At 38.9% G+C, this 72,089-nt stretch overlaps 3 protein-coding genes across 3 annotated transcripts; 2 read left to right on the top strand and 1 right to left on the bottom strand.

Annotated features, from left to right (window-relative positions):
• The first annotated feature begins 28,186 nt into the window (after positions 1–28,186).
• LOC104091226 (F-box protein At5g07610-like) lies at positions 28,187–29,404 on the top strand. The gene has a single exon (XM_009596509.2). It carries the CDS (start codon positions 28,187–28,189, stop codon positions 29,402–29,404), a length of 1,218 nt encoding a protein of 405 aa, XP_009594804.1.
• Positions 29,405–45,107: 15,703 nt separating this feature from the next.
• On the bottom strand, positions 45,108–48,187 carry LOC104091228 (phospholipase A2-alpha). The gene is made up of 4 exons (XM_009596510.4): positions 47,778–48,187; positions 47,526–47,568; positions 47,299–47,424; positions 45,108–45,508 (listed from the first exon to the last, which is right to left on the bottom strand). The coding sequence occupies exons 1-4, from the start codon at positions 47,904–47,906 to the stop codon at positions 45,333–45,335; spliced, it is 474 nt and encodes a 157-aa protein (XP_009594805.1). The 5' UTR covers positions 47,907–48,187; the 3' UTR covers positions 45,108–45,332.
• A 12,822-nt stretch (positions 48,188–61,009) lies between these two features.
• Positions 61,010–61,471, top strand: LOC138901228 (uncharacterized). Its single transcript, XM_070188974.1, has one exon. The coding sequence runs from the start codon at positions 61,010–61,012 to the stop codon at positions 61,469–61,471; it is 462 nt and encodes a 153-aa protein (XP_070045075.1).
• The last annotated feature ends 10,618 nt before the right edge of the window (positions 61,472–72,089 follow it).

The raw sequence follows: 72,089 nt of genomic DNA, 5'->3' as shown, positions 1-72,089 counted from the left end.
CCCAGATGTGTTTCCTGCAGACCTGCTGGGCATGCCGCCTGACAGAGATATTGACTTTGGCATTGATTTGGTGCTCGGCACTCAGCCCATTTCTATTCCACCGTATTGTATGGCACCAGCTGAGTTGAAGGAATTGAAGTAGCAGCTTCAGGAACTCCTTGATAAGGGGTCTATTCAGCCTAGCATGTCACCTTGGGGTGCACCAGTTCTATTTGTGAAGAAGAATGATGGCACTCTAAGAATGTGCATTGATTACAGGTAGTTGAACAAGGTCACAATCAAGAACAAGTATCCTTTGCCGCGTATTGATGATCTATTTGACCAGCTTCAAGGAGGAGGGTGTTCTCCAAGATTGATTTGAGGTCAGGGTATCACTAGTTAAAGATTCGGTACTCGAATATTCTAAAGACAACCTTCAGGACCCGATACGGCCATTATGAGTTCCGTGTGATGTCGTTTGGTCTGACCAATGCCCCAGCAGCGTTCATGCATCTGATGAACAATGTGTTTTAGCCTTATCTTGACTTATTCGTTATTGTATTCATTGATGATATCCTGGTGTACTCTCGTAGCTAGGAGGAACATGCCCAGCATCTGAGGATTGTGTTGTAGCGGTTGAAGGAGGAGAAATTTTATGCAAAGTTCTCCAAGTGTTAGTTTTGGCTCAGTTTAGTGGCGTTCTTGGGGCACGTGGTGTCCGGTTAGGTTATTCAGGTGGATCCGAAAAAGATAGAGGAGTTGGCCCAGACCGTCCACAGTCACAGATATTTGGAGCTTCTTCATTTGGCTGGTTACTATCGTCATTTCACTGATGGTTTCTCATCTATTGCATCGCCCTTGACCAAATTGACCCAAAAGGGTGCTCCTTTCAGGTGGTCGGATGAGTACGAGGAGAGCTTTCAGAAGCTAAAGACTGCTTTGACTACGGCTCCAATTCTAGTTCTACCATCAGCTTCTGGTTCTTACACAGTGTATTATAATGCTTCTCGGGTCGGTATTGGGTGTGTTCTGATGTAGGAAGGTAGAGTGATTGCCTATGCTTCGCGCCAGTTGAAGCCCCATGAAAAGAACTATCATGTCCATGACCTTGAGTTAGCAGCTATTTTTCAAGCCTTGAAGATTTGGCGGCACTATTTATACGGGGTAAATTGTCATATTTATACCGATCATCGGAGTTTGCATCATCTGTTCAAACAGAAAGATCTTAACTTGTGTCAGGGGAGGTGGTTGGAGCTGCTTAAGGACTATGATATCACCATTTTGTATCATCCCTAGAAGGCCACTGTAGTGGCCGATGTTTTGAGTCACCAGGAGGAGAGTTTGGGGAGCTTAGCCTATCTACCAGTAGCAGAGAGGTCATTTGTTTTGGATGTTCAAGCCTTAGCCAACAAGTTTGTTAGATTGGATATTTCTGAGCCGAGTCGAGTATTGGCTTGTGTGGTCTCTCGGTCTTCTCTTTATGATCGTATCAAGGAGCATTAGTATGATGACCCCCATCTGCTCGTCCTTAAGGACATGGTCCAGCACGGTGATGATGAGGATGTCACTATTGGGGATGATGGTGCATTGAGGATACGGGGCGGGTTATATGTGCCTAATGTAGATGGTTTGCATGAGTTGATTCTTCAGGAGGCTCATAATTTGCGGTATTCCATTCATCCGGGTGCCGCGAAGATGTATCAGGACTTGAGGCAGCATTACTGGTGGAGGAGGAAAGAAGGACATAGTGGAGTATGTAGCTCGGTGTCTAAATTGCCAACAGGTGAAGTATGAGCATCAGCGGCCAGGTGGGTTGCTTCAGAAGTTAGAGATTTCGGAGTGGAAATCGGAGCAGATCACCATGTATTTCGTTGTTGGGCTTCCACAGACACAGCAAAAGTTTAATGTAGTTTGGGTGATTGTGGGTAGGCTAACCAAGTCAGCTCATTTTATTCCTGTGATGACTACCTATTCTTCCGAGCATCTGGATCGAGTGTATATCCGCCAGATCATTAGGCTTCATGGCGTACCAATATCTATCATCTCTGATCGGGGTACGCAGTTTACATCACAGTTCTGGAGGGCCGTATAACATGGGTTGGGTACTCGAGTGGAGTTGAGCATAGCATTTCACCCTCAAACGGACGGACAGTCCGAGCAAACTATTAAGATATTAGAGGATATGCTATGTGCGTTTGTGATGGAGTTTGGGGATTCGTGGGATCAATTCTTGCCACTTGCGGAATTTACCTACAATAACAGTCATCAGTCGAGCATCCAGATGGCACCGTATGAGGCTTTGTATGATAGGCGGTGTCGGTCTCCAGTGGGTTGGTTCGAGCCGGGCGAGGCTAAGTTATTGGGTACAGACTTGGTTCACGATGCTCTGGAGAGGTTAAGGTGATTCAGGATAGCTTTCGCACAGCCTAGTCCAGACAGAAGAGTTGTGCAGATAGGAAGGTTCCCGATGTTGCATTTATGGTTGGAGAGATAGTCCTGCTTCGAGTGTCACCCATGAAGGGTGTTATGAGGTTCGAAAAGAAGGGCAAGCTGAGCCCAAGGTTTATCGGCCCATTTGAGGTGTTGCAACGTGTTGGAGAGGTTTCTTATGAGCTTGCCTTGCCTTCCAGTCTAGTAGGAGTTCATCCATTATTCCATGTTTCTATGCTTCGAAAGTATCACGACGATCTGTCTCACGTGTTGTATTTCAGCTCAGTCCAGTTGGACAAGGATTTATGTTATGTTGAGGAGCCGGTGGCTGTTTTGGAAAGGCAGGTTCGAAAGCTGAGGTCAAAGAACATTACTTCCGTTAAGGTTCAGTGGAGGGGTCAGTCGGTTGAGGAGGCGACTTGGGAAACCGAGCATGATATGCGCAGCCGTTATCCTCATATTTTCATCACTTCAGGTATATCTCTATATGAAATGAAATGAAAGGATTCCAAGGAACTGCGACGACCAAGCAGCTCTACCTTGAATCCTTACGATCCCGCTTTAACTCTGCTCAAGTCCATTATCTTCAATACCTGGCTCTGCACAAAAATGTACAGAAGTGTAGAGTGAGCACACCACAGCGGTGCCCAGTAAGTATCAAGAATAACCTCAATGGAGTAGAGACGAGGTACAGTCAAGATACTCACTAGTCTAATACCCTGTGCAATATAACAGTATACAATAGTATTGGAAAATAACTAGCAATGATAACAACAACTCAACCAGTGATATCACGACAAGGCAACATAAAACAACCAATGATATGCACAGAAAGACAATAAGATCAACATTTAATATCGCTCAATAATTAATAAATATAATTACACCTAGTTAAATCAAGTTCTTCAATTAAATATCCTTCACATATAATTCTACCAATTAACTCTCTTTCAAATATAATTTTCCTCAAATAATTATCTTTCAAATACAACTCTTTCATATAATACTTTCTAAATAAAAATCCTTCCAAATAAATATTTTGAATATAATTCTTCAATTAAAAAGTCACCATGTGACACCTCATTTCATAATCATAAAAATATGGGTCTTAGCCCATTTTTCATATTTTTCATAAACACGGGTCTCGACCCATTTTTTTTTATATCTCCACAGTACTTCATGCCCTCATTTCATATCTCAACTGCACGGACAACTCACGTGCCAAATATCATTATCATTTAATCACAGCACCCCGTGCCCACATTTCATATCACAACCATTGGGACAATTTACATGCCAATATCCTCAATGTATATAAGATCCACATGATCAATTTATTTCCACTAAAATGAGTTTAAAAGTTTTTAAATCAAGTAAGAAATCAACAAAGAATTGAATTTATTTTTAGAAATCATTTGGATGAAGAAAATAACTTTGCACTTATATCGAAGCATCAGATAAACTAGTGGTTTGGTTGTAAAACTATTTAATTTAAAACATAATAATAATTCTTTTAATTTAAATCAACTCAATCATCGAAAATCAGTAAGAAAAACCCGAGATATACTTATTCAGAGTCTCGTGCTAAAAAACCAAAGTCAACACAATACAACTAGGAGCACATAACATATAATAATAAAGTCAACTAATACATCATGGAAGAACACAAGAATTTACATATTAAATGAAACAAAATCACCCAAGGCAAGAACATGAATTAAGAGATATTAACAAGGCACTCCCGAGGTACCGCCTCATAGTCCCAAATCATAAATAAATTCACAATATCTCATTTACTTAAATCACCACGGGAGCCTTCACATTTAATTTTAAAGAAATTATTTTCCCGAAATAGCATCTCGCGTTTTAGCCACCCTTATCATACCGCATGACTTCTAGTAGTTCCCCTACTAGCCACGCGTTTCAAGCCACCCTTATCTCACCGCATGCATTTCAACACCCTGACCTTATATCACCGTATGACTTCTAGCAGTTCCCCTACTAGCCACGCATTTCAAGCCACCCTTATCTCACCGCATGCGTATCAATATCACAATATTTCACAAATCGCACCTCAAGTGCCCAGATATTACAGGATAATACAACTTGCACCTTAAGTGCCTAGATATTACAATATTTCACAAATCGCACATCGAGTGCTCAAATCTTACAACATATCACATATTGCTCATCAAGTGCTCAATTCTTACAACATATCACAAATTGCACATTAAGTGCTCACATCTTACAACATATCACAAATTGCACATCAAGTGCTCAAATCTTACAACATATTACAAATTGCACATCAAGTGCTCAAATCTTACAACATATCACAAATTGCACATCAAGTGCTCAAATATTACAACTTGACACAGAAATCAACAATACATTATTTTCCACAATAAGCAGCCCATGGCTCGATCATAATATGCACAAAATCTTAACAAAAATATCCGGGAGTGAACAACTCAACAAAATAATATTTCACATAAATTCAAGGTGGCAATCACACCAAATCATCATGTAAAACCAATTTCAACAAACAATGATCTAGGTATGACAAATAGAGGATTTAATAAGTGCCAATAATTTTCAACTTAATACATAAGGGCGTATAATTATTTTAATCAATGAAATTTGCACATATAAACCAAGTACGTACTCGTCACCTCGTGTACATGGTTTTCAATTACACAATTTGCACATAATACTCAATGCCTGAGAGGTAATTTTCCCACTCGAGGTTAAGCAAGACACTTATCTTTACGAAGTTATGCCGATATTCCAAAATCGCCTTCTTGCTTGAATTGGCTTCCGGACCGCTCAAATCTATTCAAATCAGTTGTATAACTTTATTAAAATTTATCGGAAATAATTTTGAATAATAAAACGTCGATTTAAAAATTTATTCCAAAAATTCAACAAAAGTCAATGCGGGACTCGCCCCTAGGAACCCGACATGATTTTCATGAAATCCGGAAACCCATTCCGATACGAGTTCAACCATACCAATTTTATTGAATTCCAATAACAACTCGACCTCCAAATCGTAAATTTTTGATTTTTGGAAGATTTTTACAAAAATCTTGATTTTCCTCCATTAAATCTGAATTAAATGATGGATTCAAAGACATAATCATGGAAATTAATCAAAACTGGATAAGAATCGCTTACCCCAAATACCCACGCAAGAATCTCTCAAACAATCGCCTTCTACCAAGCTTCCCATTTAGATTTTGAGTTATGAACTCAAACCCCCATTTTGGGGCTTTTAATTCTGCCCAGAAGTGCCTTCATCGCGTTCGCGACCATAGCTTCACGTTCGCGAAGCACAAAAAGATGTGCTGCCCATATTCCTTTTTCGCGTTCGCGATGCCTTCCGACCTCTGCCCTTCACGTTCGCGAGACACGAGTCGCGTTCGCGAAGGCTTAATGCTAGGCAGGCCCCCAACTCCCTTTCCTCTTCGCGTTCGCGTCTGCCCACTCGCGTTTGCATAGGCTTTCCTCATATCTTTCTTCGCGTTCGCTGCTTCTTCATCACGTTCGAGATGGGCAAATCCCAGCTCTCCAATATCCTTCTTCGTGAACGCGTGAGACCCTTCACGTTCGCGAAGAACAATACTAGATATCAGTTCCAGCAGTTGCAAAACAAGGAGAAATGATCTGAAACCATCCTGGAACTCACCCGAGCTCCCCAGGACCTCAGCCAAACATACCATCAAGTCCCAAAACATCATACGAACTTAGTCAAACCTTCAAATCACCTCAAACTACTCGAAAATCACGAGTCATACCCCAATTCAAAAATCTATGAACTTTGAACTTTCAAATTCTATAACTTATTCCGAAACACATCAAATCCATACGGAATAACTTCAAATTTTGTACGCAAGTCATAATTGACATTATGGACCTACTCCAACTTTCGAAATCGAATTTCGACCCCGATATCAAAAAGTCAACCCCCCGATCAAACTTTCCAAAAATTCGACTTTCGTCATTTCAAGCTTATTTCCACTACGGACCTCCAAATAATTTTCCGCACACGCTCCTAAGTCCAAAATCACCCAACAGAGCTAATGGAACCGACGGAACTCCATTCTAGAGTCATCTTCACACATTTCCAACTATGGTCAAAATCCTAAGACGTAAGCTTCCGTTTTATGGACCGAATGTCCCAAATCAACCTGAATCATCCGGTAACTAAATTCAACCATGCACGCAAGTCAATACACATAATACGAAGCTGCTCAAGACCTTAAGTTGTGGAATGTGACGTTAATTCTTAAAAGACAAGTCGGGTCGTTACATTCTCCACCTCTTAAACTAACGTTCGCCCTCGAACGTGCTAAGAATCGTTCTAAGGACTTTGAATTACTAAGTGTATTCTTACACACATACTTGTGGGTGATTCTACATTCCCGCATTTTAACACGGGTCCGACAACACCATCTCGATTGAGATTATTTCTTTTCTCCATTCTTATAAGCTTTAGAGCAAAAATCCCTAACTCTCCAATCATTTCCAAAATGCCTGATTTTTACTTCGACGCACGGTATTAGTCTCAACTGGCTATAGCAACTCGTGCCTATGCACACATCAACTTTCTTGATAGTGTTGAAGTACTTCAAAAATTTTCTGGGATGTTATATTATTCCCCGCTTAGGATCATTTGCCCTCAAACACATAACATATTTATTTCTTCTTTTGCAAATTCTCAATCCTCCAAATTTTACTAACTCCCAAATTTTTCAGAAATTTCGGCAGAGTCTCCCTTGTAATTGGGCCTATCCACCTGCCAGAGTAAAACCCAAACAACTCCTAACAACATATCCACAACCCAACAAAATATCACAGGGTATATATTAATAACATTAATCTCAGCATTGCTATATCATAATGATATCAGGACATGAAGCACATCATATGTATGCTCATTATCACATCTCTGATCTTAAAAGATGTTCATAATTAATCTCATATTAACCACCACCCCATTTTGAATTTTCACAACACTGATAACAGAATGTGAGGTATGAAGACCTCATGATTTCTTACTCGGATTAATGAGTCATATTTAACGCCACCTGGGCACTCACCTCATAGGCTAAAATACAATGTTTACAGCACGAAAATGGCTGAATATAAACAAAAAAATACACAAGAATTATCAAATAAGCCTAACAGGCATGACTCCCTATTAATATTATTGTACAAATTAATTTCACAAAGGGATAATATTAAACTCATAAATATTTCACCACAAGGACCTCGTCCTTACATAACTTCCACCGTGGCTTGCAGCCCGGTTTAAATATTTCACATCGTGTAAAAATGCGAGGATCTCATCCTCAAATCTGAATTACAATTTTGTTGCACATTGTGCCAACTGAAATTTTCAATTTCCTTTCTTTCTTCTTTTCAATATACTTCATAAATAATTTTCATAACATATAATGAACCCTCATACCGGTAGGGCGTATGATTCATAAAAATTAGAATCAATTATTCCGAAACACATTAAACCCACTGTATTGAGTAATAAAATTTTGTTTTTGGACTTATAGTCCTCAATGGTGCACAAAAATAAAATGACAGACACAGACTCACATCTTCAAATCTCCCAACATGGATAAACATATATGTGGGTCACAATTTACAAAGCTCACCCATAAGTGGAGCATAATAGGAGGACTCACCTCAATATTCAGAACCGAATCAAATTAAGGAAAATATCCTTTTATAATAAAAATCAAGATCGTACCTGTGTAGATACCATATGGTGTATTGGCATCAGCCAAATCATAGTGATTAAATCAAAGGGTCGGGCCTCCACCTCTTAAGAGCCCACTACCCACCTATCCTCCACCTCTAGCTGACTGTGCACGGGGAGTATCAACTGGAATAAAGATTGTAGCTGGAGTGTTCTGATGAAATCTACCACTCCCAAGTCTGGGACAATCTCTCATGATATGCCTAGTATCACCACACTCATAACAACCCCTCTGAGGTCGAGGCTGCTCGTACTGAGTTTGTGCCGGATAACTGGAATAACTACTGTAAGAATCTCGTATCGGTGGAGCACTATAAACTGGAGCACCCCGAGTAATCTGATGTGCGGACTGAGCTGACCAACTGCTCGAGCCTCCGCTATAATGGGTTCTAGCTTGAAGAGTAAAATCCATTGAACCCTCCAGATCTTCGAGACCTTTTGGCCTCCTTAGACCCCCTTTCCTCTCCCAAAACACCCTCAATCTTCTTTGCCATCTCCACTACTTGATGAAATGGAGTATTAGTTTGCATTTCTCGAGCCATGCATATTTTAATATCATATTTGAGCCCCTCAATGAATCTGCGGACCCGTTCTCTGATTGTAGGAACTAATATAGGTGCATGACGGGGCTAACTCACTGAACCTGATAGCATATTCTGACACTGTCATAGTGCCCTGACGTAACCATTAAAACTCTGTGCGCCACGCATCTCAGAGAGTCTAGGGAACAAATTCTTTCAAGAACATTTCCGAAAATTGAGCCCAAGTTGGTGGTGTGGCATCGGCTGGTCTACCTTCTTCATAGATTTGCCACTACCGATACGCTGTGCCTGACAGTTGAAATGTAGTAAAGGCAACTCCGCTCACCTCCACAATACCCATGGTGCGGAGAATACAGCGACAAGTTTCCAGAAATTCTTGTGGATCATCTGTAGTTGTGCCACTGAAAGTTGGTGGATCATATTTCTTAAACCTTTCAATTCTCTTTTGTTCTTATTCTGATGCCTCGGGCCTGACCTCAGGACGAACCGGAATAACAGGTTGTACCGGTTCTACACCCGGAACCTGACCAACGTGAACCTGCTGCTCTGTAGTTGTGATAGGAGTCTAAGCTACTCCACTAATCTGCTGAATGTTTGGTGCAACAAAGAACAATCCCGCCTGAGTTAATGTACCAAACATACTCAGGAACTGTGCCAAATTCTCCTGAAGTCTAGGGGTAACAACAGGTGCTTCTGGTACCTGTCCCCCAACTGGAGCTACTGGTGGCTCCTCAACTGTTGTTCTGACAGGTGCTCTAGTCGTAGCACTTGCCCTTCCTCGGCCTCTACCTCGGCCCCGGCCTCTTGCAGCCCTAGCAGTATGTGCGGATGCCTGATCAGCTAACCCAGTAGCACGTGTCCTCACCATCTGTGAGAGAATGGAGATACAGAGGTCCAAAATCAAATTCAACAAATTCCGCACGACAAGAATGAAAGAAATAGACATTTTCTAACAGTGCTGCAGCCTCTCGAAGATAAGTACAGACGTCTCTATACCGATCCACAAGACTCTACTAGACTCGTTTGTGACTCATAGAACCTATGAACCTAGAGCTCTGATACCAACTTGTCACGACCCAAAATCCCACCACAGGCGTCGTGATGGCACCTAGTCTCTAAGACTAGTTAAGCCGATTTCCATTGCATTTTTGAAGCCATATTTTTTTATTTAAATAAGTAACCAAAACTAACAGTGGAAATAATTACAATATACAACCTCCCAAGACTAGCAGTACTGAGTCACCAACTCTAACTGAATACATAGAATGATCACGAGGACCGAATATACAATACTGTTTGATTACAAGTTAACAGTACAATGAAATGAAAGGACTCCAAGGAACTGCGACGACCAAGCAGCTCTACCTTGAATCCTTACGATCCCGCTTTAACTCTGCTCAAGTCCGTTATCTTCAATACCTAGTTATACACAAAAATATGCTGAAGTGTAGAGTGAGCACACCACAGCGGTGCCCAATAAGTATCAAGACTAACCTCAATGGAGTAGACGAGGTACAGTCAAGATACTCACTAGTCTAATACCATGTGCAATATAGCAGTATACAATAGTTCTGAAAAATAACTAGCAATGATAACAACAACTCAACCAGTGATATCACGACAAGGCAACATAAAACAACCAATGATATGCACAGTAAGACAATAAGATCACCATTTAATATCGCTCAACAATTAATAAATATAATTACACCTAGTTAAATCAAGTTCTTCAATTAAATATCCTTCACATATAATTCTACCAATTAACTCTCTTTCAAATATAATTTTCCTCAAATAATTATCTTTCAAATACAATTCTTTCATATAATACTTTCTAAATAAAAATCCTTCCAAATAAATATTTTGAATATAATTCTTCAATTAAAAAGCCACCATGTGACATCTCATTTCATAATCATAAAAATACGGGTGTTAGCCCATTTTTCATATTTTTCATAAACACGGGTCTCAGTCCATTTTTTATATCTCCACGGCACTTCATGCCCATAATTAAATCATTATATTTTCGCGGCACATCGTGCCCTCATTTCATATCTCAACTGCACGGACAACTCACGTGCCAAATATCATTATCATTTAATCATAGCACCTCGTGCCCACATTTCATATTATAACCATACGGACAATTCACATGCTAATATCCTCAATGTATATAAGATCCACATGATCAATTTATTTCCACTAAAGGGAGTTTAAAAGTTTTTAAATCAAGTAAGAAATCAACAAAGAATTGAATTTATTTTTAGAAATTATTTGGGTGAAGAAAATAACTTTGCACTTATATCAAAGCATCAGATAAGCTAGTGGTTTGGTTGTAAAACAATTTAATTTAAAACATAATAATAATTTCTTTTATTTAAATCAACTCAATCATCGAAAATTAGTAAGAAAAACCCGAGATATACTTCTTCAGAGTCTCGCGCTAAAAAGCCAAAGTCAACACAATACAACTAGGAGCACAAAACACATAATAATAAAGTCAACTAGTACATCACGGAAGAAGACAAGAATTTACATATTAAATGAAACAAAATCACCCAAGGCAAGAACATGAATAAAGAAATATCAACAGGGCACTCCCGAGGTACCGCCTCATAGTCCCAAATCATAAATAAATTCACAATATCTCATTTACTTATATCACCGCGGGAGCCTTCACATTTAATTTTAAAGAAATCATTTTCCTGAAATAGCATCCCGCGTTTTAGCCACCCTTATCACACCGCATGACTTATAGTAGTTCCCCTACTAGCCACGCGTTTCAAGCCACCCTTAACTTACCGCATGCGTTTCAACACCCTGACCTTATATCACCGCATGACTTCTAATAGTTTCCCTACTAGCCACGCGTTTCAAGCCACCCTTATCTCACCACATGCGTATCAATATCGCAATATTTCACAAATCGCACCTCAAGTACCCAGATATTACAGGATAATACAACTTGCACCTCAAGTGCCCAAATATTAAAATATTTGACAAATCGCACATCGAGTGCTCAAATCTTACAACATATCACATATTGCTCATCAAGTGCTCAATTCTTACAACATATCACAAATTGCACATTAAGTGCTCACATCTTACAACATATCACAAATTGCACATCAAGTGCTCAAATCTTATAACATATTACAAATTGCACATCAAGTGCTCAAATCTTACAACATCTCACAAATTGCACATCAAGTACTCAAATATTACAACTTGCCACAGAAATCAACAATACATTATTTTCCACAATAATCAGCCCATGGCTCGACCATAATATGCACAAATCTTAACAAAAATATCCGGGAGTGAACAACTCAACAAAATAATATTTCACATAAATTCAAGGTGGCAATCACACCAAATCATCATGTAAAACCAATTTCAACAAAAATTGATCTAGGTATGACAAATAGAGGATTTAATATGTGTCAACAATTTCCAACTTATTATAAAAGGGCGTATAATTATTTTAATCAATAAAATTTGCACGTATAAACCAAGTACGTACTCGTCACCTCGCGTACATGGTTTTCAATTACACAATTTGCACATAATACTCAATGCCTGAGGGGTAATTCCCCCACTCGAGGTTAAGCAAGACACTTACCTTTACGAAGTTATGCCGATATTCCAAAATCGCCTTCTTGCTTGAATTGGCTTCCGGACCGCTCAAATCTATTCAAATCAGTTGTATAACTTCATTAGAATTCATCAGAAATAATTTAGGATAATAAAACATCGATTTAAAAATTTATTCCAAAAAGTCAGCAAAAGTCAACACGGGACTCGCCCCTCGGAACCCGACATGATTTTCATGAAATCCGAACACCCATTCCAATACGAGTTTAACCATACCAATTTTATCGAATTCCAATAACAACTCGACCTCCAAATCATAAATGTTTGGTTTTTGAAAGATTTTTACAAAAATCTTGATATTCCTCCATTAAATCTGAATTAAATAATGGATTCAAAGATATAACTATGAAAATTAATCAAAACTCGATAAGAATCACTTACCCCAAACACCTACACAAGAATCTCTCCAAAAATCGCCTTCTACCAAGCTCCCCATTTAGCTTTTGAGTTATGAACTCAAACCCCTGTTTTGGGGCATTTAATTCTGCCCAGAAGTGCCTTCATCGCGTTCGCGACCATAGCTTCGCGTTCGCGAAGCACAAAAAAATGTGCTGCCCAGATTCCTTCTTCGCGTTCGCGATGCCTTCCGACCTCTTCCCTTCGCGTTCGCGAGACACGAGTCGCATTCGCGAAGGCTTAACGCCAGGCAGGCCCCAGATTCCTTTTCCTCTTCGCGTTCGCTTCTGCCCACTCGCGTTCGCGTAGGCTTTCCTCATCTCCTTCTTCGTGTTCGCGGCTTCTTCATCGCATTCGCGATGGGCAAATCTCAGCCATCCAAAATCCTTCTTCGCGAACGCGTGAGACCCTTCGCGTTCGCGAAGAACAATACCAGATATCAGTTCCAGCAGTTGCAAAACAAGGAGAAATGATTTGAAACCATCTCGGAACTCACCCGAGCCCTCCGGGACCTTAACCAAACATACCATCAAGTCTCAAAACATCATACGAACTTAGTCAAACTTTCAAATCACCTCAAACCACTCAAAAATCACGAGTCATACCCCAATTCAAAAATCTATGAACTTTGAACTTTCAAATTCTATAACTTGTGCCGAAACACATCAAATCCATCCGGAATGACTTCAAATTTTGCACGCAAGTCATAATTGACATTATGGACCTACTCCAACTTTTAAAATCGGATTTTGACCCCGATATCAAAAAGTCAACCCCTGGTCAAACTTTCCTAAAATTTGACTTTCGTCATTTCAAGCTTAATTCCCCTACTAACCTCCAAATAATTTTCCGGACACGCTACTAAGTCCAAAATTACCCAACGGAGCTAACGGAACTGACAGAACTCCATTCCGGAGTCGTCTTCACACATTTTCGACTATGGTCAAAATCCTAAGACTTGAGCTTCCGTTTTAGGGACCGAGTGTCCCAAATCACCCCAAATCATCCGGTAACTGAATTCAACCATGCACGCAAGTCAATACACATAATACAAAGCTTCTTAAGACCTTAAGTCGTGGAACGGGACGTTAATTCTTAAAATGACAAGTCGGGTCGTTACAATATCAAACTAAACATTTAATAAAATATAATTCATGCATTATATAATTCTTATATTACTAACCTATATATTGTTAATCCTTACATTACTAATTGGTACATTATAATCCGACATAACTTGTCGCTATATACGGGTAAAATCCGGGGTAATGTCTACCCTAATTCCCCTACGAGAGAACGAAGGAGGAGCACGAGCCCGGGAGATTGTAATCGAGGTCAGAGACCCTTCGTATCGAGACCCTATAAGAGTGAATGATGCATCTGACATCCGACACGGTAAAGCAACGCGCCCCGGTATGAGTGTAAGTTCCAGACCTCGGGAGGCACGGTGAACGACTACGCATGACGGATAGAGGGCCGTAATACTCGCCCTCAACCGAATATCACGGCGCAAATCTCGCTCATGTCGATTATGGATCAACAATTACCGGAAAAAGAAACCTTTTATCGTTTTTGGACTTATAACTAAAATAGAAACTCTCCTACTATATAAAGGGGAAGTTTTTCTTCTATAACACGCATTGTAACATGCAATTCTAAGGAAAATAAAGTTTTGTTTATAACTTCTAGCTATTGTAATGAACTTTGCGCACTTGTAGTGTTCCTCATTCACAACAAAGCTTGAATCGAGAGTCCAATCAAGGACGAGGTCGCTATTTAATCTAAGATCAGTCTTAGTCATAACGTTGTGATTGGTTTGATAATTTATTTCGTCTTTAATTCATTTATCTGCTATTTTTAATTATTCATATTGGATTAAACCACATATCCTTTAAACCATATACAAATTTAATTGTTACCTAATTTTGGGGTAGACAGTTTAGCGCCTACCATAGGGCTAAGGATAATAGTAGTGATTTGATACGGATCGCCATAACACACCCTATTTATCTTAATTTCAGGTCAGTCCAAAAATGTCGAACTCCCAGTCTGCTCACTTGAACGTTAACGCTGAGTTTGGCCATCATAACGAAAATAATATTTGGTGCCCAGCAACGACGTGCCTCCTGCCGATCCCAATGGCGTTCCAGCTGCCAACCTGATCGATACTAACTCGCAGGTGGCCATCAACATAAATTTGCCAACTAATCCCGAGAACAGTGTGCGTGGGGGACCCCGATCAACAGCTCGTAAAGCGTTCGAAGATGAAGGTGATGGGGTGAGCCTACGGCTGAATTTCATAATGTTGCAGGCCCAACAAGCGGCAATAGCACAGCTGCAGAATCAAAACCAAACCCCCAACAGGGTCGAGCCCGAACAATCCCAGGAAAGTACTCGAAGAGATAAAAAAATACCGAGAGATCGGGTAAAGCCGAACCCGGGGTAAATACCGAGGTAATGAAAATGCTCGAAGCGTTGATAAAACGGGTGGAGTCTGGCGAGAAAAAGATTGAGGCTAATGATAAGAAGGTGGAGACATACAATTCCATAGTCGACCAGATCCCAGGAGCACCCCCGATATTAAAGGGGTCGGACTCCAAGAAGTTTATGCAGAATCTTTTTCCTCCGTGCGCGGCACCAAAGTCGATCCCAAAGAGGTTTCATATGCCCGACATCCCCAAATATAATGGGCCCATGAATTCAAACGAGCATGTGACCTCCTATTATGCATGATCAAGGGGAACGACTTGGAAGACGATGATATCGAGTCGGTGTTACTGAAGAAGTTTCGAGAGACTTTGTCCAAGGGAGCAATGATATGGTATCACAACCTGCCCGCAAATTCCATTAACTTGCTTGATATGCTTGCAGATGCTTTCGTGAAGGCCCGTGCCGGGGCCATCAAGGTCGAGACCAGAAAGTCAAATCTCTTCAAGGTCAAACAAAGGGATAACGAGATGCTCAGGTAGTTTGTTTCAAGATTCCAGATGGAACAGATGGACCTATCACCGGTTACAGATGACTGGGCCATTGAGGAATTCACTCAGGGGATCAACTCCCGAATTTCCTTGGCCTCTCAACAGCTAAAACAAAATTTGGTGGAGTACCTGACGGTAACCTGGGTTAACGTCCACAACCGATATCAGTCGAAGAGCAGGGTCAAGGACGACCAACTAGGGGGGCCTTCTGGATCTATTTACCCTATCAGGGCCGATGAAAGGTCTAAGAGAGCCATTGATCATGAGCCAAGACCGGTCCGAGATTAGTGTCAACCATATAGCACGAACCGAAGGGGAAATGTATCCGGGCATCACCCTGTAAGGAATGAAAAGAGAGGCAATCGAGGGCCCAGTGGCCGAGGTCTGATGAGGAAAAATAGGTTCGACAGGCCTCTCGGGAGTAAGGAAGCACAGAGATTATGGGAGTACAACTTCAACGTGGACGTTGTCAGCATTGTGTCAGGCATAGGGGGCATCAAAGGGACCAAGTAGCCCCAACCATAACAGTCCGACCCTACCCAGAGGGATCCCAATTTGATGTGTAAATGTTATGGCACTCATGGTCATAGGACCAACGATTGCTGACAGTTGAGAAAAGAAGTTACCCGATTATTCAACAACGGGCACCTTCAAGAGTTCTTGAGTGAGCGAGCCAAAACCCACTTCAGGAACATGGACGCCAACAAACAGGTCGAACAAGAGGAACCTCGACACGTGATCAATATGATCATTGGAGGGGTCGATGTCCCCCAAGGACCAATGATGAAACACACTAAAGTATCTATCACAAAGGAAAAACACACCCGGGATTATATTCCCGAGGGAGCCAATTTCGTTCATCGATGAAGATGCCGAGGGCATCGTATAGCCTCACAACGTTGTGCTGGTAATATCCATACTTATCAACAAATATTGAGTTAAACGTGTGTTAATTGATCCAGGTAGCTCGGCCAATATCATCAGATCAAGGGTCGTAGAGTAGGACCAAATCGTACCGGCAGTCCGAGTGTTGAGCGAATTTAACATGGCATGTGAGACCATGAAAGGAAAGATAACCTTACTAGTAATCACCATTGGGACAATCCAAGAAATGAAGTTCTATGTGATTGAAGGGGACATGAGGTACAACGCTCTATTCGGAAGGCCATAGGTCCACATCATGAGGGTGATACCTTCGACCTTGCACCAGGCGCTGAAATTTTCCACACCGGGGGGAGTCAAAATGGTCTATGGAGAACAGCTGGGCATAAGGGAGATGTTTGCCATCGATGAGGTAATCCCACTGCCCGCAGTTTTGACACCACGGAACAAGGAACCAACCAAAAAAGAAGAGATTAAATAGCAATCACTAATATCGGCCTCGTCCGAACCGAAGAAACAGGAAGAACAAAGAGGAGACGAGGAGGACGATTATGGTGTCCCGAGATCATTCATAGCTCCCGATAATACCGATGCCACCAAATCAACGGTTGAAAAATTGGAACAAGTTATATTAATCGAGTATCTGCCGGATCGAAAGGTAAACCTGGGCACGAGATTAACCCCCGAGCCCAGGAAAAAACTTATTAATTTTTTTAAAGCTAACACCGATTGTTTTGCTTGGTCCAATCATGACCTGACAGGGATCCCACTAGAGGTAACCACTCACAAGCTGAGTTTGAGCCTGAAGTTCCATCCAGTCAAGAAGAAGAGGAGACCACAATTCGAGATTAAACACACATTCGTCAAGGATGAAGTATCCAATTGAAAATATGATCCATCGAGGAAGTAAAATACCCGGATTGTCAAGCTAACGTAGTGGTAGTACCTAAAAAGGCAATAAACTCAGGATGTGTGTGGATTATAAAGTCCCAAATAAAGTATGCCATAAGGATTCTTTCCCTAGGCACGAGTTACTCAGTTTCCTCGATGCCTACTCCGGGTACAACCAAATTCGGATGGACCCGGGCAATCAAGAAATGACCGCTTTCATAACCAAATTCGGCACTTACTGCTATAACGTAATGCCGTTTGGATTAAAGAATGTGGGTGCCACCTACCAATGCCTAGTAAATTGGATATTCGAAGAACAAATAGTGAAATCAATGGAAGTTTATATTGACGATATGTTAGTCAAGTCCCTGCGAGTAGAGGACCATTTAAAATATTTGCAGGAGACCTTCGACATACTAAGGAAATACAACATGAAGCAAACCCAGAGAAGTGCGCATTCGGGGTCGGTTTGGGCAAATTCCCCGAGTTCATGGTATCCAATCGGGTGATAGAGATCAACCCCGACAAGATAAAGGCCATAGAGGATATCACCATAGTGGACAACATCAAGGAAGTTCAAAGGCTGACCGGGTTTATAGACGCATTGGGTCGGTTCATCTCGAGGTCCTCAGACAAGAGCCATCAATTCTTCTCACTATTAAAGAAGAAGAATAACTTTTCCTGTGACTCCGGAATGCCAGCAAACTTTGAAAGATCTCAAATGGTACCTGTCGAGCCCACCTCTGCTGCACACTCCGAAGGCAGATGAACAGTTGTACCTATACTTGGTAGTGTCTGAGGTGGCGATAAGTGGTGTCTTAGTCAGGGAGGAAGAAGGTATGCAAATTTCCTATTTACTATGTCAGTAGAACTCTCGGCGATGCCGAATCGAGGTATCCTCACCTAGAAAAGTTAGTGCTCACTTTGCTAAGCACTTCTAGTAAGCTAAAGCCGTACTTTCAATTCCCCCATATATGTGTCGTAACCTCTTAACCACTGAGGAATATCATGCATAAGCTTGAGATCTTGAGCCGGTTGGCCAAATGGATAGTATAAATTAGCAGATACGACATCGAGTATCGACCCCGAACTGCCATAAAATCTCAGATTTTGGAAGACTTCATGGCCAATTTTATGTCGTCCTTAATACATGAAGTCACAAAGGAATTACTACTCACCTCGGGGACTAATTCGGGAATCTAGACCCTATTCTCGCATGGTGCCTCTAACACGAAAGGGTCCGAGCTCGGTATTGTGTTAAAACAACCTGCGGGAAGCATAATCAGGTAGTCTATTAGAACAATAAAATTGACTAATAATGAAGCCGAATATGAGGCCATGATTGCAGGTCTAGAACTGGCTAAGAGCCTTGGGGCCAAAGTGATCGAAGCCAAATGTGTCTCCCTTCTTATCGTAAATCAAGTCAACAAAATGTTCGAAGTAAAAGAAGAACGGATGCGGAGGTACTAGGACAAATTCCAGGTGACCCTGCACCAATTCAAGGAATGGACTCTATAGCATGTACCATGAGATCAAAACATTGAGGCCGATGCACTAGCCAACTTTGGGTCGTCTGTTGACTCCGATGAATTCAACTCGGGGGCAGTGGTACAACTGATGAACTCGGTGGTAGAAAAAGGTCATGCCGAAGTAAACTCAAAGAGTTTCACTTGGGATTGGAGAAAAATAATATGTAGACTACCTGAAGACAGGAAAATTAACTTCGGACCTCGAGGAATCGAGAGCCCTGCGCACCAAGACTACCAGATTTTGCTTAGTCGAAGGGGCATTGTTCAGGAGATCCTTCTTTGGTCTACTGGCCAGATGCTTAGGGATAGGAGAGACTGAATATTCCATGAGAGAAGTTCACAAGGGAACATGTGGGAACCATTCAGGGGAATATTCCTTAGTTCGAAAGTTAATCAGAGTCAGCTACTATTGGACCGAAAGGGAGAAGGACGAGAAAGACTTCGTACGGAAATGCGATGAGTGTCAGAGACATGCTCCGATGATCCATCAACAAGGAAAAATGCTCCACTTGGTCCTGTCTTCGTGGCCATTTATGAAGTGGGGGGTGGACATCATCAATCCCCTACCATGGGCACCAGTAAAGCCCAATTTGTACTATTTATGACCAATTATTTTTTCAAATGGGTCGAGGCTTAGGCTTTCGAGAAGGTCCAAGAGAAAGAAGTCATTGACTTCATCTAGGATCACATAATTTGTCGATTTGGAATACCAGCCGAGATCATTTGCGACAACGAGAAACAATTCGTCGGCAGCAAGGTGAGTAAGTTTTCAAAGATCACAAGATCAAGAAGATACTATCAATGCCTTATCACCCTAGTGGGAACGGGCAGGCGGAACCAACGAACAAAACTATACTCCAAACCTTGAAAAAGAGGTTGACTGATTCGATAGGAAAATGGAAGGAAATCTTGCCTAAATTCCTTTGGGCATGCCGTACGACTTTGAAATCAAGCACTGGGGCCACCCTGTTTTCTCTAGTCTACGGAGTTGAAGCCTTAATACCGGTCGAGGTAAGGGAACCAAGCCTCAGGTTCGAGTATGCTACTGAAGAGTCAAATGATGGGGCCATGATCTCGAGCTTGGAAGTGTTGGACGAAAGGCGGGAGGCCGCCATGGTCTGGTTGGCCGCCCAGAAGAAGTGAGTAGGAAGGTACTACAATCGAAGAGTCAACCTCCGACACTTTCAAGTTGGGGACTTTGTATTGAGAAAGGTAACACTACACACTAGGAACCCAAATGAAGGGAAACTGGGACCGAATTGGGAAGGACCGTATCGAGTTGTCGGAATAACTAACAAAGGCTCGTATAAACTCGAAGCGGGAAACGGTGTACAACTACCAAACAACTGAAATGTGGCACACTTAAAGTGGTTCTACTGCTAAGGTAAAAACTTAATTCCTTTTTAATTTTTTTATATTACAGACTAACATATGCAGGTACTCGGCCAGGGGTGGATATGACTATTAGGTCTGAAGGTACGTGTTGCACTCTTTTTTCCTTGAACCGGTTTTGTCCCGAAGTGGATTTTTTGTCAAGGTTTTTAATGAGGTAACAGTAACACGTGCTACCTTAGATTTGAAGACCAGCTTTAAATCGGAATCGATGATAGTTTGCATCAGATTAACAGTATCTGAGCCCTCTAAAGTTCGGCCTTGAATACTGGAGGCCATTACCCCTCGATTGAGATGTTTAGCAAGGGAATAGAAAATGTTATGTGTCAAAAGCTAAGGCTTGGTGGTTAGGATTCATTGTAAGGGCCAAACGGTCATGCGAACTGTGCCCACATAGTCCACTGTAGCCACGGCACAAGGTGTATGTGCCTCCGATCATGTGCTTTGCATATTAAGCAATGAAAGAAATTTCTACTTCTCTTACACTTTAATACTGCGCATTTTACTTCTTCAATCCAAGATCCTAAAGCGCACAGGCTACCCCTACTCGGGGACTGTCGACCGATAAAAGTTCGGACGACTCAGGCTACCGAATCTCGAAGGCACCGAGCCTTAGGCAGTGCCTGAATATGAAATGCTACGGCCACCCTAAAAACAGCTCAGAGACGTCCGAAGTCTGTACTGAAAGTAAGGCCCTTACGAAAAATCGAAACTTGTTAAAGGTTACATTGGCAAAAACATCATCTAAGACACTTAAGCATCTTAAAGGCCTTCGGGTTTATCGAAGATTAGAAGCCACAAGTAATCCGAAGTTGCATCAAAATCGGGCTCCATTCGGACCTTTGAAAAACAGATGCTCTAGACTACATTTGATTTTATGCTAAGGTATTAAAAGCGACATGCAAATAAAAATATTGCAAGTAGATGCTGGAAAGTAAAGATACGGTATTACCGAAAATGGAAAATTTTATATACATCAAAAAACATTATCAAAGGCACGACAAAACAACCTCAAAATAAATAAAAAAGAAAATATACAAAGGGAAAACTAAAAAAGAGCTTAGTTATTTACGTCTGGTCTTCACCGAGGCTCAACTTATCACCAAAACCTTCGAAACCCTTGGAACCCTCGGAGCCTTTGGGACCCTCCGGCTCGTAGAGTTACTTTGCCTCGGCCTCGAGTCTCTTGGCTTCTTCGATCTTGGCCGACAAGTCAAAACCTCGGGCATGGATCTACTCTAGAGTCTATCTTCGGGATAATTGCTTCGCGTATTCGGTCTTCGTCTTTAAACGGGCCTCGGTTATCTCCACATCAGCCTTATACTGGGCCAAACTTTCCTCAATGTCGGAAGAATCAATGGAGTTTCTTCCAACCTGGACCTTAGCACGTTATATTCTTGGTCGAGGGCATCCCGTTTCGTGACGGCTGAGTTCAGCTGTGCTCGAGCTCATCATTTAGCCGAGACCATTTGTCGGCCTTATCTTTTGCAACCCGGAGTTGGTTCTCATCTAATGCCAACTCCTCTTTTGCAGCCTCTTTTTTTGAAGCCAGCAGCTCCATCCGGCTCTTCCACACCTCACTCGTGACCTTGACCTCTTACATCTCAGCCCGAAGCTGGTCGATCGGGGTTTTCTTCTCTTGGACTTGCGAAGTTGCGTTGTTAGTCTCCACGAGTAGCTTCTCGTTTTTAGCCTCAAAGATCCTTACCTTCTTGACCAGGTCTGCGTGCTCCCATTTCAAGGACGAGGCCTCCTTCCGAGCCTTTTCCAGCTCGGCTTGGAGAATTGGGTCCTTGAGGGCCTCGTCTTGTTGTTCACTAAGAGCCATGTACATGTCCTTTTTCTGGACTTGCTCTTTGAGCTCGAACTCGAGCTGGCTGATCTCCAAGCGGTATCGAAGGAAACTTTCATGATGAAGCACTGAAACCTGAAAAATAACAAAGTCGATAGAATATGTCTAAGACCAAGCACAATTCGCAAGGGGTACCAAGGATAGACGTCTTATCCGGTTCAGTGCCTATTGCACCTCGTTGAAGAAGCTCGACGTGCCTACTTCATTCATTTAAGCATGGTCCTCCTCGGTCATTAGGCAGCGAAAGTAGCTGGCCACACTCACCGGAGCGGATAGCACCCAGGCATCCATTAGGATGGTAAGAACGACTGTTATCTTACGGTCGGGGTCCATGCTTGGGCAAGAAACTGCATCACTAATTTTGGGCCCGACCTTGGCTCGCCCATCCCCCATGGCACATCCTTTTTTGGGACTTCTAGGTGACCAAGCCTCGAAAAGTCCTCCAGTGCAGTCATGCCATCAAAGAATGTGTTTGAGGGCATCATGTGGGCCCAGAGCTATCTTATTTGATTTCTCTTTTCCTTCTTGAGCCTCTTCGAGCATGGACTCGGTATAGGACGACGTCTCCTTGATTTTAATGACACCAGCTAGCCTTTTTGGAACAGGAGCAGCTTCTCGGGAGGCCGCGGTCTCCGTCTCTCGCTCTGGTTCTCGAGCTAGAGGGGGATCGACCTCGTGGTCACGTTTCCCAGTTGCCGCCGACTCCCTCTCGTTGAGGGTCGACCCGTGAGCAATGAACTCAAGGTCATCGTTCTTAGGATAATCCCTGAGCCGGTAGAGGGAATCAGGGTCCGGTTCCCTGCACTTGGTGCTCTTATTGATTTTTCGGACCCAGATGGGCATCTTCTTCTTCTTCTTCTTCTTCTTCATCGCCTCGACATCTAGGGAACCCAAGGACTTCCTCTTCTTCTTTTTCTCCTCATTTGCGGAAGCCCTGGGCTATCCCAAAGTGGAGGATGCGGCAAGCGAGGACGGATTCTCGTCCTCATCCAACGGCCTTAGCTTGGTGGTCTTAGGCAAACCTGTGAAAAGGAAGAAGGCTTAGCGAAGATAAGTGTCATGTAAGAATATAATCATTCGAGAGAGAGCCTCACCATGGGAACGAGCCTCCCACTTGCCCTTCGAGAGCTTACTCCATTTGCGCTCGAGGTAGGGCATCTGTTTGCAGATCCCCTCGATCCACTCCTTGAAGCGATGGATGGCATTGGGATATTGGACAACCACTGCACGATGGCAAACACAGGCAATTAGAAAAGAACAAAAGGGAATGTCGAATGCTCAAGAGGGAAAAAACTTACGAGATGTGTTCCACTTCTCCGGCAACGGTAGAAATTTGGAGTGGATGAAGTGTTCGATCTTCACCCGAACGAACCTTCCCTGCCAGCCTCGATCTCGGTGCTCGTCGATTCTCGAGAACAGAGCCTTGCTTTCTCAGTGAACGAGCTTGATCAACCCCTCTCGGATGATTCGGGGACTGTATAGACGAAGCAGATGGTTGAGGGTGAACCGTGGCGCTTCGGTGGTTTTCACGAAGTGTCGGATGAGGATAATGATCCTCCAAAATGAAGGGTGAATCTTCCCAAGGCACACCTCATAACTCTTACAGAAGTCGAGGACTATGGGATCCACCAGGGCGAGCGTGAAGGGAAAAGTTTAAACATTCAAGTACCCCTCCACATATGTAATAATGTCGTCGTTGGGCCCGGGGACGACCACCTCCTTGCCCTCCCAATTATAGTCTACCCGGACAGTGGGTAGCGTTTCCTCAGTAACAGAACATATGTATCTCCATGCCCCCTCGCCTCGGTTCTGTTGATTGAGGCCTTCTCGACGTTAAAGTCATTCTCTATAGAGCAGCCACCGGATACGAAGCTCTTCAAGGGAGGCTCCTGGGCCACCTCAGGAATGGTCACATCGGCGTCTGGGGCCAGGTTGGAAGATGGAGGAGCGGCTTGCTGAGGCACTAATTTAAAAGTTTTTGCCATCGGAATCTGAAAATACGAAGGTTTGAAGAAAAAATATGAAGATTTGAAGATGGGATGAAGATATGAAGATTTGGGTTGAAGATTCAAAGAGAATGTATGAAGATTGATGATGAAGATATGAAGGTTTAAGGAGCAATGTATGGAGATTTGAAAGAGTTGGAGGTAAGTAGAGAATTTGAGGGTAAGTCGAAGAGTTCTGATGTCGGAAAGTAGAGCAGTGAAAAGGGTCAGAGTTTTTACTGGGGTAGAACCATCAACGCGTGACGTTTCACATTCGAGGACAGTCAACCGGCGGCTGACACATGTCCGAAGTCAGTACGACGCGACTGATGGGACGTTTCGTTGACCCAACAACTCGGTCATAACGTACCAAGAAAGGAACCGGGGTTCACCTTTTTTGCCCGCCGCTTCGATAAATCTACCCTCCAGAAAACGTAGGGACTATCTGTATATGAGTAAAATCGGAGGTAATGTCTACTCCGATTCCCTGATGAGAGAACGAAGGAGGAACACAGATCCGAGAGATTGTAACTGAGGCCAGAGACCCTTCGTATCGAAACCCTGGAAGAGTAAACGGTGCATCCGACATCGGGCACGGTAAAGCAACACGCCCGGGCCGAGTGTAAGTTCCAGACTTCGGGAGGCACGATGAACGGTTACGCATGATGGACCAAGGGTCGTAATACTCGCCCTCAACCGGATATCACAATGCGAACCTCGCCCGATGTCGATTATGGATCAATAATTACCGAAAAAAGAAGATTTTTACCTATTTTTAGACTTATACTAAGAAAGAAACTCTCCTACTATATAAATGGAAATTTTTCTTCTGTAACACACATTGTAACACGCAATTCAGGCCAAATAAAATTTATTTTTCTCTTCTAGCTACTGTTAAGAACTTTGCTCACTTGTACTATTCTTCATTCACAACTAAGCTCGAACTGAGGGTCCAACCAAGGACGAAATCGCTGTTTAATCTAAAATCAAGCTTAGTCATAACATTATGATTGTTTTGATCGTTTATTTCGTCTTTAATTCATTTATCTGCTATTCTTAATTATTCGTATTGGATTAAACCATGTATCCTTTAAACCACGTAAAAATTTAATTGTTACCTAATTATGGGGTAAACAGTCGCTACAACCATCGACCCCTAACATAACTGCTATGTGGTCATCTCAGTTATTCATGACAATAACCTAACATTTGCATTTATCAGTTACATTGGCTTATGTATAACATAGTAACAGATAAAGTCAAAAAAGATGCGACTGTGTGGTGTCGATGGCTACAAAACTGGAGGTGGAGACGTGCATCAAAGCCCTCCATGTTAAATATTATCCATTTATTATAAACTGAGTCTAGTTTTGTGAATCCAGATATTCCATATTAACAATCTTAGATGAAATCATAGGCGTTTTCCATGATTAACTATCCTTAAAAGAAACTTTTAAAGCAGTGTCTTTTAAGGCCGGAGAGAACGTATACTGCTTAATACAAGGCGAGACATAAGTTCAAGATGGGACGTAAGCTCATTAATTTTTTTTAAAAATAATTAATTAATTGATAAAATAACATAAGAAAAATACATCAATTTTCAAAAAAATTTAAAGGTATAAAAAAAGAAGCTAATTGAAAACAAAATGTCTAGTACACTTGTACAAGCATAAATAATGCAAAAACTTTCGATATGAGAAACAAATCTGATGTTTTAACTGCAATACCACACAAGAGGGGAGTGATTTATGTGGTATCTAATTTTTTGCGTGCACAAATTATAGAAGGACCTGGTTCTTCTATGTGTTCCTTATACTACTGTTGCGGAATAATAAATACAAAAATTAAAGAATACAAGTATTTTACGTGGAAAACACCTGACTCAAAAGGTGAAAAAATCACGACCTACTTTTCAGTAGGATTTTCCCAAACTCTCCACTAAATCACTGAGCCAAAAACTGCATTTACAAAACACTTTTGTAAACCTAGGATTAACTCTAATCCCGTTGTGGCAACCGGCCTCTAACTACTGTGACAACTTCAAGTTAACTCTAACTTGAATACTCTGAGTACCTATTACAATTGCCTCTAGATAAAGCTGAAAGGTACAATATGAAAACACCTACTACAATTGAACTAGAATAAAAGACAGACACTTGGAACTGGTTCTTCTATATGGTTCATGTAGCTTCAGGTTCGCACACTTGAATCACATACGAATTGCTTGCAAAATGCCTTGCTATTTTGCTCTCAATTCACATTTAACTTATGCTTTGGTGCGTTCCCGTTGAATGAGAACATCCTGCGATTTATAGAGTTAGTAGAGTAGAAAATAACTTAGAGTTCTAATACTACTCTTCCTTGGTGGAAGAGTTCTAGTTGATCTCAACCTCTAACTCCTCCCTTATCTTGGATAGTGTTCTCTTTGATTAAGGAGTCATTCTTCTTATCAATTATGCAACCCTTTTCGATCAGGAGATATTAATTAGACCAAGTTAAGCTTATCTCCTTCACGTGCTTCCCACATGCTCGAATCTGCCCGTGTCTATGCACATAAAGGATAGACCCGGTTCATGCCTGAGCTTTCTTTGTCAATCTTCAAAACTAACATTCACTTGGGCCAACAAAATCAATTGCCATGTCCTAACGTTCTAACAATTAGAAATCATAACTTCTTAAGAAACATTATCAAATTACACATTTTTCCTCCCTAAGAGTAAACAATTACTCCATATAATTTAAATGTCATACTTTTCTTTTTAGTCTGTCCCAAGAAGAATGTCAAATTTTCTTATTTATAAATAATTTAACTATAAAGATTTTACTTTACCCTTAATGAAATGATTTACAATCACATAAATATTTATGGTTTTATTTTAGACCACAAATTTCAAAAGTATTTTTTTTCTTTCTTAAATTTTGTACGTAGTCAAATATCACCATATAAATTGAGATAGAGAGAGTAATAAACTTTATCAGTATTATAATTTAAAATGTTACTCTTTCATATATAAATGAAAAATATCTTTCAAGTAGAGAGACAGATAACTAAGACATAAAAAATGATAACAAGTGAAGATATAAGCTTCAATTACCTATTTTCAATGAAAATATCATAAAATGTTGACTCTCGGGATGTTTTTAATTATAAAATATACAATACTATAATTCATTATTTGAGTTATTCTCAATCTTTTTTGAATTTTATAAGTCACATGTTAAAGAATCTTGAGGATCCACAAAACTAATTAGAGAATTTCAAACATCTAGGGCACAAACCTGATGCTTGAGGGTAAGTCTCATAAAATGAAATTCTATATGTATACCTCAATGCGTTTCTCAAGTGCCTAGTCCAGAGGTGAGTTCCCGACAATATCCCAAAAACCTTTTAAGATAATGCTCTAAAACATCATCATCGCACGTGAAAGTTTGTAGTGCCACATAATTGTACAAGATAAACAATTTGACGACCTCAAGTTGGAAATCATAGTATGGTCAATGGTGTATATTTAAATTTTACCATTCCTATTTTTTTCTTTTTCACAAATGATTTGTTTTATGTGTAAGCGAAGAAATAAAATATATGAGGGATGCAAATCATTATTTTTTAAAAAAAAGATAATGTGTAACTCACAAGTCACAAATTATGCATACAACGCACCTTCACAAATGATCTACAGTATTTTACAATTTTGCAAAGAAATAAGTATAAAAGAGAAGCACAACATCACCAAAAAAAGAAAATAGAATTAATAACTAAAGAGTTTAATTAATTGAAAATAATTGGGTTGTTATTTGTTGTTGAAAATAAATGTAAAAAATACAAGGACTAAATATGTCAAAACTCTTGTTTCCACCTTCTATTTATAGGAAGGGCCTTAAAACCGTACCAACTAAAGAATGTGGAGAACATACGTAAACGGAATCTCCGGTGATGCGCCGGCAGAATTTCAGACATCCGTCACCGGAAACACCGATCTCTTGACGGAAATTCTCCTCCGGCTACCCCCAAAATCACTTCTCCGGTTCCAAACCGTCTGTAAAGATTGGTTTTCTATCATTTCAAGCCAAAGATTCCGGCTACTTCACTGCCGGAGAAAACACAGTTCCGGCAAAGTTGACGGACTGTTTTTCTGCTGGTGGGTCTACGGTAATAACCATGTAGACTTCATCCCTATCAATGGAATGCCAAAAAAGCAAATGGGTATGATTCCTTTAGCATTCAAGAATATTGTCAAGTGTACATCTTCAAAGATTGAATCTTTACATTCTTGTAATGGATTGTTCTGTATTAATTTCAATTTGGGTGTTGAAAATCAAGTATACTATGTTTATAATCCCAGTACAAATCAGCATAGATCGATTCAACTTCCAGCTGGTACAGAGCTTCGTCAAGTTATTTTAATGAATTTGGCTTTTGATCCAATGGTGTCTGATAGTTATAGACTTGTATGTGTCATTAAATCAAATGGGGTTTATGAATTTTCTGTATACTCATCAGAAACTGGGATTTGGAAAGATTCTAAGGAGATATTGGATATAAAGCAGGAATATTTTTTAGCTCAGGGTGTTTTCTTGAATGGCTGTATGCATTGGGTTAGTGAAAATGGATCATTTTTAAGGTTCGAATTGGATTCATTGTGCTTTAAAATGATGCCTAGCACTGTGATTCCAAATGGCATGTTAAAAAGGAATATAAGGTATTTTGGGCAGTCAAGTGGACATTTGCATCTTATTGAGGTACAGGGGTTTAGTTCAATGAGTTTTGAAGTTCTTGAATTGGAGAGTGATTACTCTAAGTGGTTTGTGAAATATCTGGTTGATCTTAGTTCTCTTCGTACTATGTATCCCCAAATGTTGAGTGAAGAATTTGATTTAGTAGATGTGAATCGTCGCACTTGTAATGTAGTAGTATGTATTGTTGTGGATGACAAGGAACAGACAACAAGATTCTTGGTAAGTACACCAGATGTTATCATTGAATATGATTCTCGTTGTATGATTATTAAGGAGGTTGCGATTGTAGAGAAAGGAAAGATCCCTGTTATGTGGGAAGATGTTTCGGTGTTTGAATGGTATGATGCCCACCGATACGTCGAGACTATGGCGTGCGTGTGATATTTTTTCTTTTATCGAAATAAAATTGTGTCAAGTTGGATTGAATATTTTTAATTAATTATTTCGTTTCAATTTAGACGACATAGTTTGACTTGACTCAAAGTTTAAAAAAAAAAAAAAATTATGAAACATGTGGTTCTAAATGCTCAAGGGACAAAATATTAAAATTTAACTATTTAAATTTTAATTTTAAAATATTATGTTAATTTAATTCAACTTAGGTTTGAAAATTAATCAAATTAACCCACAATAAACAAAAGATATCATATAATTATGAAGCATTAATTTCTCTCTATATATTGTATGTAACTTCCCAAAATGGAGCTGGCGAATGATGAAGCAAATTCACGTATGCTTATGACATTTGTAATCTGTTTGTTGCAAACAAATTTTGTTTTGTCTACTTAATGGCTTTGTCCCTGGGTTTGCACATCGGACATTTCACGTTTTTTGCAGTCAATTTTTTTTCCTGTTGGCGGACAATCTTATGTGAAAAGCTGTGGCTGCTCTCTTCATCTGCAAAATGTGTTCCGTTTTATTTAACTACTTAATATTCGAATTTTTTAAGTTGCAATCGAAAAATAGAAGAATTTGAATTTGAAGTTGTTCAGAAAAATTGAACTAATTAAAATTTGAATTTCTAAAGTTCCAGTTGAAAGATAGGAGAACTTCAGATTTGTTCTGAAGTTACACTAAATAGATTGAACTATTTCAGATCCGAACGGATACACTTTACAAAATTTTGTACAATATAGATATAAATTCAATGGTAACCCTATATATATATATATATATATATATATATATATATATATATATATATATATATATATGCGCGCGCAAATGCCCCAAGGCATCAAGTGTTATTTAACACCAAAACAAAAGTAAGAAGGTACCCATTTGTTCATGTACACCTGTCTTTAGATTTTGATCTAATTATAGCTTTGCTTTCAAGTTTTAACAAATCATTTCATATTTACCGTTATCATTAATGCTATTTTAGCTCGAAATGAATGAACTCGACATGTCCAAATTCTCTAAGAAAAGATTACCTTAGGTTAGAGCTCTCTTAGGGGTCGAGGGAAAAAACGGGCTGTACCTAAAAGTAAGGGTAAGATTAAATTAAAAGTCTAATAAAATATAAATTGCTTAATTTCAAATAGTTCATGGTAAATTTAACCTTGTTCCCTTAAAATATACATATCCCAAAGGCCAACTCTATCATGGTTTTAAATGGAAAGCACAAATGAAAGCGCGAGTTTTGAGGAGATAATGCATTACTCAAAAAATCCGTATGAATTTAATCACTCAGCCAAGTTTTGGAGTTGTGGTCCATTGTGAATTTCAGGTTGTCTGGTTGACCTTAAACGAATTCGTGAAGATTTTATGTTATTTCCTCAAACTCATTTTAATTATCCCATTTAGCTCAACAAAATTATTCCAAAATAACTGACACTCTAGGATTTCAAAATTAAATTTGTTAATTATTTCCAATTATATCCTTAATATTAAAGAAATATTAGTTTTTTGTACTGCTCAATTTTTAAAAAGTACTTAACAGGAGTAACTTAATAAATTATACCTTGTATATTTTTTAATGGACGTGAAAAAAACTAAAGTGACAATTAAAATGGAACGGAGAGAATATAACATTATAGGGGTGCTTCATAATAATGGGTAACAACTAACAAGGTGTCTTAAAATAATACTCATACCGTTTACTTAAACTTGTCCACTATAAACTTTATACACCCCTTAAGAAATAATAATGAAGTGCATAATTTACCATGATACCTATATTAAATGATGCATATTTTTAATGGATTTGAAAAGTGATTTGAAATGAGTATTTAATATTGTGGGTATAATAAGAAAAAAGAAATTGTATTCTCTTGATGTGCTAAAAGTGACAAGTAAAAGTGAAAATTTATTTTTAGAATACCGAATAAATAAAAGTAAATGGAGGGAGTAATTTGGGATAATAAACGATGTCATGCGGGAATATTATTATGTCTCTTTTTTATTTTAATTGACAAGGTTCCAGCGACTACCCGACAAGTTCCATTTTTATTTTTAAACCTTAGTGAAAGGAGAATATTGTGTATATAGATTCAGATGCTAACATGGTGCGCATGTATATCCAATCATGTCTGATCTAATATCGATTCCTTCATTCCATGAATGATGGAGACACGAAGTATCAACAACAACAACAACATTCTAGTGTGATCTCACAAGTGGGATTTGGAGAGGGTGGGAATATACGTAGCCTTATCCCTACCCGGAAAGCACAAAGAGACTGTTTCCGATAGACCCTCGGCTAAAGAAGATGGAAGAAGGGCTGATAGCAAGCCATAACAAGATAATATATTTAGAAAACTAAATCAAAGATAGCAACAGGGAATATGAAAGAAGTACCGATAGCAAATAATAGCAAGACAATATATTTAGAGAACTAAATCCGAGGGTCTCATAACAATAGAGAAAATGAATGGAGTATTAATATCAAACTAAGGAAGTACTGATGTCAAGTAAATACAGAACAAGATATGCAATAATAGCAAACTCAGGATAAAAGGGGTACCATACTAACACTAATACTATCGAACTAATGAAGACAGAGGAAAATACACGATTACCTCCTAACCTTCTACCATAATCCTCAACCTCCACACCCTCCTATCCAGGGTCATGTACTCGGTTAGCTCAAGCTGCGCCATGTCCCGCATGATTACCTCTCCCCAAGACTTCTTTGGCCTACATCTACTCTTCATCTTACCCCCCCCCCCTCTCTCCCCTCCCCAAGGCCAACCTTTCACACCTCCTAACTAGGGTATTTGTGCTTCTCCTCTTAACATGCCCGAACCATCTCAGCCTCGCCTCTCGCATCTTTTCCTCCATAGGGGCACTCTCACCTTGTCCTGAAAAACTTCATTCCTAATTCTATATAACCTAGTATGGCCACACATCCATCTCAACATCATCATTTTTGCTACTTTCATCTGCTGGACATGAGAGCTCTTGACTGACCAGCACTCTGCCCCACACAACATAGTCGGTCTAACCATTACCTTGTAGAATTTATCCTTAAATCTCAACAGAACATTCTTATCGCACAAGACACCGGAAGCGAGCCTCCACTTTATCCACCCTGCTCCGATACGATGTGTGACATCCTCATCAATCTCCCCATCATTCTGAATTATAGACCCTAAATACTTGAAACTCTTTCTCCTGGGGATGACTTTCCACTACTAGAAATACAGACTTTTCCCATGGAAGAATCGGTGAGAAATTTGTGTGAAATTTTAATATTCCCACGACATTTCCAGGGGAGACGCTCAGTGGAAAAATGGCTGGTGGGAAAATAGTTTCCCAGGGCATTCGTGGGTAATTCCCAGGGAGTTTCCTATTGGGGATTTCAACATGCAATCCAATTCATTTCATAAACAACAACTAATCAATCCATTTCATAATTAATATCTAACTAATAAGAAAATAGAACAAAAACTCAAAAAATCCAACATTCAATATTCAACATCCAGGTACCATCGAAAACAAGCTAATAAAAGAAACTACTCCTTAGTTATCATCAGATGCTGGAGAACGGGGCATAGGAAATGCACCAGATGCTAAGAGGGAGTTTATCTGAGACTTGAGATTTTTAACATCACTAGTGACAAGTCTTAATGCATCGTCTTTTTGCCTCATTTCTTCCTCCCTTCGCCTTTTCTCTTCCTCTCTTCGCTTATCTTCTTCCTCCCTCCGCTTTGCCCTTTCTTCCCTTGCAGCCTTTCTTGAAGTTACAACTCAGTAATCTTCGCTACCTTCCTATTCAATTCCTCAAACTCATCCAGATCAATCGAGCAATGTGAGGAAGAATAAGAATTGATAATCCAGAAGTACGACGACCGAGACTAAACTCTGATCCAAGGCCGTAGACTCTCCCCTTATGCACGCCACCAGCTGCCTTAATCCACATGTCCATGATATCCTCTTGGGATGGTTGGATTGGCTTACCTTGATCATCAATCAGCTAACTTTGAGTGAACTCCTCCGAGCTTCGTTTGAAAGTATCCTATAAACAAATTACAATTATTATAAAATCAAACATTACTAAGGAAAATTTATGCAAGTATCTTTATTTCTCAGAAACAAACGAAAAGATAATGTATAGACAATGTATCAGTACTTCTAATGGGAAAAAATTACTACACCATCTTTTTTATAAAAATCAATACCCATAAGCTACTAGCTACTTGTTCTCCATTACTTCTAATGGGGAAACAATAAGATGAATTCCAGCGTTTATATTTTAGTTTGTTTATATTTCTTCACTATGACCTGTCTTTGGTAGTGAAATAGCGCACTTCTAGCGCTCTGTCTGTTATTGACGTACTTGTATTCCAAGTTCAGTCTCAGTTGCCATAACTAAGTGTGTTTCTCCAACAGATATATGCCACAATAGCCGAAGCTAGTGCTAGCTTGAACAAGATTCTTACTTTACTTTTCAAAAAGCTTAGTCCTCGCTACTTGGTAGGCTAAACAAAAAAGATATTGCCCAACTGGAAACACTAACTAAAGTTTTGCATCCCCCTTATCATTTCCAGTGCTTTACTTCTTGTGATCATAAGATATCTAACTTCTCAACGACTACTCTCTCCTGGATGAAGAAGTGTTTGCATCTTTGAACGCTCACTTCCTGACTGTACTATAAGCGGGAACGACACTCAAAGAACTATACATCACATTTTTTTAACTCGTAATACATCTACCACCAAACCAAGTGGGCATATTTTTCAGAGAAACACATCTACCACCAAAGAGATGATCCAGTAGATTTAAGCAGCAATAAAATATTTTCCAGAGAAACACACATTATATTAGATCATGCTACTTCATCTGAAATAAGAGATCTGCTTTATAAATTAGAAATGAGATTCCACACCTTTTCAGACTTAACAAGCAGCCAGAAACAAGTATTGTACTGATTGTTTATGTGAACAAAAGGGAAATAGAGAAATTCTGGCTAAATTAAGGGGACTTTGTTATTAACTGATAAGCCGAAACTACAGGGTTACAAAGAAAAGATAATGGATAAAGATCATAACGAACATCTATCCTAAACTTCTAATTTGCAGCTACTTTCCTATTAAAACTAACAGCTCCTTGCAATCCCCAGTTCACAATGTTAAGAGTATCTCACAATGTTCAGAAATAAGCTTACTTATCAATTCTTGCTGATTGCTACTATTAATACTGATTGATTAAGAACAATAAAATCCAGCAAATCTCATACTTTTGCCAGTGTAAACTAAATTATATTGCCTTTTATGCACTAAATATCCATTTATCACTTGTTATATATAAAGAGTCAGTAATAGGCAAATAGGTAGAACACACTACGAGTAAAATATAATAAGCAATCCATATTTACTTCTGAATACACCAAAATAATCAAATGATATAGCTACCTTTAAAAGCAACGACACTGTATAATGATCCACTAATACTTCTCCCAACATCAAAAGAACCACATGATACAACTACTTTTAAAAGCAATGATACTAAATTAAATGATGATCTTACAAAAACTATTTGTAACTTTTTATCAGGCCACCAATTAAGCCCAAATCATACACCAACATGCATATTATTTACTTCCTCTCATACTCAACCAGTTTAGCAGTTAGATGACTTATTCCAGTTAATAACAACTGAGTGTTACCAACAAATAAGCTAGTTTAAAATAAAGCTCATTAATCTTATATGGGTTGTCTTAGAGTGCGACTAGACCCAAGTTATTTTTGTTCCATCCTTCAACTTCTTCATGTGGGTTTTCTCAAATACCTCATCATGAGTAACTAGTCTTCCTTTAGCCTTTTCCTGAAAAATAAATAATATCTTAAAAAATGGTAACTAAAGTAGTTATCAATCAAGAAAAATATAATAAAGTCATTACCAATCTTATTCTATGAGCCGCCATACTAATTGAACCGCCCATGTGCACTGAGCCACCCTTGTCGGACAAACGGGCTGCCCTTCCCTGGGCGCTCTTCTTCTCGAATTCCGGAGAGTTCCAAATTTTTGTGAATGAACACTTTAGACATTTTTGTGAATGAACACTTTAGATATTTTTGTTGAATATATTTTGATAATATGTAACTTTAAGTGAAGTAACACAACTAAAATGAACTTAATTGGGATTAACCGACTAAGGATATGGACGCCGGACCATTATAGTCATTTTGTTGTAAGTGTGTAGAGCAAAAATGCTGGAAGATGTTAATAACCTAAAGAATACTAGGTCAATCCACACTACGAGCATGGCTCTGAGTCAAGCTTATTTATAGGCTGCACTTTTTATCATTGTCATATTTTCTTGGCAAGTCGAGCCGTATGATTTGTAAAACATCAGGAGAGTCAACAAACGGATTTTACTTCCACTACAGAAAATCCAAGAAAACTGACCTATATAAGCAACAAAAAGCAAGAAAGTAAAGGGTCTTTCTAATCTGTAACTAGTAACTATCTTATTCCTTTTTATAGCCGTATGTTCATAAACTCAATCAGCTCTAATTTTAATTTTGATTAAGAAAGATTGCAGGAGACGAGATGTCTGAAAGTAGAATGGTTCATCTCAGATTAGAAACGAGAAAAGTAAAACACAAGGGCTATTTTGCCAGACAATAAAACTGAACTTACCTTTTGATTATGAACAAGTAAATGCAGAGGGTAGACACTTCTGATTCAACATAGCAAGGCCTTTTACGTCAAAGTTGAATTACGAGTAGAAATCTTAGGAACAGCAGAGCGATTGAGCCTTGTTCACCAGATCTACGAAGAACTAGAATAAAGCAGTTGCTCTCCTAATACCTGTACATATGGCAGTGGTAAGAACTGAATTAGAGGACAAAAGTGAAATAGTTTCAATTCTTAATATACAATCAGAAAGCATCTACGTTTAGAATGAGTGTCATCATTTAATTTGTTACTGAATCCTCTGGTGCTTCTCTTAAGGTTTGATTTTAGCTTCTTGTCAATTTCATAGTGAGCATAAGGGTTCAGAGACAAGCCAGCAGCTGCGACCTTCACAGGATCAATGTTATATTTTGAGACATTCTTACCAACATTGTCTTGCAGCACCTCTGAACATCTTGCAGCACCTCTGAATAGAATCTCTTGACATTCTTACCAACAGTGTTCACCTGATTTTTGACATATTTAACAGTGTCCTATAATTTATCACAATCTCAGTTATGCTGATTATAACCCATTTGGTCAAAACTTAGCAGGATCAATAGTAGATAGTATAATTTCAGTATCCTTTAATATATCCAGCGATGCACCACTGGTATGCGGTCCCGACATAAGCTCGCCACCACTGGTATGCTGGTCCCGATAGCTAGAAAGTAGTATAGGCAACCCCGCTCGTCTCCACTATACCTATGTTACGGAGAATACAGTGGCACTTCTCTAGAAAGCCATGTGTATCCTCTATAGCTATGCCATTGAAAGTAGGAGGATGGTACTTCTTGTACCTCTCGATCCTGAGCTGCTTTTCCTCAGATACTGCTGCCCTAACCTCGGTCTGAACTGGGACAATCGGCTGCACTGTTATAACCTCAGGGACCTAGTCAACATGTACCCGTTACTCTGGGGTATGGGTTGCGGGAGTCTGTGCTCCTACCCCGGCCTGCGATATGGCCGGTGAAAGTGGAATTAACCACGCCTAAGCTAGACTACCAAACATACTCAAGAACTGGGCGAGAGTCTCCTGAAGTGCAGGGGTAGCAACAGGTGCCTGCCCTCCAACTGGAGCTACTGGTGGCTCCTCTGTCGCAGCTCAGGCAGGTGCTATGGATGCACCATGTGCCCCTCCTCGGCATCTGCCCCGACCTCTCGCGGCTCTAGTAGGGGGCACAGGTGTCTGATCGTCAGATCTAGCAGTGCGTGTCCTCACCATCTGTGAGAGAATAGAAAGACAAAGATTCAGAATTTCGAAGTAAACAAATTTGCACGATAAGGAATAAAAAAAGTGAAGGTTTTCCTAACAGTTCCATAGCCTCTAGAAGATAAGTACAGACGTCTCCGTACTGATCTGCGAGGCTCTACTGAACCTGCTTGTGACTCGTAACACCTATGAACCTAGGGCTCTGATACTAACTTATCACGACCCCAATTTCCCTCTGTAGGATGTCGTGATGGCACCTAGTCTCTAAGACTAGGTAAGCCTAACATACATGTAGAATTTAACTGAAATAATGATAAAACTTTCAAATTAACCAACCACTATCATAAGAGGGACTCCGCAACTCAACAGAACAAAACTCCCAAAATCCGGTGATACCCAGTCACAAGCTCTACGAGAGTATACTGAACATCCCTATACAACAATAGCTATGAAAAGAGATAATGAAATAGAACTAGATAGAGGGCGACTCCGAGGCATGCGGACGCCGGTAAGTATACCTTGAAGTCTCCAAATCCGAGCTCGACTCACTGGTGCCTAGGCTGGTAAGAGGTACCGGTATCTACATAAAAAGATGTGCAGAAGCGTAGCATGATTACACCACAACGGTACATAGTAAGTGTCAAGCCTAACCTTGGTAGAGTAGTGACGGGGTCATGTCAAGACCCTACTGGAATAAATAAGAAAACTGAACATGTATATGATAGTATGATAATGAATAATAATGGAAATGATACAATGAAGAAAAATAATGAGTATAGTAAAAATTAACTAAGGTAATTAAGGCATCACGGAAGAAAACAAGGAATAATATGCCAAGGAAACAATGCAACCAAAGCACAAGTTATATAATAGAAAGTTATCAACAAGAATCACTACCGAGGTACCGCCTCATAGTCTCATTGCACAAGAAACAAATCACAATCTTTCCTTATATCACCACAAGAGCCTTGCATTTAGTTTTAAATATCATTTTCAAGAAATAGCTATCCGCGTTTTAGCCCACCTTATCACATCGCGTGGCTTCAAGTAGTTCCCCTACTAGCAACAGCGTATCAAGCCCACCTTATCTCACCACTTGCGTTTGAAACTCAATCCTTATACCACTGCATGCGTATCAATATTACAACATATTACAAATCGCACCTCAAGTGCCCAATACCAAACTTGCCAAAGAAGTCAATAATAATAGTGTTTTCACAATAAATAGCCCATGGCTTAACCACAATATGTACAAGAGTCTTAACAATAGCAACCGAAAGTGAATAACTCAATAAGAATGGTATTTCAACAAATTTGCAACTTTGCCTCAATGTGAATCACGACCTTTATAGCTTCAACACCAAATTCAACAATAAGATATTCTAAGAAATAACAACTTCAAGTAAAGGAACTCAACGGTTAAATAATGAATAAGGAATTGAGAGAACAATGACTTCAACTAAACATGTAAGACAATTAGCAAATAAGAGGTAAGACAAGTATTTATGATGTCAAGTAAAGTATATGAAGATAGACTAATGATGATAAATATAACATGTTATGGCAACTCAATTAAAGGCATGAAAAGAATCTTCATAGCTAAAACTGGGCAATTACCACATTTAGCCCGTGTACACACTCGTCACCTTGCATACACGGCTTTCACATATCACAATTAAAACAAAATAATACCAATCCTAAGGGGTAATTCCCCCACACAAAGTTAGGCAAGACACTTACCCCAAAACACGCTAACTCAATCCACTAGTATACCTTTCCCATGATTATCCAACTCCTAACGGTTCAAATCTATCCAAAATAACTTCATACCATAAATACAAACTATATGAAGCTTTTTTCGAACAATAAAGTTGCAATCTTTAAAGAGAAATAAAAAGTCAACTCAAAACGTCAACCCCGTCCCGCATCTCGGAACCCGACCAAACTTATAAAATTCGAACACCCATTCGATAACGAGTCTAACCATACAAGAATTACTCAAATCCGACTTCAAATCCCCAAAATTTAGTCTAAGAAGTTTCTCAATTTTCCCCCCAAATTTTCCAACTCAAATCACTAATTAGATGACAAAAATAGAGATGGATTCATGTATCATAGCCAAATCCGAGTTAGAATCACTTACCCCGATGATTTCCTTGAAAATCCCTCGAAATATTGCTGCAAATCTAGCTCTCTAGGTCCAAAGGATGAAAAATGAGATAAAACCCTCGAACACTCCCTTTTCTGCCTAGCGATTTTTGCTTCTGTGAGCCAACCTGTCGCACCTGCGACCCGCACCTTCGAAAAATATATCATAGGTGCAGTTCCCACTAAGGTGAGGGAACTCTACTTCTGCGGACAAAATCTCGCACCTGCGCTCTCGCACCTGTGGAGCATGGGCGCACCTGTGGAGGGTCTCCGCTTCTCCGACCCTAGGAGTGGCTATCCCCTTTCCGCTTCTGCGATGCTTCTCTTGCACCAGCAAGTCCGCTCCTGCGCATTACTAAACGCACCTGCGGTCCCATCTGACCAAACCAAACCTCGCTTCTGCGGCTCATAGGCCGCTCCTGCGGTGCCGCACCTGCGGCCCAAAGTGCACGGGTGCGATTGCATTAGAAGCTCACCAGCTTCAGTATTCCCTTAAGTCCAAAATTATTCCAATTTCAATCCGATTTACACCCGAGATCCTTAGGATCCCGTCCGAATATACCAACAAGTTTCAAAATACATAACGGACCTACTCGAGGCCAAAATTCACATCAAACAATATCGATTCTATGAATCGCAACCCAATTCAAGCCTATTGAAACTAAGAACATCCAATTCCAAAACTAACGCCGAATCATACCAAAACAACTCCGATTGACCTCAAATTTTTTACACAAGTCACAAATGACATGAAAGACATATTCCAACTTCCAGAACTAAAATCCGACCCCGATATTGATAAAGTCGACTCCCGGTCAAAATTTTCAATCTTCCAAACCTTCAACTTTCTAACTTTCGCCAATTCAAGCCTAAACAACCTATGGACCTCCAAATTAATATATGGACACGCTCCTAAGTCCAAAATTACCATACTGAGCTATTGGAACACTCAAAACTCTATTCCGGAGTAATCTGCACAAAAGTCAAACTACGGTCAACCTTTTCAACTTAAGCTTACAACTTTGGGACTAAGTATCCCATTTCACTCCAAAATTCACCCGAACCAAAACCAAACACCCCCGGCAAGTCACATAACCACAATACAACAGAGGAGGCAATAAATAAGAGAACGAGAGTAAAATATTCAAAACAATCGGGTGGGTCGTTACAAGTTTGTATCGCATTTGCGATGAGGGGGCTCCGCATTTGCGAGGGTAAGTCGCATTTGCGACACAATAGACTTTGGGGGCAGCTTCGCATTTGTGAAGCATTGATCACATTTGCGGCTGCCCAGGGTTTGCAATTGTGATCCCTTCATTAGTTTTGCGATATCAGCATACTCAGAGACAGGTCCGCAATTGCGACCATTTTTTCGCTTTTGCGAATGTCGTTGCGACAACTGCAGCTGGTAAAATGTGAGGATTTCGGGACTTTGCTCATTTTACACTATTTTTCAACCCTAAACTCCATAGAGGCAATTTTTAAAGAGTGTTTTCTTCCCAAATTCATTGATAAGCAACTTTGACTTAGTTTTAATCAATCTCAATTACTTTTTCATGAATTTTATCATCAAAATTATGAATTTCAAAGTAGAAATTAGGGGTTTTGGGTGAAATTTGAAAATTTGGTATAATTGAGATTTCGACCTCGAATTAAAGTCGGATTTCAAAATAAATCATATATCCGGACTCGGGGGTAAATGGGTAATCATGATTTAGTCCGAATCTCAGATTTCGATCAGGCGAGCCCGGGGTTGACTTTTTCAAATATGATCAAAATTGAACCTTTTTTATTCGTGGGTAGTTTCTAAAGTTTATCTTGGATAGTTTGATTGATAATTGGATAGGTTCGGTTGGTTTGGAAGCTTGTTCGAAAGGAAAAGTAGTGGTTGCTTATGATTTTGTTGCTTAAAGAGGTAAGTGTCTTGCCTAACTTTATTGAGGGAATATTTTCTAATAAACTAACATTGTTTGCTACATGCGGGGGTGATGTATATGCGAGATAACAAGCGTATATGCATGTGCTAGGTTTATCAATGCTCGAGGTTGATTATATGATTCTTTGTGCCTTGTTGAACTTTGTGATTTTCTTACCTTATGTATTACTTGAATTCTATAATAGTATGAGCATAATTTCAATTTTAAAGACCATGCTTTAGCTTACTTCAGCTTGATTAAATATGATGGACTCCTTGTGAAACTGTTGATGTGCTAGATGCGGTCACAACTATACCTAAATCATGATTACATGTTTATGTCTGTTATTCTTGAGATACGCGGGTTCCACACTTACATTGAACATCATGTTTGGGTTTTACTGAGCTACTTGTACAATGGGGTTCTTGAAGGTATCAGTTTGTTTATTGGTGTAAAAGTTGTGATTGTCGTTCACGTGATGTATTTTGGTTAACCACTCTTCTTGATGTTATTCGTGCTTCCTACCTTGCTTGTTGTTAATGTATATGTGCTTGATGAGGAAGAGTGTAAAACACGAAAGGTTATGACGTGCAATTATTTTACATCATCATGTGAGGAAGAGAGTAAAAGAACGAAGGGTGATGTCGTATCATTATTTTTCATTATCATGTAAGGAAAAGAATATAAGCACGAAGGGTGATGTCGTAGCTGTGAACGACGATACCTTGCATTGAAGACGTACCCGCATTCCAGATCCAAGCAACCTCTTGTTCATGGTAGTTTGGGATTTAAGTTCCACTTATGTAAACTTCACACTAATATTGTATTTATTCTTCATATCAGTTCTGTAAATCTAAATCATAATGGCTCATGATTTGTACTACCATTCTTTGGGGCAGTTGTATTGAATTCGATTGTAGCTTCTATTATATATATTGTTGTTTTTTTCACTTTAGCTGTAACTTATATTGTTTGGCTTATCCAGCGGGTTGGGTTAGGCATCATCACGACTTAATGAAATTTTGGGTCGTGACATGGCTAATTCCTAAATAGCAACCCTTTAGAGTGGCTACCTGGTGTCACTACAAAGCAACCCAACAAAAGCCTACAACCAAAAAAAAAAAAAAAAAAAACCTAGTCTTTATTTTTTTTTATAAATTTTAGCCATATGCAGTGTATAATTACTTTATAATTCGTGTACAGTCAATACATAATACATTGATTATATATACACTTATATTATACACTTGTTATAGTATACTAAATATATACACCAGCAACGAGTACAAATTGTTATGGTTAGGCGAGTGAAAATTATTGTACATGGCTGGCTAAAAAATGTTAATATCCCTTTTCACTAAGGTCTATGTTTATTGTTGATAGCGGAAAGAATCGGTCAGTAGGTTCGTGACTAGAGAACCAAGACTGACCTTGTTGGAAGTATCTATCTTGCCCGAAGAGGTACGCTATCTATCGAACCTTGTAAATTGAGCAATATCTATTTTTCTTTTTCTCGGTAGGGTAAGTTCTACATAGTAGTGGTTAGATCTATTATATTGTATGGAGCTGAGTATTGACCAGTTAAGAACTCTCATGTTCAGAAGACGAAAGTAGCAGAAATGAGGTTACTGAGATGGATGTGTAGGCAAACGAGGAGAAATAAAATTAGGAATAAAGTTATTCGGGACAAAATGGGTGTAGCCCCGTGGAAGACAAGATGCGGGAGTCGAGGCTGAGATGATTTGGGCATGTGAAAAGGAGAAACACAGATGCTCCTGTTAGGAGGTGTGAGAGGTTGGTCATGGCAGATCTAAGAAGAGGTAGAGGTAGGCTAAGGAAGTACTGGGGAGAGGTGATTAGACAGGGCATGCGGGACTTTAGCTTACTAAGGACATGACCCATGATAGGAGAGTGTAGAAGATGAAAATTAGGATAGAAGGCTAGTAGGTAATTGAGAGTTGCCCAATCATTACAAGTAGTATTAGTAGCACTCTTGTATTTTCCTATTCTTCGATTTCTATTACCGCTTATTGTTTCGTCTCTTTGCTTATTTCTTTTCCCTATTATTATTATTTGATGCTACTTTTTCTTTTTCAACTTCTCCTTTTCTCTCCTTTTTCTTTTTCGTCCTCCTCCTCCTCCTCCTTCTTTTTCTTCTTCTTTTCTTCTTTCACCTTTTTTCGAGCAGATGGTCTATCAGAAATACCCTCCCCTAATTCTACTTGTGGGATTATACTGAATTTGACATTGTAATCTACGTCTCATTTTAGGTGATTATTCGAATGTGCATAGAGTTTTTTTAAAAAAAGTTTTTGAAACTCGTGATCTAAAATAAGTAATAAGATATTTATGTTGTTATAAATTATTTATACTATATTAAAAGAACAAAGTCCCTTAATGAAATGGCATTCATCTTTTTACCTTTAAAAATCGGCTTTACAATAGACAACATTATAATTTAAATTGCTTTCGTAATATTTAGGAATAAAAATTCAACTACCATTTATGCTAATTTTCCTAAAGCTAAAACTTTAAAATCAACTAGTAGAATTTTATTTGTTAAATTTTTCCTTATTAGGTTGTATTATATTCTTATTTGTAGTAGGATGACGTGAATTTTATACAATAAAGAATTGTGTTTCAAAAGGGAAAATAATAGTTTTTTAATTTCTTCCACGGCTAAACTTTATATCATTTGTAGAATTTCGAATTAAAATACAAAAAAAATCTAGAAGAGAAGATTAATCAAGCGGACTACTAAATTAATTAATTTCTACAATATTGAATAGATTACATATACCATTCAAAACGCGCCACAAATAATTAAACAGATCCCACCACATATAAATTTGAATATTTAACATGATAAAATACACATTAAATATATATATATATATATATATATATATATATATATATACACACACACACACACACACACACACACACACAAATACTTATATTTAATATGAATACAAATATTTTAATTTATTACTATTATTAATAAATAAATAAATAAATAAATAAATATTATGTCAATAAGTACATAATATTTGAATACATAAAAATTGTATTTATTTTATTTTATTTAATATTTACATAATATTTGTATAAATACATAATAAAATTATTTATTAATTAAAACATACATTTATATAAAAGTATTTTTGTTTTAATTGTTTATTTTCAGTATTATTTAATAAAACTACATAAATTTTCATATTCTCATGGGCTAACTATTTCAAGAACTTACAATTTATTTTTATTTTTGTTTTATAATTCAAACACATTGTTTAATATGATAATATTTTAAAATTATGTGCTCATCGACTAGTCTTACTAAAGGTAAAATGAAAAGTTTAAAGTCCATTTTTTTCTAAATAAGAAAAGTATTTTTTTTTTCATAGGACAAGGCTAAAATAGAAAGTGTATCACATAAATTGAAACTTAGTCCAAATTTATCTCCAAACATTCCAAGTATATGTATTCTAAAGCCTCTTATCGTTGAATCAAATACCCAAATCTGATAATGATAAAATGTCATATTCCAAAAACTAGCCTATGTTATTTGAACGAAACTCATATTTTAAACTTCATTTTCAAATAGGTTAAATACACATTAAATTCATTTAAAAGTGAAATGACGAAATGCAATATAAAAAGAGAGATCTTTGAGAGACCGAGCTTCGAAGGAAAATGAATGAACCATTCATTATATACGATACAACTAAACATCTGGTCCAAAGAGAAATTACAAGCAGAAGGGTCAGCCAGATTGACAATGGTAATAAGAACAGTTTTCTCAAAATGTTATAAAAGAAATTAATAAACTAAAATAAATCAGAAAAGAACATAGAAAATATTAATTTTCTTTTCTTTCTCTCTATTTTCCTTACAACTAGGAAAAATACTAGGGTTTCTTGAAAATTTTCCCAGCAACGACAGCAGCATCAATAACATCAGTAATTACTCGAACAACAGTACCAACTAAACAAGTGTTCCCTTTAAATGATGGAGCTCCTGATTTCGTGAACGTAGCCACACAATTCAGGAAGCTTTGGTTGCACTCTAAGTTTAGATAATTATCTGTAACATCAAAATTAACAAAAATTAAGGGGAGAAAACTAAAAAGAAAGAAATCAACCAAGAAGAGCGAATTCGTGATTTAGAATCATTGAGTATATTATATATGTTATCCTGTTATATGTATTTATGTTTTAAATTCTTTTTGTATATGTTTGCGTAATTAGAGTTGAAAGTAATAAGTCAAGCTCATAGAACCAACCCTGAATTCACCGTGTTAATCAATACAGTCAAACTTTTCTATAACACCATCCTCTATAACAACATTATATTATAACGGATAAATTTTCTTTGAAACCAATTATTCATGTTATGTTATAATATATGTTCTCTATTATAACATTTTGTTATAGCAGCCAAAATATGTCCAGTACTAACAAGGTTATTATAGAGAGATTTAACAGTACCATTACTGAAAATTATTAAACCTTTCTTGTGGAAATTAAACAAGTTTCAAGGAAAGTAACCTAGCAATCAGTTGCATTAATAATGGAAGAAAAAAAAAAAAGAGAGATATGTGAAAAGGAAGCTATAGTTTACGTAGAAAAAAGTTTTATAAGTGCATTTAGACCAATAATTTGTCCAGAGCTTCTGAATAATTCAGTATGATAATTCAAGTTCACCAACCTTGATGTGCCACATATAATTGACTACAACCACCTCCTAGTTAAAATTTCTTATTCTCTCTAGCTTGGTGTTCTTGCAAGCAACTTGCTCGTCAAAACTTTTGGCTAAATTTTCATTCTTATTATTTAGTGGATAAAGTAAGTTATTTGGTACTCTCTCGGTTTCAAATTAGACGAGATACTTTTCGAAAATAAATGACATATTTTTAAATTTGGAAATAATTCAACTTTAAACTCTTCATTTTACCCATTTTATCCTTAATGTGAAGCTTTTATAACCACACAAATATCATGATCCCATAAAGCTTTTACCCCTTAAGCTTTTAAGATCACAAGTTTCAAAAATCTTTTTTTTTTCTTAAACTCCGTGTCGAATCAAACTATATCATCTAAATTGAAATGAATAGAGTATTTATTATGCTAGTGAAAAGTAATTAATATTTAGAATTACTGAAGTACTCACATGCTGGAACACCATCATTAAAAGAGATTAAAAAAAAAACTTGCTTGTGACTCCTTAACTTTTTTTTTTTTTAACAAAGTTGACAAGTGACGTGGAATCTACGACATCATCTCATCAATTAGAGACTATAATTCATCTTTAGCACCGTCTCATCTCATCAATATGGGGCCACATCATCTCTGGGTTTAATGTGATCTATAAGTTTTTGAAATAGGTCATTTTCCCTTTTAGATAAAACCAAACCATAATAATTTCTTTGTAAGAAAAAACCTTGCCATTATGTATGCTATTGTTTCAACCTAAAAAAAATACCTTAAAAAGGAAAACGTGAACAGTGCTTGTGCAGCTTCTTTTTGCGTTTTTTACCATTAGCAAAATGCTGCAACAATAAAAGTTTACACTCTTGTTTGCCCATTTCTTTTCTCCTATTACGAAATTGTTCAATGTTTACGCTTTATGTTCACCAAATAAATTTAGAACCATTTCTCTCTTTCCCACTTTGAATTATTGATAGAATATAAGACAAGAATTATTGTTTTACCCTGGTAAAAACGGTTATTAATCTGATATCACCAAATTATAGCATAAACAGTTAGTATTACACAATAAATCTTTACAACTTAAATCCTTGATAAAATTTAAGTTTTATGATGCACCAATGAAAATCTATTTAATTACTTATAATAAAATATATAGTAACTTACTGCCTTTACGTTGTATACAGAGATCATGCTTCATACAGCAAGCATCAAGCCCATCACATGGCTGCTCCCCTGGACATCCACTGTACAGAACTCCACAGTACTTCCCATATCTTAGGAGGGGAGGAACTGCCAGTATTCAAGAATCTAAATAATATCATTTTTTTTTTCTTAACAGAAGAACTTCATACAATTAATTAATGGTCAAAAAATAAAAGAAAAGTGTGTACCTACACAGAACTTTGATTCACATGTTCTACTGCATTCTTTTTCCTAAATTTAATTAGAAAAAACAAAAGAAAGTTAGAGTAAGGTTTGTGAATAATTAACATGAAATGAGACCAGCAAAAGTTGATGTGGGATGCCATTATTAACCAGAAATCTGGTATTCGAGTCCGGAGAAAAAAATCTATGGTAGAGAAAGTTGTCCTCTTATGATTATAGAAAAAAACATGAAATGGGAGATAGAAGGATAGATTTACCAAGGAAATGCCAGCATTAGTTTCAATGCCAATGTTAAGGGCATGAATTGAAATGGGAGAAAACCTGAGGGCTATGATGCAAAATGAAAGAAGTTGTAGACAGAACTTCAACGACTGCAGAAAAGCCATTGAAGAAAGAAAGCACGGAATTATGAGAAAATTTTTTTGGTTTTGCTTACAGGCTCTGATTTATAGGGAGAAATGGTTGGTGACAAACTAAAAATGTGTGTATAGCTAGAAACTGATGAAGCTTTTCTTAGGTGGTGTAGTTTCTTTGGAAGAGATAGAAGGTGGGTGACTTTTAGGGACTGAACTGAACTGATCGAAAGGATGAAGGGGGTGGGGGTGGGTTGTGGGTGGGGTGTGAGATTTGTCGTGTAACATCTCGTGACATATTTTTGGTGGTGTTCACATTCTGTCATCCACAAGAGTCTTTATCTATATTTGTGTATATGCTGTATATATTAGTATGAACTTTTTGTCTTAACATTGAAATGGAGTTTACGCGTATTCAATTATTTGAACAGATATTAATAACTTTTATTGGCCAATGTAAGTATAGGGTAACACTTCTATCAAAACATAAACAAATTGTGATAACTCGATAGGTCACTTATAGTTTTACCCTTTATTTCTGTGTTCCGAGACTTCGAATAGCTCTATTTAGGCTTTCTCGATTTGCACGCGCAGTCCGTGTCCTGTTTCTGGAAGGTTTTTATGATAAAATTGATAAAAATGTAAAACCGTGCCTTAAAACTCATTTGAGTTGATTTCGGTCAACATTTGGAGCAAACGGACTCGAATTAGTATTTTGACGGTCCTAGTGGGTTCATATCGTGATTTGGGACTCAGACGTATGCCCGAAATCGAATTTGGAAGTCCTTAGCTTGATTTAACGTAATTTGTTAAAAACTAGAAATCTAAAAGTTTAAAGAATTTTTAAGTTTGACTGTAGATTGACTTTGTTGCTACCGGGTTCGGATTACGGTTTCGGAACTTGGTATAGGTTCTATTCAGTATTTATGACTTGTCTGCAAAATTTGGTGCGAAACGGAATTAATTTGACGTGATTCGGACGTCCGGTTGAAAAATTGCTTGTTCTTAAGTTTGATTGAAAATCTCATTCGTTTTGGTATCCAATTCGTAGTTTTAGGTGTTATTTTGGTATTTTGATCGAGCAAACGAGTTCGTATGATATTTTTGGACTTGTGTGCATGTTTGGATTGGATCCCCGAGGGCTGGGCTGAGTTTCGGATAAGCTATAGAGTGATTTTGGACTTTGAAGAATAGCTGATGCATGTCTGTTTCTAGTGTTGAATAGCAGATTTCGCATTTGCGAGGTTTGGCTCGCAAATGCGAGCCTTGCTTTTGCGAACAATGAGTTGCATTTGCGAGCATGGGCTGGGATGGGAAGAGTTTGCATTTGCGAGATATTCTTCGCATTTGCGGACTCTGTATCTTCGCATTTGCGAAGGTTTTGGTCGCAATTGCAACCACTGACTGGCTTGGTACTACTTCGCTTTTGCGAAGTATTGTTCGCATTTGCGGATTGCCTTGGTTCGCATTTACGATAAAATTATTGCATTTGCGATGACAACAAGCTCAGTGACTCCTTCGCATTTGCGAATGTTTGATCTCTTTTGCGAACATCGTAATTGCGAACTATGTGTCGCAATTGCGATAACTACAACTCTCAATCCTAAACACCCTAGAGGTGATTTTCACAAGAGATTTTCTTCTTAAATTCATTGGTAAGTGACTTAAATCATTTTTTTTCAATTACCCATTATATTTCATAAGTTTTCAACATCAAATCTAGGATTTTCATGGTAAAAATTAGGGATTTGAGTAGAATTAGGGATATTTGTAAATTGGGATTTAGACCTCGAATTGAGGTCGAATTTCAAAACTAATTACATAACCGAGCTCGGGGGTGAATGGGTGATTGGGTTTTGATCCGAATATTAGATTTTGACCAAGCGGGCTCGGGGTTGACGTTTGTTGGTTTTTTCGAAATCATTAAAGATTTAATCTTTTTCACTCATGGGTAGTTTCTAAAGCTTATTCTGCATGGTTTGTATGATATTTGGTTAGATTCGATTGATTTAGAGGCGAATTTTAGAGGAAAGGCCCCGTTGAGCTTTGATTTGATTGTGGAGCGAGGTAAGTGTCGTGGTTAACCTTGACTTGAGGGATTAGGACTTGTTTGCCTATTTGCTATGTGATTAATATGTGGGTACAACATATATATGAGGTGATGAGCATTTATGCGTTGTTGTGGGATAAAGCATGCGGGTGTACTTGTTTCCATGTGATTTGTTGCCTTTTTATTTATGATATCCATGCTTAGATTAGATTATTACTTATTTTATCATTCCTTCCATAATTAATCCTTAATTAGTAATCGTTGAGTATTTTGTTAGTTGAGGTTTGGTATCTTGAAATCATATTTGACGTAAAGCACATTCTTCGCATTATTTATCTCCCGAATTTATATTACCTTTACTACATGGTAAAGGATGGTGTTAAAGAACGAAGGGTTATGTCGTGCCATTTTATTATCTCATTTACTGATTAATACATAGGGAGAAAGAGAATTAAAGCACGAAGGGTGATGTCGTACCATCTATATCATTTATTCATTGTTACATGGTGAGGTTGAGAGTAAAAATACGAAGGATGATGTCGTGCCATTCTTCCCAATTATTCATTGATACATGCGCAAATCGAGAGTAAAAGCATGAAGGGTGATGTCGTGTCATTTCATTTTACTTATGTCATCATTTCATGGTAAGGATGAGAGTAAAAGCATGAAGGGTGATGCTGTGCCATCTTTGTACCGTATGTTTATATGTCTTAATTGGTTTATGAGTTATTTGGCTATCTTGTGATGTCATATCTATCATAGTTATCCTATCTTTCCCCCTTCCCCACCCCCACCCACCCCCCCCCCCAATTGTACATTGCTAAATCTCTATTTTGTTGTTGTTGTACATGTTTAATTACGTGAGTGTCCTGTCAGAGCCTCGTCACTACCTCGTCGAGGTTAGGCTCGACACTTACAAAGTACATTGGGTCGGTTGTACTCATACTACACTTCTGCACTTCTTGTGCAAATTTTGGTATTGGTCCTAGCGGTGTGTGAGGTGCGTTAGCTCGGATTATTGCATACGGAGACTTGAGGTAGATCTGATGGCGTCCGCAGACCTTGGAGTCCCCTCCCTCTTCCCTCTTTTACTTTTCATTTCATTCGAAACAATTGTATTTATTTCAGACTCTGTTTGTAGAACTTCTAGTAGTTCGTGTACTCGAGACTCCGAATGATTGGGAGTAGATACTATTACACGACTTATGCTGGTGTTGTATTAGATTGAGTTCCTGTCTCTCGTTATTTATCATCACCTTGTTTAAGTTGTTAAAATTTGGCTATTTAACTATTTTACGTCGGAATGTTAGGCTCCATCACGACCCCGAGGTTGGGATTCCGGGTCGTGACAAGTTGGTATTAGAGCACTAGGTTGCCTAGATCTCACGAGTCACAAGCAAACTTAGTAGAGTTTGGAGGATCGGTGCGGAGATGTCTATACTTATTTTTCAGAGGCTATGGAGTTTAGGAAAAATATCACTTCTTTCTTACTCTGTCATGCGATTTTATTCTATCATTGATGATTGAACCCTTCTAATCTTGTTCTCTCACAGATGGCGAGAACACGCATTGCATCTACAGCCGGACAGGAGCTGGGGGCCCCTGTGGCAGCTACTACCAGGGGCAGAGGTCGAGGCCGAGGCCGAGCCAGAGGCTGAGACAGAGGTAGAGCTCAGCCTAGAGCTTAAGTAGCAACACCCACAATAGAGCTTCAGGTGGATTTAAGGAGGAGGTTCCAGCTCAGACTATACCCGTCGGACCAGCTCAGGTTCTGGAAGGGTTCATAGACACTCCTGTGCTTCAGGATGCTCTAGTCAACTTGGTGTGGCCTAGACCGGTACCTTTCTGGCGGCACCAGCCGTCTCTCGGGCTGGGGGTGGAGCACAGACCCCCGCTACTCACACCCTGGAATAGGTGGCTCCCAAGTATCAGACTCCAGCAGCCCCGCCCATTGGGGTAGTTTAGCCGGTTGTTGCGGCACAGGCCAGTGATAGGCCCGCGTTGTCTTTTGAGGCTATGTTGAGGTTAGATAAGTTCACCAAGCTCTTTCTTGTTCATTTTAGTGGTGCATCTTCTGATGACCCACAGGATTTCCTGGACCGTTGCCACGAGGTGTTGCACAACATGGGTATAGTTGAGACAAGTGGGGTCAATTTTGCAGCATTTCAGATGACTGGTTCTGTCCGGAGATGGTGGAGAGATTATATGTTGACTAGACCAGCTGGGTCATCTACACTTACCTGGGATCAGTTCTCACAACTATTTCTAGAGATGTTAATTCCTGTCACTCTGAGAGAGGAGTACCGCATGCAGTTCGAGCGTCTTCATGTCACGACCCAAACCGATAGGCTGCGATGGGCACCCAATATCTTACTCAACCGAGTAACAACATAACGTATCTTTCGTATCAAACTATCATTGATAAATGAGCCGGAAAGGCTGTCGTGAGATAAGTAGAATAAAACATGAGGGAATACTCGTCCTATGACGACCCAATATGTAATACAAACTTATACATATGACATACGGTATAAGACCAAAATGATCACTAGTATACTGAACATATGCCGACAAGGCCATACAATCTTTCACGTACCTGACATATGTCTACAAGCCTCTAAGAGTAGATAAGTACCATAAAGGTCGGGACAGGGCCCCGCCATACTAATCAATACACGTCCAAATCATACTGACCAAATAAGCAACTCGGGAGCAAATGGAGCACACCAACATCTTCCATTGAGCCGATAGCCTACTTGGGGACTCTCGACCTGTCTATCGAGACCTGCGGGCATGAAACACAGCGTCCCCAGGCAAAAAGGACGTCAGTACAAATAATATACCGAGTATATAAGGAATGAAAATCAGTAAATAATATATATGAGAGAAACATGGAGTAAAAGACTCAACATGTAAGTCTGAACAACTCTGTGAATTATTAATATTTACAATATCATGCATATGCGTATAAATGTCATACCATGCTTAGGTACATGCATTCATAACATCATCAAGCCACCCAGGGCATCCCATCATATTATCTCGGCCACTGTGGGTAAATCATCAACGTACACCAGCTGATCAGGTAGTGGTGCGTATATAGCGTCGTAATCGTTTGCTAAATATATATATATATATATAATATACATGTATATAATATACATGTATATAATACCATCTGGTCATGGGTCAATGTACATATATAAATGAATGAAATTCATATGAAATATGTCAATAAAATCTCTCGGAATGTCATAAGACCATTATGCCTTTGATTAATGTCATGAAATAAACTTTATCAACTTACGTATTTTCTAAGACCCATGAACAGATGATAGAATAATAAGATACATGTGGAATCAAGAATATAGACATCCCTAGTATTTCTATGAATAGAGTCATTTATGAAAGTTGCGTATTTTGCTCATTTTATTTGTATCATTTGGACCATGCCATAAGGAAAGAAGGGATATCTTAACATACCTGAGTCGGTTCTCTTGACAATTTCCCTAACACACGTCAATTGCGACAACACGTAACGGAGGATCAAAGTAGGGAAAAATTCGTATGATATTCTTGAGAAAGATTACACCGTACTCCTTTAGTATCGTAAAATCCCGTTATTATTATTCTAGGAAGTCTCGTATGAATCTCTTGCTGAACCTATTCACGTTGCTATGAAGATAGATATATCTCTTCTTTAAATTTGATCCAAATCTTGTATAACTATTCTTTGCTGAAGTTCATCCATCACTTTAGAAGATGTAAGTATCTTTATTTTGTGTATTCAAGAAGTCTTTTGTATTAGTGGGTATAGGCCCCACACTTTTGATGACTTTGGCCACAAGTTCTCTAATTGTGCCACCAAATTACATGACTTAAGAGTCATTAATTTGGGCTTTAACTAGCTGTCATACGGGGGGGGGGGGGAGGTTAAATCTTATCCAAATTCTTTAATTAACTAGGTAATCTCTCATTATCCAATAATTAACGAACTACCCACATAATTAAGAATTGTCTCAAATTACTTATAATACTACTCACTTTTAACACACTTTATACATCTTACTATCATGGTCATGCGATACATTGTATGGTACTAGTCCATAAATATGGGGTATTGTAGCTTGGACCGTATTTTATCTCAAAATGTCAAACTTCGACCAAATTCATTTTCTTCGATTTGCTTACCCTCTCACCTTCACGAATTTACTTATCACTTGCTTGAAATAGCATAATGCATATAATCTCAAAATAATCTCATTCCCGAACTTACGTCGATTAACTTACGGCGAAACTTTAACATACGAAAATGCGGGTTGTAACATCTCATTTCCGAGTTTCCATCAATTTACTTATGGCGTACTTTCACGTACGAAAACATGGGGTGTAACATCATTTCCCCCTTTGGAACATTCGTCCTCGAATGTTGACTGATGCACTTATCATTATCATAACCTATAACTCTTGTGAATACTTTAATACTCTCCTTGCCATCTAGGTAATTGTTCTGTGAATAAATCCAAAGTCCAGGGTATTCCCACCCGTAGGTCTCTTTCTCACACCACGGCCTGTGGTCGGAATTCTTTCAATCTCATAACTCTTGCTACCTTCTGTCATGCAGCCTGTACGACTTTTTCCTTATATGTGCGCCTATGCGACTCTTTCCTCCAGCTGTTAGCCAATCTCTAGGCCTTACTTTGTAAACATATACAGATCTTGACAAGATTTCCCTCTGGGCATCTATAGGTATACTGAAGTTCTTCGCTCGGTACATTTTTGAACTCACGAATATTGCTATATCTTATCTCATAGACCCGGTTATCTATCCGTATGACTTTACTGCATCTAGGTAGGTCATACTATGTCATAACTATTACTTCAATTTATCGTTACTGAGGTCTGCTACCAAATTCCAGCTTACTCTCGTTGCTTATTCTATATGTATAAGTCTAAGTCCTTTAATGCTTCCTCATTACTGTTCATCTTAAGAATGAAGACCTAATCTCATCTCATACTTTGTAACTTTTATCCATCCATTATTGATTCACCTAAATATTGATCTATAATCTACCACTGATAACTTGACCTCTTATGTAACGGCTCATGTCTCATCAGGGAACATCTGAAATGATTAGACTGATCCACCTGGGGGTGATACCATGCTTCCATAGCCATATTTCATAGCATCCCAATGTGATTCACCTTATGTGGGTATTTTAATCTTGTACAATTCATGAAATCTCCCTTTTTCTTCTTTTTTTTTCTTCAAATCATTACTCAATCGAAGGCCCAAATGTCATCCTTCATTTATTCCAATTACACCCTCATTCTACTACCAGGGTAGCATTCCATCTCTTAGACTCCTTTAAGTTTGTTCAGGCTATGCCGAGCTTTCTATAACTTAGAGAAACCATTAGCTATCTTGTGTTCATGGGCTTAATCCTGAGGAATTATCCATTCTCGTCACCTTCTCACTCGCCCTTTCTTATCCTTACTCCTGTCTTCCTAAAACCTTGTCGCTTTACCATACTTTAGCTTGCGACCTACACATATATATATATTTATACTACTCACAACCTTCCTTCAACTTGCTTGCACCATAGATTTCCTTGTGTTATTTTGGAACATCAAGCGAGACATCACATCGTCTCTAACTCTTCTCTACTCTCTTAACTAGACTTCTCGATACTTAGAAACCATAGGCTGGAAGATATGCCACTAATGACACCTCTATCATTCTTGGATACTGAATCCCAACACTTCTAGTCCTCTATCTGAAGTATGGATTATTCACAACCTTCTGCACCTGAGTATCTCGTACGTTTGTCCACCTTTACCTTACTTACCTTAAAATATCGCCTCCCATCTTCTATCTCTTTCATAACCTCCCTCCTACTTAGGTATAATTCACATCCCTTCTACTTGTACCTATGTTGCATACACAATGCGGTGGGAGCTTCATACTGACTTCTTATGAGGCTGATACTCTTCTAACTGGCTTTATCGTAGAGCCGTCATAGAATATGGTTGTTGTACTATCTCTCTTGTACCTCTGATATTAAGAGAGATCCTGCAATATTTTCAATCACGATTTCTATAATTCTCTAGATCCAATAATCAGACTCCTGATTTACTTGGTTGATGTAACTCTTTAGTTTCCTCTTCCCTCTGACCAGCCTTTATGTAGGCTTAAGCTATCTTCCGATCTGCGGCTCATGGTATTAGTTATTACTTTAGCCTTTCATGGAAGCTATGGAATATCCATGATACAATCTTCTATCTATGACCTGGACTCAATACTTTCTTTTAACTTATACCGGAGTCTTTTACGGCTGTATGATTGTCAACATATATACTGCATGGATATTACTCCGAAATATTAAATGCGTTCATAATGTAACTAACTCTGGATCATTGATCGAATAACTCCTTTCATTCCTTCTCACCTTTCTTTAATCGTAAGCTATTACTTTTCCTAGTCTTTCTGCCCCCTTGTTGCGTGCATACTTAGCTTATCTTAGTTCCCACGCATGCCGAAGTTTTTGTGCAACTCATATGATCTCGACTATTACTTTTGGGTTCACTTCCCACTCATTAGCCACGATAGGTGCCACTTTCTTATGGAGTGCATACAATTTTGTAGTGAGATTGATTATATATGACCATTCCTTCTTCAAGTTACATATGCTTAGGTTGAATCCTTTTTCCTTATTTCCTCAGCTAGTCTTTCATTGTAGTACTTAGGGAGGACCCTCTGACTCTTGTAAACCTGCGATCTTATCACATCGTATACTGGACGAAATTTTTGATGTTCTTCCTTGCCTATAATTATCCGTAGTTACTTACCTCCACGACTTTGTGCTTGTAGGGTTGCTTCTGAACTGATATTTTAACTGTCTTCCCAGTGGCACTCTCTTTTAAATCCGTAACACTCATACGGTACCTTTAACTACCCCAACTCCTATCTAAATATTTCTCAAGGATCACGATGTCCTATCTGCGAGACTGAATTCCCCATGCTGGGGTTTATCTTGCACGATCTGTTGATTTGTCTGTATCCTCTTGTATAGCCATAACTAGGCTCTTCCTGAATCAATTACTAACTACTTGTTGGCCCATTCTCATATCAATATTCCGCGTAATCTTTCTTGGGTTATTTCCTTTGTCTTAACTTACGTCTCGCACTAACTACTCATTTATTACTAATATCTCGGGCAGAAACCCTTACTTCCTCTCCTTGACATCATGTTTGCATAATGTTCTGGAATCGTAGCATATCTATAGGATTTGGATAAGTGCAAGCTCATTCCTTTTTCATTTTTTTTATCGCATTCTTCCTTTACCATTCCATAATTACTAGAACCACTTAATTCTGACTTAATGCCACATCACTCCATATTCCCACCTTTAGGGGAGTACTAAGATTTAGCGTTACGATGATCTACCTATAGATGTTTTACCTCTTCATCTTTGGCGTCTTCTCACATCATCGATGACCCTTACTCACCTTGCGATAATCCTTCTGTACCAAGGATAACAAATTTCCTTACTCGCGAGGGTGACACTTAGTATAACTGGCACATACAGTCCCTTAAGCTTAACTTTGCTCACATTGCTTGCTTTAGGGAAGCGTCTTCCTGATTGACCTTTCTCTAAATTTCTCATGAATATTCTTTTGTTGTCCATTTTATTATTGCCGGAACGCAATTTGAAATTCTCATGATGTCGACCATTATCAAATCACTCAGTCCCTAATTCATGTTTAGATTATCTTGTTCACCAGCCCATACTGATTTCTATTACTCTGGGGTCTAACTTTTTTCTTCTGGTAGTCGCGTTGGAGTCACGAACTTATTTCTCGAAATGAGGATATGACTTTATGTACTATACTCTTTTGTTGTCTCAAGGCCTGTCACCTATCGTATTTACCTTCACTTGACTATAGACTCTGTAATACTGTCATCTTTTTGATCTACCATTGTCATCCATGTATCACATCTTATTCATAATGATTCATTATCTCTCTTCTTATTTCCCTGCTAATATTTATGTCTATCACTTTATTCTGAAAACTAGAACAAGACATTCTTTTGCTTTTAGCTCCCCCTGCTCCATCCATTGGCTCTTCGGGATGCCTAACATTCTCTATTTATTAGGGACGGGAGCCATACTAAGGTAATAATTATCCCTTTAGGATTCCAGTGCCTATCTTTGAATATTCTAGTATTCATATCTAGCTGTACTATTCTAGAGTACACAATCTGGGTGTCTCACAAGGAGATCTATTAGCACATTTGCAATATCCTTCAGAAATGTCAACTAACGCAAACAATCCATTCACTATTTTAGGTTACTCTAACCCCAGCCGGATCCTGATAACCCGTCCTTCTCTCAAACCATATCTATTAGTTCCCATAGGGCATAACTGAGATGGGTGTGGCCAATTGTACATACATATATCACTGTTGAAAGTAACTCAAAATGCTTATATTTCTCTGCTTGAATTGTAAATACTGATAATCTTCACTAACTGAGCGTCTCGTACCCTTCTTCACCTTGCTTCTTTTACTTGTTGAAACTGGTATCTAGCTTCTAAATCTCTCATTTCCTTTCACCATAGGAGTTGATAGATATTCTTGCCTTAAGGCTCCTTATCAAGAGGCTTACACGTCTTAGTACACACATGATCTGTTGAAGACCTCACATTTACTCATCATGAGCATCATGCAAAATCGAGTTCCTCTAACTTAACTCTTCCATAGCCACATTCAATCCCTTACCAACCGTCTTTCTAGATGTAGGCATCGTCGAATTATGAATAAGATAGAGTTTAGGAAATTGAGTTCGTACAACTGAGCTCTACCATATGATTTAAAGTAAGAAGAAAGAGTGACAACCCTAAATGCCATGTAGCCTCCTGCTTATAAGTGTAATGCACAACACACCCATAAATACGACTCTACTAGATACGGCTTGTAGACTCCCTAGGACAGAACTGCTCTGATACCACTTTTGTTACGACCCAAACTGATGGGCCGCGATGGGAACCCGATACCTTACTCAATCGAGTACTAACGTAATGTATCTTTCGTATCATACTATCATTGATAAATGAGTCGGAGAGGATGTCATATGATAAATAGAATAAAACATGAGGGAATACTCGTCATATGACGACCCAATATGTAATACAAATTTATACATATGACATACGGTATAAGACCAAAATGATCATTTGTATACTGAACATAGGCCGACAACGCTATACAATCTTTCACGTATATGACATATGTCTACAAGCCTCTAAGAGTAGATAAGAACCATAAAGGTCGGGATATGGCCCCGCCATACTAATCAATACACGTCCAAATCATACTGACCAAATAGGCAACTCCGGAGCAAATGAAGCGCACCAACATCTTCCGCTGAGATGATAGCCTACTTGGAGGACTCTCGACCTGTCTACCGGGACCTGCGGGCATGAAACGCAGTGTCCCCAGGAAAAAGAGATGTCAGTACAAATAATGTACCGAATATGTAAGGAATGAAAATTAGTAAATATTGGACATGAGAGAAACATGGAGTAAAAGACTCAACATGTATGTATGAACAACTCTATGAATCATTAATATTTAAAATGTCATGAATATGCGTATAAATATCATACCATGCTTAGGTATATGCGTTCATAACATCATCAAGCCTCTAAGGGCATCCCATCATATCATCTCGGCCACTGTGGGCAAATCATCAACATATATCAGCTGATCATGTGGTGGTGTGTATATAACGTCGTAACCTTTTCCCATATCCCATATACATATAATATACGCGTATATAACGCCATCTGGTCATGGGTCAATGTACATGTATAAATGAATGAAATGCATATGAAATATGTCAATAAAATCTCTCGGAACGTCATATGACCATTATGCCTTTGATTAATGTCATGAAATAAACTTTATCAACTTACGTATTTTCTAAGACCGATGAACATATGATAGAAAAATAATACACGTGGGGAATCAAGAATAAAGACACCTTTAGTATTTTTATGAATAGAGTCATTTATGAAAGTTGTGTATTTTTCTCGTTTCATTTGTATCATTTGGACCACGCCAAAAGGAAAGAATAGATAGCTTAACATACCTGAGTCGGTTCTCTTGACAATTCCCCTAACACACGTCAATTGCGACAACACGTAACGGCGGATCAAAGTAGGAAAAAATCTGTATGATATTCTTGTGAAAGATTGCACCGTACTCCCTTAGAATCGCAAAATCCTGTTATTATTATGCTAGGAAGTCTCGTATGAATCTCTTGTTGAAGCTATTTATGTTGCTATGAAGATAGATATATCTCTTCTTTGAATTTGATCCTAATCTTGTAGAACTATTCTTTGTTGAAGTTCATCTGTCACTTTAGAAGATGTAAGTATCTTCATTTTGTGAATTCAAGAAGTCTTTTGTATTAGTGAGTGTGGGCCCCACACTTTTGATGACTTTGTCCACAAGTCCTCTAATTGTGCCACCAAATTACATGACTTAAGAGTCATTAATTTGGGCTTTAACTAGCTACGACATTGGGGGGGAGGGGGAGGGGGGTTAATCTTACCCAAATTCTTTAATTAAGTAGGTAATCTTCCATTACCCAATAATTAATGAATTACCCACATAATTAAGAATTATCTCAAATTACTTATAATACTACTTACTTTTAACACACTTTATACATCTTACTATCATGGTCATGTGGTACCTTGTATGGTACTAGTCCATAAATATGGGCTATTGTAGCTTGGATCGTATTTTATCTCAAAATGTCAAACTTCGACCAAATTTATTTTCTTCGATTTGCTTTCCCTCTCACCTTCACGAATTTACTTATCACTTGTTTGAAATAGCATAATGCTTATAATCTCAAAATAATCTCATTCCCAAACTTACGTCGATTAACTTACGATGAAACTTTAACATATAAAAATACGGGATGTAACATCTCATTTCCGAGCTTCCATCATTTTACTTATGGCGTACTTTCACGTACAAAAACATGGGGTGTGACACTTTAGTAGGGTGGTATGACTGTCACCCAGTACGAGACTACATTTGTGGACCTAGCTCGCCATGCCACTATCTTGCTTCCTACTGAGAGGGAGAGAGTGGGGAGATTTATTGATGGGCTTACTTTCACTCTCAGGTTACAGATGGCCAAGGAGACCGAGAGTGATATTTCTTTCCAGATGGTCGTAGATATTGCAAGACGAATCGAGTTGGTTCATGCTCAAGAGAGGGGGCCGGTGTCAGATAAGAGGCCTCGTCATTCCAGTAGTTTCAGTGGTGACTCATCTGGAGGAAGGGTTACTTTTGGTAGAGTCCATCCTCCCAGGCCATTTCATTCAGCGCTTCAGGCATCTCACAGTACTTCAGGGAGCCATGGTCCTTATGTGTCTCATCTTGAGCAGCTAGCCTATAGTGCACCACCAACTCATATTAGTGCACCTTCGATCCAGAGTTATCAGAGTGGTTACCCAGGTCGATAGGGCCAGTTCCAGGGTCAATATTCACAATATCCGAGGGCTAGTTACACTTGTGAGGATCCAAGGCAGATTGTTAGATTTTGCCCCCGATCATAGGGCAGCGTGCAGCAGCAGGGTTCTCGTGCAATGATTCCGGAATCACTTACTCTACCGCCCGCTCAGCCATCTAGAGGTAGAGGCCAGGCTGTTAGAGGTAGAGGTCAGGCCGTTAGAGGTGGAGGCCAGTCAGCTAGAGGTCGTCCTAGAGACGTGGTACAGAGTGGTGGGGCCTAGCCCCGATTTTATGCTTTTCCAGCTAGACCTGAGGCTGAGTCATCTGATGCCGTTATCACATATATTGTTCCAGTTTGCCATAGAGATGCTTCAGTTCTATTTGATCCAGGATCTACTTATTCCTACGTGTCATCCTATTTTTCTTCATATCTAATTGTGCCTCGTGATTCTTTGAGTGCTCATGTGTATGTGTCCACGCCCGTAAGAGATTTTATTATTGTAGATCGCGTTTATCGCTCGTATGTGATTACTATTCGGAGTCTTGAGACTAGCGTAGATCTTTTACTTCTTGATATGGTGGATTTTGATGTTTTCTTGGGTATGGATTGGCTGTCACCTTATTATGTTATATTGGACTGTCACACCAAGACGGTGACCTTAGCCATGCCGGGGTTGCCTTGATTAGAGTAGAGAGGGATTCCAGGCCACTCTACCAGTAAAGTTATTTCTTATGTGAAGGCTCAACGTATGGTCGAGAAGGGATGTCTAGCTTATTTGGCCTATATCCATGATTCTAGTGTGGAGGTTCCTTCCATGGATTTAGTGCCAGTTGTTCGTGAGTTTCCAGAGGTGTTTTTTGCAGATCTGCGAGGGATGCTACTTGACAGAGATATTGACTTCTGTATTGATTTGGCTCCGGGCACTCAGCCCATTTTTATTTTTCCATATTGTATGGCCCCACCGGAGTTGAAGGAATTGAAGGAGCAGTTGCAAGATTTACTAGATAAGGGATTCATTAGACCTAGTGTCTTGCCCTGGGGTGCACCCATATTGTTCATGAAGAAGAAAGATGGGTAAATGAGGATGTGTATAGACTATCGGCAGTTGAACAAGGTCACTATCAAGAACAAGTATCCGTTGCCAGGATTGATGACTTATTTGACTAGCTTCAGGGTGCCAAAGTATTTTCAATGATTTATTTGAGGTCTGGCTACCATCAGTTAAAGATTAGGGCATCCGATGTCCCGACGACTTTTCGGACTCGGTATGGGCATTATGAGTTCCTAGTGATGTTTCCCCAACAACATTTATGGATTTGATGAATCGGGTGTTCAAGCCCTACTTGGATTCTTTTATGATTGTATTCATTGATGATATCTTGATCTACTCCCTGCAGTCGAGAGGAGCATGAGCAGCATCTTCGGATTGTACTTCAGACTCCGAGAGATAGCTAGTTATATGCCAAGTATTCAAAGTGTGAGTTTTGGTTAGACTCGGTCGCCTGTTTAGGACATGTTGTATCGTCAGAGGTCATAAAAGTGGATCCTAAGAAGACTGAGAAAGTTTAGAACTGGCCTAGACCCACTTCAGCTATAGAGATTCGGAGTTTCCTAAGTTTGGCGGGTTATTATCGCCGGTTCGTGGAGGGGCATTCATCCATAACACCCCCATTGACTAGATTGACCCAGAAGGGTGCCTCATTCAAATAGTCGGACGAGTGTGAGTTGAGCTTTCAGAAGCTCAAGACTGCTTTAACTACGGTGCCAGTGTTCATGTTGCCCATAGGTTTAGGATCTTACACGGTGTATTGTGATGCATCTCGTATTGGGCTCGGTGTAGTATTGATGCAGGATGGCAGGGTGATTGCATACGCATCGCGGCAGTTGAAGGTTCACAAGAAGAATTACCTTGTTCATGACTTAGAGTTGGCAACCATTGTTCATGCGCTGAAGATTTTGAGACATTATCTTTACGGCTTGTCGTGTGAGGTATTCACGGATCATCGGAGAGTTTACAGTATTTGTTCAAGCAGAAGGATCTCAACCTGAGGCAGAGGAGGTGGTATGTTGAAAGACTATGATATTACTATTTTGTACAATCCTAGAAAGGCCAATGTGGTGGCCGATGCCTTAAGTAGAAAGGCTATGAGTATAGGTAGCCTTGCGTACATTCCAGTTGGTGAGAGACCGCTTGCAGCAGATGTTCAGGCTTTGGCCAATCAGTTCGTGGGGTTAGATATTTTAGATCCCAGTCATGTGTTTGCTTGCACAGTCGCCCGGTCTTCCTTGTATGAGCGCATTAGAGAGCGTCAGTATGATGATCCCCATTTTCTTGTCCTTAAGGACACGGTGCAACACGGTGGTACCTAGCAGGTTACTGTTGGCGATGATGGGGTTTTGCGGATGTAGGGCCGTATTTGTGTGCCCAATGTGGATGGGCTTCGTGAGTTGATTCTTGAGTAAACCCATAGTTCCCGGTATTCTATTCATCCGGGTGCCGCCAAGATGTATCAGAACTTGAAACACCATTATTGGTAAAAGAGGATGAAGAAGGATATAGTTGCAGATGTATCTTGGTGTCTAAATTGCCAGCAAGTAAAGTACGAGCATCAGAGGCCTGGTGGTTTCCTTCAGAGGTTAGAGATTCCTGAGTGAAAGTGGGAGCGTATCACTATGGAATTTGTTATTGGACTCCCACAGACTTAGAAGAAGTTTGACGCAGTATAGGTCATTGTAGACAGGTTGAACAAGTCGCCACATTTCATTCCAGTGGCAGTTACCTATTCATCAGAGCGGTTGGCTGAGATCTACATCTATGAGATCGTCTGTCTTCATGGTATGCCCGTGTCTATCATTTCTGATTGAGGTACACAGTTCACCTCGCACTTCTGGAGGGCCGTACAGCACAGGTTAGGAAAGCGGGTTGAATTAAGTATATTATTTCATCCTTAGACGGATGGACAGTCCGAGTGAACTATTCAGATATTGGAGGATATGCTTTACACTTGCGTTATAGATTTCAGGGGTTCTTGGGATCAGTTCTTTCCGCTTGCGGATTTTGCCTACAACAATAGCTACCAGTCTAGCATTCATATGTCTCCCTATGAGGCATTGTACGGGAGGCGGTTGTAACACCTCGGAAAATTTTGAAGTATTTAAGTGTACAGCCCCGTAAAATTTCGCAAATGAATTCAAGGTTTCGTGGTGCCGGAGTAGGTATACGTGTTTATGGATTTTAGAAATTCTTTGCGGCTCGGACTTTTTGGGTTTAACAATGCATCGAAAAGTAAAGGAAAATTTTTGGCAAAAAAGCGCGTTTATGCGGTCCATTATGCGACCGCATAATCACTCTGCGGGCCGCATAATGGCCGCAGAAGTGAGGCGGGAGAGGGTTAGTCTGGGAGCAATTATGCGGTCGACTATACTACTGCATAACTGTTCTGCGGTGCATTATGCGACCGCATAACAGTTATGCGGACCGCATAGTGATCGCAGACTCGGACAAATTTTTGGTCATTTTGGACACCAATTATACGACCAATGTGCGGTCCGCATAACTATTATGCGGTCGCATATGCGACCGCAGAACCTGTTCCGGAGCTCTATTTTTGGATTTTTTAAAACCCGACCCTACTTCGTTAAATACACCCTTTGGGCCATTTTTGAGCAAATATCTGATGTTTTAGAGAGAAGGGAGAGTGTTTTAGAGAAAGAGGAAACCCTAGGCTAATTATTCATCAAGTCTTGCTCAAATCTTGGAAGATTAACAAGGAAAACCCACAAGTTCTTCATCTAAGAGGTAAGGTTCCATACCCTAGTTTTCAATTTCTAATTTGGGTAAAATATGGTTGAATTGGAGTATTATTTATATATGCTTGTACCAATAAGGTTTGTGGGGAGATTTTTGAGCTTAAATAAGTAAAGATTGAGTTGTGGAGTGAAAGATATCTTGTAGAAGAACCTTGTAGTTAGATTTGCACACCTAGTGTTTGATAAAATGCTCAAATAAGCTGAGACCATTAATATCTTCCTAATTATGGTTCAATTTTGTTATGTCTCAAAATAGATTGGGATTGCTAGAATTTCCGAAACGTTGTAATAATTTAAGTAAAGCTCAAAGCAAGGTATGATGGCTAAACTTTTTCTTTTGGAATTGAATTCCATAATGTTTCCGTAAGTTTTAAAGTATGAGTTGCGTATTAAAAGGTTATGGCTTTGAGCCGTGTTTCAATGAAAGATAGTATGCCAAATTGTGTGAGAAAATCTCAATAATCTTAAGACTCTTAATTGCTCATATGTGTACCTAAAGTCTTGATTTGGAAATGTCTTATTGTTGATAATCTATAAAGATGGTTGAAAGTGAAATAAGTTAATTGGGGATATAGAGTATGGCCAACGTGCCAAGAATTTAAGTTATGATTGTGGCTAGTAGTGTAAATAATTTGAGAAAATGCGATAAAGAATATGAAATAAGCCTCGACTCAATTGTTTAAAAATGACTTTGAAGATAGAATTGCCTAAAAGCTTTTGTACTCAATTCATGCCCATTAGTGGATGCTTTAACTAATGCTTTGCTTTATAAATATATCCAGTGTGATTCGAGTTCTCTATACTCATGTGTTGAAATTGTATATTTTCATTTCTTGGGAAGAGTATTGCAAGAGTAAATGGTGTATTGACTGTTTATGATTTTTCATGTGTGTTTCTATTGTTGGTTGGTATGCCTCATTCTTTGGAAAGAAACCATTTGTGTTTGAAGTTTCCATTTCAAATGGATTGGAAGTATATGATTTCTGAAATTTTCTATATGTTAATATTTGATGGTGATCTTTGAAATTGAAAGAGGTGAAAGTGTGAAATATGAAATATGGCCATCGTGCCAGGAATAAAGAATCTTGTGAATGGCCTATTGAGCCAAGGAAATATTGTCGTTGTGAATTACTGGAAATACTAATGAGAATTTATATAATGTGAAAGATGTTAAGGTGAGTACAATTGTATTTATGATATTTCTGTTTGAAAATCAAATCAAAAATGTTTTTGGGAGCATCATTAGCAATACTGAAGAAGGGTGGGTCATAAGGCCTACACCTGAAACTACACGTTCCGGTGTAGGGGTGGATTGTGATTATTCTCCTTATTTGGGATGAAACTGGAACCTTTGGGAAATTATGATATTATTCCCCTTAATTGGGATGAAACTGGAACCTTTGTGGATTGGAAAAGTCAACCCACACGGCATATGTGGGAAGGCGGCCTAGCTGATCGGGTGAAGATCAGACGCCATGTTGCGCACATGGTGGTACTACTCTTGGTAACAACTTTCTTTCGCAACCCCTGTCAAACCACATTGTCCGTGGGGAGATGGCCTAGCCGATCGGGCGTGATCGGACTCCGTGCAAACAAAGACGGTGGTATATCGGTGTTAATGATCTCCCAACCAAAATTATATATGAAGTTCGTATTTTGAAAATTATTATGTTTTAACTGGACATTTAGATATTGTTGATTGTGACTTACTGTTTCTATGTGTTGCCTTTTCTTATATGGGCTTTCTATTTTGAAAGAGGATCTTTAGCTATACATACTAGTGTTATTCGACAGTACTAACGTCCCTTTTACTCGGGGCGCTGCATCTTTAATGGATGCAGGTGGTTCTACAGCAGGCGACATTGATCAGTGATAGCAGTACACTCTTTTCAGCTGATTTGGTGAGCCCCACTTCATTTCAGGGTCATGTATCTTTTATTTCTCATGTACTGTGTTTTGATGTATAGCCGGGACCTTGTTACCGGCATTTCCATATTACTCTTCAATTGTACTTAGAGACTCCGTAGACATATTGTGGGTTATGGTTGATGTTGGAAAATTGAACTACAAATGTTGGTACTTGGAAATCATGTTTTTCATTAATTCTATAAACTCGTAATATTTTAGAATTTATAAATGAAGCTGCTAATAGGAATAAAATGGAAGTTATTAATGAAATCTTTTCACTATTGATTAATGGAGTACATCTCCTCTTTATTTATGGATGAGTTTGGGTAGAAGAAAATCTAACAGTCTTGCTCGACCGGGTTCTCTCGGTTGAGCGCTGGTCGCGCTCCCCGAGTTTAGGATGTGACATCGGTGCCATTCGCCAGTTGGTTTGTTTGAGCCGGGAGAGGCTCAGTTGCTGGGTATAGATTTGGTACAGGATGCCTTGGATAAGGTCAAGATTATTCAAGATCGACTTCGCACTGCCCGGTCCAGGCAGAAGAGTTATGCCGACCGTAGAGTTCGTGATGTTGCATTCATGGTTGGAGAGAGGGAATTGCTACGGGTTTCACCCAAGAAGGGTGTGACGAGGTTAAGATAGAAGGGCAAATTGAGCCCTAGGTATATCAAACCCTTTGATATTATTGAGAGAGAGGGTGAGGTGGCCTATAAGCTCGCATTGCCATATAGTTTATCAGTAGTCTATACGGTGTTCCGTGTGTCCATGCTCCAGAAGCATCACGGTGATCCATCCCATGTGTTAGATTTCAGCTCAGTCCAATTGGACAAAGATTTGACTTATGAGGAGGAGCCGGTGGCTATTCTTGCTCAGCAGGTTTGACAGTTGAGGTTTAAGAGTTATCCTTCAGTTAGAATGTAGTGGAGAGGTCAGCCGATCGAGGCAGCCACGTGGGAGTCCGAGTCGGACATGCGGAGTAGATTTTTGCACCTTTTCACTAGTCTAGGTACTATTATATGTCCATTCGAGGACAAACGTTTGTTTTAGAGGTGGAGAATGTGATGACCTGATAGGTCACTTATAGTTTTACCCTTTATTTCTATGTTACGAGACCTTGAATAACTCCATTTAGCCTTCCTCGATATGTGTGCGCAGTCCATATCCTGTTTTCAGAAGATTTTTATGGGAAAAGTGATGAAAATGTGAAATCGTACCTAAAAACTCATTTGCATTGACTTTGGTCAATGTTTTGAGCAAATGGACCCGGATCAGTATTTTGACGGTCTCGGTGAATCTGTTTCATGATTTAGGACTGGGGTGAGCTCGAAATCGAATTCGGAAGTCCCTATCTTGATTTAACATAATTTGTTAAAACCTAGAAATCTAAAGGTTTAAAGAATTTCTAAGTTTGACCGTAGGTTGACTTTGTTGCTACTGGGTTCAGATTACGGTTCCGAAACTGGGTATAGGTTTATTTCAATATTTATGACTTATCTACAAAATTTTGGTGCAAAACGGAGTTGATTTGATGTGATTCGGACGTCCGATTGAAAAATTGCATGTTCTTAAGTTTTATTGAAAATCTCATTCATTTTGGTGTTTGATTCGTAGTTCTAGGTGTTATTTTAGTATTTTGATCATGCGAGCGAGTTCGTATGATGATTTTGGACTTTTGTGCATGTTTGGGTTGGAGCCCCGAGGGCCCAGGTGAGTTTCGGATAGGCTACAGAGTGATTTTGGACTTAGAAGAATAGCTGATGCATATCTGTTTCTGGTGCTGAACTGCAGATCTCACATTTGCGGGGTCTGGCTCGCAAATGCCAGCCTCGCTTTTGCGAACAATGAATCACATTTGCGAGCATGGGCTGGGATGGAAAGAGTTCGCATTTGCGAGAAATTCTTCGCATTTGCGGACTCTGTATCTTCTCGTTTGCGAAGGTTTTGGTCGCAATTACGACCACTGACTGACTTGGTACTGTTTCGCTTTTGCGAAGTATTGTTCGCATTTGCGGACAACCTTGGTTCATATTTGCGATGTCAACAGGCTCAGTGACTCTTTCGCATTTGCGAATGTTTGATCACTTTTACGATCATCGCAATTACGATAACTGCAGGTGGGTAAAAGAGGGAGAAAACGGGATTTAGCTCATATCTTTCAAACTCTCAACCCTAAACACCCTAGAGGCAATTTTCCTAAGAGATTGTTTTCTTAAATGCATTGGTAAGTGATTTTAATCTATTTATTTTTAACTACCCATTACATTTCATAAATTTTCAACATCAAATCTACGATTTTCATGATAGAAATTAGGAATTTTTGTAAATTGGGATTTAGACCTCGAATTGAGGTCGGATTTCTAAACTAATGATATAACCGGGCTCGGAGGTGAATGAATGATTGGGATTTGGTCCCAATTTCGAATTTTGACCAAGTGGGCCGGGCTTGACTTTTGATGACTTTTTCCAAAATCATTAAAGATCTGATCTTTTTCACTCATGGTAGTTTCTAAAGCTTATTTTGCATTGTTTGAACGATATTTGGTTAGATTCGATTGGTTTAGAGGCGGAATTTAGAAGAAAGGCCCCGATTGAGCTTTGATTTGATTGCGGAGCGAGGTAAGTGTCGTGGTTAACCTTGACTTGAGGGATTAGGACTTGTTTGCCTAATTGCTACGTGATTAACGTGTGGGTACAACGTATATGTGAGGTGACGAGCATTTACGTATTGTTGTGGGATAAAGCATGCGGGTTACTTGTTTCATTATGATTTATTGTCTTTTTATTTATGATATCCATGCTTAGACTAGATTATTACTTATTTGATCATTTCTTCCGTAATTATTGCTTAATTAGTAATGATTGAGTATTTTAGAAGTTGAGGTTTGGTATCTTGGAATCATATTTGACGTAAAGTACATTCTCCGCACTATTTATCTCCCGAATTTATATTACCTTTACTACATGGTAAGAGAGAGTGTTAAAGCACGAAGGGTGATGCCGTGCTATTTTATTATCTTATTTAATGATTAATACATAATGAGAAAGAGAATTAAAGTACGAAGGGTGATGTCGTACCATCTATATCATTTATTCACTGTTACATGGTGAGATCGAGAGTAAAAGCACGAAGGGTGAAGCCGTGCAATTCTTCCAAATTATTGATTGATACATGGACAAATCGAGAGTAAAAGCACAAAGGGTGATGCCGTGCCATTTTATTTTACTTATGTTATCATTTCATGGTAAGGATGAGAGTAAAATCACGAAGTGTGATGCCATGCCATCTTTGTACTGTATGTTTATCTGCCTTCATTGGTTGATGAGTTATTTGGCTATCTTGTGATGTCATAGATGTCATAGTTATCGTATCTTTTCCCCCTTGCGCATATCCCCTCCCAATTGTATGTTGCTAAATCTCTGTTTTGTTATTGTTGTACATATATACATGTTTGTACAGGTTTAATTACGTGAGTATCCTATCATAGCCTCGTCACTATCTCGTTGAGGTTAAGCTCAATATTTACGGAGTACTTTGGGTCGGTTGTACTTATACTACACTTCTGCACTTCTTGTATAGATTTTTATATTGGTCCGAGCGGTGCGTGAGGTGCGTCAACTCGGATTATTGCGTACGAAAACTTGAGGTAGATTTGCTGGCATCCGTAGACCTTGGAGTCCACTCCCTCTTCCCTCTTTTCCTATTCATTTCATTCGAAATAATTATATTTATTTCAGACTCTGTTTGTAAAACTTTTAGTAGTTCGTGTACTTGTGACTCCGGATCTTTGGGAGTAGATACTATTACATGACTTATGTTGGTGTTGTATTAGATTGAGTTCCTATCTCTCGTTATTTATCATCACCTTGCTTAAACGGTTAAAATTTGGCTATTTAACTATTTCACATCGGCTTGCCTAAAAAAGTGGATGTTAGGCGCCATCACGAACCCGAGGTTGGGATTCCGGATCGTGACACAAATAGTAAGAAATTGAATCAATTTAATTTTCTATATTGCTGGAATTTTAATATTGATCTCTCGTAATTTTTACGGGTGCATAAATATTACTCTATGTAAACTTTGTTTCTTCTCTTCTTAAGGAATATTACAGTAGTACTTAATAATTTCAGCCCATGTATGGATAGTATATGATTATTGATTCTTCATTATTAATTAAGTAATATGTGGGGTCTCCTTTCTCCTTTGATCTAGCTCATGTTCTATTATATATGAAAGTTTTATTGAAGTGCAGTCGGCCCATTTTAAGTATAACCTTCCTTCCTACAAAAAGGTTACAAAAATTTATATTCAACAGTGTGGTTAAAAATTACCACAGTCTAGAGATTTTCGGAATATAGAAATTTCACATTACTTTTTTTTTTTCAATTTTTATATTGCTCGTAAATAAGCTCCCAAATAAGTGGATTTTATTTGGGATAGAGTAGGCATTACACAAGGCAGAGCTTCTCGTTTGTTATTTCAATAGCCTTATACATAAATATACTTATTTATGACTTATTTTTCTCTTTAACAAGTCACTTGATTGACGCTCAACTAATTAGAGCAGTAAGCACGAATTTGGAAAAAGAAAGTGAAAATGCTTCTTGTTTTTTAAAAAATGTCAAATATTTTAAAACAAATAAATCTAGTCTAATAAAACGACTGATTTTTGGGAACAAAACGAGTTGTAAAGTATAAAAATTAACTTAAACTGCTAAATATTACGTCCATTAATTCTCTAAAACTTCGAAGTGATCTTCATTCTCCACAGTTCACAATTATCTATTTACAGAAGTTGGGAGACATGATTCCTAATTTGACGGATATTCGTATACCAAATGGCCGCAATATAGCTAAAACTATTTTACTTGCATTGGGGTAGCTGGGTAAGATTATTAAAAATGCTATATGCTT

The sequence above is a fragment of the Nicotiana tomentosiformis genome, chromosome 11 (assembly GCF_000390325.3).
Source record: "Nicotiana tomentosiformis chromosome 11, ASM39032v3, whole genome shotgun sequence".
Lineage (NCBI taxonomy): Eukaryota > Viridiplantae > Streptophyta > Magnoliopsida > Solanales > Solanaceae > Nicotiana > Nicotiana tomentosiformis.
This window is presented reverse-complemented; position numbering and strand designations above follow the sequence as displayed.

Excerpts from the sequence above, each read along its gene's own strand:
- LOC104091228 (XM_009596510.4), bottom strand. The coding sequence starts at position 47,906 with ATGGCTTTTCTGCAGTCGTTGAAGTTCTGTCTACAACTTCTTTCATTT. Across the intron at positions 47,569-47,777 it reads CTAATGCTGGCATTTCCTTG|GAAAAAGAATGCAGTAGAAC; the intron begins GTAAATCTATCC and ends AATTAAATTTAG. Across the intron at positions 47,425-47,525 it reads TGAATCAAAGTTCTGTGTAG|TTCCTCCCCTCCTAAGATAT; the intron begins GTACACACTTTT and ends GAATACTGGCAG.
- LOC138901228 (XM_070188974.1), top strand. The coding sequence starts at position 61,010 with ATGACTGTCACCCAGTACGAGACTACATTTGTGGACCTAGCTCGCCAT.
- LOC104091226 (XM_009596509.2), top strand. The coding sequence starts at position 28,187 with ATGTGGAGAACATACGTAAACGGAATCTCCGGTGATGCGCCGGCAGAA.